General features: G+C 40.6%; 3 protein-coding genes across 8 annotated transcripts; 1 reads left to right on the top strand and 2 right to left on the bottom strand.

The window, feature by feature from the left end:
* Positions 1–15,638: 15,638 nt before the first annotated feature.
* Positions 15,639–52,330, top strand: LOC134211388 (glutaminyl-peptide cyclotransferase-like). 6 transcript variants are annotated; one of them, XM_062688193.1, is made up of 4 exons: positions 15,639–15,766; positions 16,246–16,443; positions 51,055–51,844; positions 51,907–52,330. In XM_062688193.1, exons 2-4 carry the CDS (start codon positions 16,348–16,350, stop codon positions 52,092–52,094), a joined length of 1,074 nt encoding a protein of 357 aa, XP_062544177.1. In that variant the 5' UTR covers positions 15,639–15,766; positions 16,246–16,347; the 3' UTR covers positions 52,095–52,330. The 6 variants fall into 6 exon arrangements, with proteins under 6 accessions (XP_062544177.1, XP_062544174.1, XP_062544176.1 ...); XM_062688190.1 differs by having other exon boundaries at positions 15,660–15,766; positions 16,157–16,443; XM_062688192.1 differs by having other exon boundaries at positions 15,684–15,930.
* A 12,065-nt stretch (positions 52,331–64,395) lies between these two features.
* LOC134215634 (ribosome biogenesis regulatory protein homolog) lies at positions 64,396–66,695 on the bottom strand. The gene is made up of 4 exons (XM_062694781.1): positions 66,421–66,695; positions 65,346–65,835; positions 64,672–64,928; positions 64,396–64,601 (listed from the first exon to the last, which is right to left on the bottom strand). Exons 1-4 carry the CDS (start codon positions 66,567–66,569, stop codon positions 64,454–64,456), a joined length of 1,044 nt encoding a protein of 347 aa, XP_062550765.1. The 5' UTR covers positions 66,570–66,695; the 3' UTR covers positions 64,396–64,453.
* A 2,242-nt stretch (positions 66,696–68,937) lies between these two features.
* LOC134215632 (uncharacterized) lies at positions 68,938–70,225 on the bottom strand. Its single transcript, XM_062694780.1, has 2 exons — positions 70,154–70,225; positions 68,938–70,068 (listed from the first exon to the last, which is right to left on the bottom strand). The coding sequence occupies exon 2, from the start codon at positions 70,034–70,036 to the stop codon at positions 68,948–68,950; it is 1,089 nt and encodes a 362-aa protein (XP_062550764.1). The 5' UTR covers positions 70,037–70,068; positions 70,154–70,225; the 3' UTR covers positions 68,938–68,947.
* Positions 70,226–72,089: the final 1,864 nt, after the last annotated feature.

Here is a 72,089-nt window from a genome sequence, read left to right as displayed (position 1 = left end):
TCGCGATGGATCGCAATTTTTGATTCAATGCAATGGACGGGAGCTGAGCCCCATACAATAATGAGAGCAAACAGAAAACTTGTTTTGATGTCATTAAATTAAATCACGGAACGGCAAATGCTGGGTAAAGCGTACCATTGGTACTTCGCGTACCCGAAGGAATAAAATAGACCCCATCTCGCGGTCCTTAGCCTCTTCTGCAACTCCTATCCCTACATCCTCGTGGCGCTGGCCGGGATACGAGCAACCTTAGGTAAGATCGGGTAAGCAACCTCTGTGGGAACTATCAGGGAAACGAGGTGGTGGGGTGGTGGGGTTACTCCACTTCGGAGGTGCAAATCTTACTACGCGTCTGTTCTCCATATTAGAAGCGGCTCACAACAGCGTCTGTTCTCCATGTTAGGGGTGGCTGATCATCTCCGAGTGCCAGCAAGGGACTCTAAGTGAAACCGTGCACCTTGCTTAGGCTGACCAGATCATTTCGGTGAAAAAACGGGACAAACGCGCTTTCAAAACGGGGCGTGTCAAAAAACCTTGTCAAGAGCTGTGGATATTTCAAAATTTGTAGGCTCAACTTTCATTTTCCGTGTAAGAAATTAGAAATATTTTACAGTGAATCATTCACCACCATATCCTTCTATTGTATTAAGTTAGAAGGTTATAAATACTAAACTATAAACATTTCACTCTTCAAAGCGACGCGGAAAAAACACGAAGCTTGAGCTTGAGCTTGAGCTTGATTGACTGCTCGTAGTTGCTACTCTATTATGACCAGATCAGCTGTTCTTGCACAGGGAACCAACAGATGTTTGCTTGGGACTAGCACACATCTTCAATGTACAAGACTGAGTGATCTCATTTGTTAGGTCATACTGGCGCCTGCCACGTCAGAATGCAAGTCAATGTAGGGAAGGGGAGGAAATGATGATGCAATCACTCGCCCACTGCAAGCCGAATATACCTCTGCACTTGCCACGAGTTCATGCGGAATTTGTTGGAATTTCTGGGTTAGGTTGGAGAGGCAGAGGTCCGTCTTGGTTAACGAGCTGCCAATGTGATAGGTAGGAGAAGGTAGCTGATGGAATTATCTAATTGGATGTAGGAAACGAGCTCTATAGTTCATTTCCAATTCTAGCAGATTACTGTTAGAATACTCAAGTTGAAGAATAGGGATAGTAATGGAAACGGTGGAAGTCATTTCCAGTTCTAGCGATTGCTAGAACATGAGAAATAAAGAGATACAAAGAGGAGAATGGAACGGACCTGGATTGAACCACGACCTCCTGCGGCCGGCCGCGCAATGCAGAACACAATATTTCGTCCAACCGCGCGATCGTTCTGCTGTCCGAAACAAGAGAGATCAGGCACTGAACTGATTAATTTTATTACCGGCCGCGCAATGCAGAACACAATAATTCGGCCGACCGCGCGATCGTTCTGCTGTCCGAAACATGCGAGATCACGCACTGAACTGATTAATTTTATTACCGGCTGCGCAATGCAGAACACAATATTCCGTCCGACCACGCGATCGTTCTGCTGTCCGAAACATGAGAGATCACGCACTGAACTGATTAATTTTATTACCGGCCGCGCAATGCAGAACACAATATTTTCCGACCACGCGATCGTTCTGCTGTCCGAAACATGAGAGATCACGCACTGAACTGATTAATTTTATTACCGGCCGCGCAATGCAGAACACAATATTCCGTCCGACCACGCGATCGTTCTGCTGTCCGAAACAAGAGAGATCATGCACTCCAAAGCGACGCGGAAAAAACACGAAGGAACAGAAAATTACGCATTTCTCAAGATTAAAAAAAATGGAAAATTTTGAAATTTTATTTTATTGCGGATCTTTTCAAAATTTTCCATTTTGCGGAATCTCAAAGTTCTTCCGCAGCTGTCAAAGTTCTACCGCAAGCCTGAAAATCTTCAATACACTGAAACAAAATCTGATATTGGCGTTGTTATCGTAGAATGCCATGCCAAACAGCAGAGAAAAAGTATGAAGTGACAGCTGCGGTAGTTTAAAAATTGAACCGTAAAGAGGAAAGTTTTCTCTGGAACAGCAATAACACTACGAATACCGTGATAAAATTACTAACGCGGACTACTGTGATCAGAAAATCATGGGAACTAATTTTTCAAACAGCTGGTTTTTGACCGATTTTCACAATTCTTTTACGGATGTCTTACCCATTACCCATCTCACCATACTGGTGAGTTATGTTTCTAGGGATGGTCAATTTTTCCCTAGAGGGGCGTGAGTAAGGATGGTTTTTTCAAAATATAGTAAAATTTAGTTCCAAAAATGTTTTATAACACTATTCTAGCATTGACTATACTATGTGTGAACAATGTGTTTCTTCTGGACATCCTAGCGTCTCCAAAATGACCTCTATAACTGATGAAAGATGATATGCAATTTTTTCCGAAGAAAACTACGAAAAACCGTGTCAATGGAAACCCGTTAGGTCCATGTCGGTTCGTTAAGGCCATATGTACGATATTTCACTCAGTTTTGCCTAAACCAGATGTTTTCGGTTCTCCAAACTGTTCTAGTGTTTGGATCAATTGGTCTAGCAGGTCAATTGCACTCGATAGCTATCTGAAATCGACCAATTATGTCCGTACAAGTCCGTAGAGCCCACGCGTATGATTGGCAGCTAAGATATACCTAAACCAGATGTTCTATGATCTCCAGCTGTTCTGGAGTTTGGATAAATTTGTTTACCAAGTCAACTACGCTCGATAGCTATCCGAAATCGACCAGTCACGTTCATACAAGTCCGTAGAGCCCAAGCGTATGATTGCTAGCTCACATATACCCAAACCAGATGTTCTAGGCTCCCCAAACTGTTCTTTTTTACTTACTTATGGATCCTGTACACCTCCGGTGGTTGCCCGGCTATCTTTATTCTTTATTGAGGCTTCGCCGCCATGAGCCTCTGGGTCTGCCTCTGCTGCGATGTCCCGCTGGGTTCCAGTCAATGCTTGTTTACAGATTTCGTTTCCGCCCTACGTAGAGTGTGGCCGACCCAGCCCACTGTTGCTATATGCCTCTGGACAACGACGATGGAGCTCGTTGTTTGAGATCCAGTGTAGCCACCAGTCCCGAAATACCGCAGGCATCTGTTAATGAACACCTGCAGCCGTTGAGTGTTCTCCACTGATACACACCATGTTTCGCTAGCGTATAACAGCACAGATTTCACGTTAGAGTTGAAAATTCGTATTTTGGCGTTCACTTATCTGCCGTTTTTCCAGATATTTTAACGCAAAGGCAGCCCTTGCTTTCTTGATCCGTGCGCTATGTCGATCTTGGTACCGCGTCTGACGCCATTTGGCTACCAAGATATTGGAAGCTTTCAACATTTCCACTGGTTGCCCGGCTACTGTGAAATTGGAAGGAGTCACCGTGTTTACATCCAACGATTTGGTTTTGTTGACGTTGATGACTAAACCTGCCGAGGAGGAGCGCTCCGCAAAGTCGTTGAGCTTACTCTGCATATCAGAGCCCCGTTGCGCGAGAAGTGCAACGTCATCAGCCAATTCGAAGTCGTTTAAGTGCTCAATGGTTATAGGCTGCCATAACAGCTCGCGGTTTGGTTCACGGTCAATCGCATCTACCAGAATCTCATCGATTACGATGAGGAACAGTAACTGATAGAATCATCCTTGCCTCACACCAGCTACGACCCGGATAGGGTCGGACAGGACCATTGTGCAGCACTCTAAACGAAAAGGCCTCGTACTGTGCTTTGATGAGGCCGATGATTTTCTCAGAAACCCCCTTGCGTCTCAGGCACGGAATCCGGCTTGCTGCCGCCGGAGAGTCGCATCGATCTTCTCCTGAATCCGGGTTGGATATATTGACAGAACTTGAGAACGGTACACAGCAACATAATGCCTCGCCAGTTATCGCATACAGTCAGGTCACCCTTTGGGCACCTTCACTAAGATACCTTGCATCCAGTCGACCGGGAAAGTTGCGGTGTCCCGAATATTACGAAATAAACGATGCAGTAGTTGAGGATGTCATGGGGTCAGCTTTGAGCATCTCGGCTGAGCGGTCGACCCCAGGGCTTTATTCGATCTCGTGCTTTGGATGGTTGTTTTAATCTCTACCAGTAATGGAGCTTCGGTATTGACGCGTGTTATACGCTGGATCCAGGCAGATCATGCCGAGGTGGTGATGGCCTGGCTGGCACTTGAAAAGTTGTTCGAAGTGCTTGAACCAGCGTTTCAGCTGTCAGTGGATCGGTCAATAACTGATCATTTGCGTCTTTACAGGCATCGTTGCATTCATCTTCGCCCGCTTAAGCGTCGTGAGATATCGTAGAGGCGAAGTCCGGTGCGGCGGCTCTCTCCTTCGTCGGCCAGAGAGTCGCCACGCTCCTTGTCCCGTCGACATGAGCGTTTACTTCCTTCTCAAGAGCCGCGCGTTGACGGGCTAAGACTTTGGCTCCTCTGGTTTTCGATCGCTCTATCGCGGCTTTGGCTTCTATTCGCTCCTCTATCTTTCTCCAGGTCTCATCGGTGATCCATTGTTTTCTCTGGGTGCGTAGTTCGCCCATATTGTTCTCGCTGGTGGTGATGAAGGCATTCTTGATGGCGGTCCATTGATCTTCCACGCTGCCACCTTCCGGAATATCTGCAGCACGCGTCTCCAGTTCTTCAACGAAGGACCTTTCACCGTGGCATCTTCCAGTCGGCGTGTGTTGAATCGTCGTCAACTTTTTCCTCCTGCGACGAATCGCGCAATGCGCAGGCGTATTTCGCCGATGAGGAGGTGATGATCAGACGCAATATCGGCACTACGTTTATTCCGTACATCAAGAAGGCTCCGTTTCCATTTTCGGCTGATGCAGATGTGGTCGATTTGATTTTCTGTAAAGCCGTCAGGAGACCCACGTGACCTTGTGAACCGGCGATGAGGAAGAGCGATCTCCCGATCACCATGTCATTACCACAAAATTCTGCGAACAGCTTTCCGTTTTCGCTCATTTCTCGGAGACCATGGCGTCCCATAATGCGCTCATGGTTCGAGTTGTCGGATCCGATCTTCGCATTGAAGTCGCCAAACAGATCTTGATATCACCCTTCGAAATTCTATCTACGACGGCATTGAGTTGACTGTAGAAGTTCTCTTTGTCTTGCAGATCGACAGCATCGGTTGGCGCATAACATTGGCTTATAGTAAGGTTTCGGCCCCGTGTTCTAAATCTGGCAACGAATATCCTTTCACTTATGGGTTCCCACTTCAAAAGCGCAGAGTGTGCCTGAGCGCTTAATAGGAAGCCAGCTCACGATGCCAGGGAGCGTGTTCACCTCGTAAACAGAGTATAGCAGAACGTCCGACGGCGTTCTGTGTTCTCCAAAGTTTGGTCAACGATTCACTCAGTCCCAGGATCTCAAGCTTCATGCGGCGTGCCTCAATGGCAAGTTGTGCAATTACCCTGCTGGGCTAGGGTTAAAACGTTCCATCCTATTCGTGTCCGTTGTTTCGCGCAAGAGTCGTCGCCGTAAATCAGTCCATATTCTTTCATTATCGGATTCTCGAACAAATTGATGTTTCGGGAACAGTAGGTGGGCAATGTTCCTATCCACCGGGATTGCCATCTTAGGTATAGCTTCCGGGAAATAGCATTCCATACTCAGCCACTGGATGCCAGAACAGACGCTGTTGAGCCGCACCTTCTTGGTGGAGACGCTCGATCAATCGGTCAAATTTGTTTAAAGTCCCACCCAACACAGGACTAGGATAGGCGCTTTGAGCGGCACACGGTCGCTTTGATAGGGCCTGCTTGGGGACACATGCAGCTTTTTATGGAAGTTCAACGAAGCCCACTGTCGAACCCCACCACATCCTAGGCAGACCCCACAGGACGCACCCTCTCACTCTAGCTAATATCAGAAGGACAACAGTGCCCAGGCTGCACTACCAGCTGAATACGCAACCTGTAACAGGTGGTCAGTTGTCATCGGAAGACCGTGGAAGCGTGAGTATTGGAACTTGTGAGGACCGGAGCTATGTTAGGCGCCCCTTCCCGGATGTCAACTCACCATTTCGCAGCCCAGTAGATTAACCAAATCGTAACGGAGGAATTCAGATGGATTTTGTTTCAGGGTCAATTCTGTAGGAACTTTCTGCAGAATTCCGGAAGAAACATCTGGAGGTATTTTAGGAGAAAGTTTAGGAATAATTCCAGAAGAAACTTTCGGAGGAATTCCGGGAGGAACTTCCGAAGGAATTCCCGGAGAAACTTCCGGAGGAATTTCCCGAGGAACTTCCACCCAAGCAGCACAAGATAGACACAAATGGTTGCAGCAACTTGATTGTGACCGAATCTGACTGCATATAGATTGCAGTAACCTGTTGAAAAACCACATTTGATTCTGGTATTTTTGTCTTTCAAATCATACACGTGTTCTTCCCAGAACATCTGGTGTGCGTATATCTAAGTTTCAAATTTTATGCGTGGAATCTTCGGACTTGTATGGACTTGACTTATTGTGCATTTAGACCAAAACTGTTTATATGACGCTGATGAACTGGCAGCAAGGCGAGATTCGCACGGAAAAATAAAATAAATATGCAGCACTGCACGGTGTTATCAGTCACAAAATCGAGCTTGTTTTGTCGCTGACAACGTCGCTGGCACCAAATTGAAGTTCGGAAGGCGATTTTTACACTTCCGAACGCTCTTCCGACAATGTATTGGTACCAAAATCAAATTTTGTTCTGACGTTCATGATGTCGGAAGTAAAACGTCGGAAGTTGGAATACAATTTAGTGCTGGCGACACAATATTGATTTGAGATAGTTGTCGCGCGCAGTTGAATTGGTAGACCAATGGATCCAAACTCCAGAACAGTTTGGAAAACATAGAACATCTGGTTAGGATAAAACTGAGTCGCATATCATATGCGTAGGCTCTATTGACTTGTATGGACATGCCTTGTCAATTTCGGATAGTTATCGAGCGCAGTTGACCTGGTAGACCAAATAATCCAAACTCCAGAACAGATTCCAGAGCCTAGAACATCTGGTTTGGGTACAGCTGAGCTGCAAATCATACGCATGGGCTCTACGAAATTGTATGGGCATGACTGGTCGATTTCGGATAGTCATCGAGCGCAGTTGACATGGTAGACCAACTCCAGAACAGGTTGGAGAGCCTAGAACATCTGATTTGAGTATATCTGAGCTGCAAATCATACGCGTGGGATCTACGGACTTGTATGATCCAAACTCCAGAACAGTTTGAAGAGCCTAGAACATCTGGTATATTGAACATTGGGTATATCTGAGCTGGCGCTGCAACTCGCCACTCGCCTCTCTTCGCTTGTGTGGTCGGGTCGAGATCTGACGACCAACTGGCACAACCTCACACAACCCTACTTCATTGAGCGCCGTTGCTGATGAAGCAAGTGTGTAGGAGCCGGACAATACTAAATACTCATCCTACTTGGTTGGTATGTGTACAAAATACTATGAAAGAGTTAGTTCTAAAATGTATTGCGAGAGTTCGGCTGGTACCTGGTGCTGGGAATTTGGTTTCATCAGTATCGCTAAGCTGCGAAGACGACAGAGGTCCTTCGTAGCTTAGCAGGAAAGTACCTGTCAGCGTACTGGGTCGTGGATCATATCCACCGAAGGGCGTTACCTCCAATGTTTCCGAATTAAATCTATCACATGTTGTACATATGCATAATCGAGTTTCAGACATAGTAATAATTTTCCACTCCGGATGGCTTAATACCCGGCATATAGGCAATTAACTTTGAATGTACTGATTCTTAATGTTGTGGAAAGAATCAAATGATTGAACAATATGTGGTAAAGAAGATTTGAAAAAAAAATAATTACCTACTTTGAAAATGAACTTAATCTGCAAATTAGAATGTCTGTCCCTGCGCTTCATTTTATTGACGTTGAGGCGTGATCTGGTTTTCAGGAAATACTTGCCTACCAACATTAATAACATAACATTTCACATTTTTTTATGGGTTCCGTTCACTTTCTTTGTTGAGAGATGAGCCAGCTGAGGTCTGAAAACCTCTCTAATGAAGACGAAAAAAAAACACTTTCTATGTGTGATCAAAAATCAAAAAAATCATCATAGGAGATTTGAACGCTCAGGTTGGCCAAGAGGAGGAGTTTAGACCGACTAGTGTAAAGTTCAGCTGCCCGGCTGACGAACGAAAACTACTACTAATTGATTTCGCTGCCTCCAAGAATAAGGCTTTTCGCAGCACCTACTTCCAACTCAGTCTTCCGTATCGGTACACTTGGAGATCACCACTGCAGACAGAATCACAAATCGGCCACGTTTTGATTGATGGACGGCACTTCTACGACATTATCGACGTCAGGACATATCGTGGCGCTAGCATCGGCTCTGACCACTATTCGTCATCAACAATGTTCGGTACCGACGACCGCCGCCGTACGACCTAGACCGACTGAAGCAACCTGATGTCGCGTCTGCATACGCGCAGCATCTCGAGGCAGCGTTGCTGGAATAGGGTGAGCTCGATCGGGTCCCTCTTGAGGACTGCTGGAATACAGTTAAAGCAGCCATTAACGACGCAGTGGAGAACAAGGTAGGGTATGTTGGACGAAGTCGACGGAACGATTGGTTCGACGAAGAGTCTACCCGGCAGAACGTGGCGGAGGCAGCAGACCCGCCTTTTTCAGCCGCTAGAGAGAAGCGGAGTGCGAGGAGATGGAACAGCTGTGCCGTTCTCAAGAAACACGCAAGTTCTATCAGAAACTCAACGCATTCCGCAAAGGCTTCGTGCCGCGAGCCGAAATGTGCGGGGAAAGGATGGGAGCATCTTGACGGACGAACGTGTGGTGATCGAAAGGTGGAAGCAGCACTACGAGGAACATTTGAATGGCGCTGAGAGTACAAGCAGTGAAAGTCAAGGAGGGAGGAGATGACTATGTTAGTTCAACGGACGATGGAAGCCAACCAGCTCCCACCTTGAGGAAGTTAGGATGCCATCCAACAGCCAAAGACCAATAAAGCAGTGGTGGATGGTATCGGAGCTGAGCTCAGCTGGGCCGAGGCTGGCTACTTGCCTGCACAAACGATATATAACTGGGAAACTGAACAGCTACCGGTGGAGTGGAAGGAAGGGGTTATATGCCCCATCTACAAGAAAGGCAACAAGCTGGAGCGTGAGAACTTTCGAGCGATCACCATCCTTACGACGTCCCAAAAAGAAGAAAACGACGGAGCGGAAATTCAAAATATCCAATTTGGTACAATAGGCAAATAAAAAATTTAAAGAATCGCAAACAAAATTACATAAAACTTACAAGCTAGAACAAGACGAATGAAAATTTGGAAAAATATTTGAACATCTGCGATCAATTAAGCAATTGATGTAGCATTTGAAGAACACAACACGAAAACAGAAAACGAAATAAAGTCATGTTCAAAGAACTTCTTCAACATGTAAAATCAAAATTAAAATCAGACATTTCCGTCAACCATGTATTTAGACGAACGCGTCGGTAATTGCTCGGAAGATAATCTGTAATCTTTTGGAGATTTCTTCCAAGAAATATACACCACCTTTTCGGAACAAGATCGCGACCTAGATTTTTTGCGCCTATCCCAGAATTCGCTAGGGATATCGGTATATCAGATCATGGTGAACGATATTCTCAGCTTTAAAAACTTAGATGCATCAAGGCTCTGGTCCTGCATTACACCGATATTTATGAAGAGTCTGGCTAAAGAGCTGACTGCACTTTGTTTTGGCTCCTATCTTGTGCCTATCTTCAAACTGCAAAAAATCTGACATTCGTAATACGTGAATAGCCATTATCTCTTGCATCTTCAAACTTTTGAATCCATTATCAATGAAAATTATTTTCACAACTTAAAACAGAATTACGAATAAGCAGCATGGATTTTTCAAAGGTCGCTCTACTACTACAAATTTAATAGAATTCATTGACTATTCTCTTAATGCAATGGATAATGGTAACTACGTGGAAGCTCTATACACTGACTTTATAAGCGTTTAATCGCATACATTCCAATGTTACTCCTCAAATTGCAAAAAATTGGAATTGAGCCAGGACCTTAGATGGCTTGAATCTTATCTCACAGACCGGCAACAAATAATAAAATTTAACGGAAAGAAATCCAATCCATTGTCACTTCAGGAGTTCCACAAGGCTCTATCTTGGCCCTCTTTTATTTATATTATATGTAAATGACATTACCTTCATTCTCAAAAATATAAAGATTTTAATTTATGCGATGACATAAAGCTATTTATGGAAATAAAAATGAAGACGACATAATCATATTCAGAATGAAATACATGTTCTATACATGGTGCAGAAAAGCTATTGCAACTGAATGTTAAGAAATGAAACATAATATCATTCAGAAAAAGAATAACACCAAATACACAAATTGTATTAGGGAACAATACTGTAGAAAGACACGAAAGAGTTAGGATTTAGGAGTGATTTTAGATTCGAAACTAACTCTTGTGATCACTATAACAAATCATCCACAAAGCTAATAATATGCTAGGCTTTGCTAACACAACTGAACGAAGCATACTGATTTTTTCGTATTATACAAATAGCAAATATTATTAAGCAGTTATAGAATCACAGGATGCTAAAATAGCTTAGGGTGTCAGTTTTACCCACTTTTCCCCTTTTTGCCTTTCTCGTACAACAAACTTGTACCGAAAGACTATCATTTCACTACAAAAACGAACTTTTTATAGAAGCTTCGGAGACCCATAATATTATATAGGGACACGGCAGGTATTTTCGTCTGTTCGTCAAAGTCTCGAAAACCAATAAAAGAGACGCTTTTTTGTAAAACTCATACGTACCAAATCGTAAACTCAGAAAAAACGTTCTGCTATAGTAGAGTTCTAGCAAATGTACGTTGCTTTCGTTGGTTTTAGCCCCTATGACGATAGACGGAAATACCTGCCGTGTCCCTACCAATCGACTCAGCTTGAGGAGCTGAGCACATGTCTGTCTGTCCGTGTGTATGTGTGTGTATGTGTGTGCACAAAAGCTACGAAAAACATTAGACAACTTTCCATATAATAATCCTCAACCGATCTTCTCGTAACAAGCTTCATTCGACAGGGGGCAAAGCCTAGTTGATCACTATTGAATTTGATAACGATCGACGGTTGATTTTAAAAGTTATAAAGAAAATGGTACATTGAACCATATTAGCACCATATAAGGTTGGTGTCTTGGCTAAATGCGAGAAAGGCAGTGTCACTACTCGGTTAATTAAGTTGGGTTAAATTAAGTTTCCATTTTCTATCCTATACTGATAACTGTTAGAATTCTGAATGAACGAAAAAGTTCGTTTGGCCCACCGCAGTCTTCCGATTTTCGCGGTGTGAACGATGGATGGTTCTCCCAACAGCTGATGCAACTCGTGGTTCATTCGCCTCCTCCACGTACCGTCCACCATCTGCACCCCACCATAGATGGTACGCAGCACTTTCCTTTCGAAAACTCACAGTGTGCGTTGGTCCTCCACGAGCATCGTCCAGGTCTCGTGTCCGTAGAGAACTACTGGTCTAATAAACGTTTTGTAGTTTGGTACGGCGGCGAACTCTATTCAATCGGAGCGTTTTGCGGAGTCCAAAGTACGAACAATTTCCTGCCATGATGCGTCTCCAAATTTCTCTGCTGGTATCGTTATCGGAGGTCACCAGTGAGCCCAAGTACACGAATTCTTCAACCACCACGATTTCGTCACCACCAATACAAACTCGCGGTGGGTGGCTTACGTTGTCCTCTCTTGAGCCTCTTCCTATAATGTACTTCGTCTTCGACGTATTGATGACTAGTCCAATCCGTTTAGCTTCGCTTTTCAGTCTGATGTAAGCTTCCTCCATCCTCTCAAAGTTACGTGCCATAATATCAATGTCGTCGGCGAAACCAAATAACTGGAAGGACTTCGTGAAAATCGTACCACTTGTGTCAATCCCTGCCCTTCGCATTACTCCCTCCAGAGAAATGTTGAATAGCAGACACGAAAGGCCATCACCTTGCCGTAACCGTAAGGGAATCGAGAATACCCCTGAAACTTGAACTACGCACATCACCCGATCCATCGTCGCCTTGATCAACCTTATCACTTTATCCGATAATCCGTTGTTGTGCATTAGCTGCCATAGCTGGTCCCGATCGATTGTGTTATATACGGCTTTGAAGTCGATAAATAAATGATGTGTGGGCATGTTGTAATCGCGGCATTTCTAAAATACCTGACGTACGCCGAACACCTGATTTGTGGTTTGTTCACCCATAAATCCCGCCTGGTACTGCCTCACGAACCCTCTTGCAATTGGTGTTAGTCGGCGGTATACAATTTGGGAGAGCATCTTGTAGGCGGCGTTCAGCAATGTGATTGCGCGGTAGTTGCTACAATCCAGTTTATCGCTCTTTTTGCAGATGGGACACACGACACCTTCCATCCACTCCTGCGGCAGAACCTCATACTTCCAAACCTTGGTAATGACTCAGTGCAGCGCTCTAGCCAGTGCCTCACCACCGTGTTTAAACAGCTTTCCTGGTAGTTGGTCAACTGGATTTCCCGGAGATTCTGAAAGGAAGTCGTATGTACTGCGCGCGTGTTCCTAGGTTCATTACCATACCGCCACCGTTGTCTGCCACATCGCCATTCAGGTGCTCTTCGTAGTATTGCCGCTACCTTTGGATCACCTCACGCTCGTTCGTAAGAAGGTTCCTGTTTATGTCTTTACACATATCGGGCTGTGCCACGTAAGGGCCAGTGAACGGTTTAACTTCTTATAGAACTTTCGTTTGTTATTAGCTCGGTACAGTTGCTCCGTCTCTTTACAGTCTCGATCTTCCTGCTGACGCTTTTTCCTCCGAAAAATCGAGTTTTGTCTGTTCCGCGCCCGGTTGTATCGTGCCTCATTCACCCTCGTGCGGTGTTGCAGCAATCTCGCCCATGCTCCATTTTTCTCTTCAACTAACTGCTCACATTCGCCGTCATACCAGTCGTTTCTCTGATCCGGGGGCACCATGCCTAGCACAGCGGCTGCGGTGCTTCCAATGGCGGATCGAACAGCCTCCAGCCATCAAGAGACGCCGCACCTAGCTGCTCTTCCGTTGGGAGTGTCAGCTGCTGCGCGTAGTCTTGGGCTAGTCTACCGTCTTGTAGCCACCCAATGTTAAGCCGCGGCGTTCGACTACGACGCGTGTTGTACATCGTCGAGACATACTGCAACGAGGTAGTGGTCGGATTCAATATTCGCACTGTAGTAAGTGCGGACGTTCGTGATGTCGGAGAAGAATTTACCGTCGATTAGAACGTGGTCGATTTGGTTTTCCGTTACTTGATTAGGTGATTTCCATGTAGCCTTGTGGATATTCTTGCGGGGAAGAAAATGCTTCGGGCTACCATTCCGCGGGAGGATGCTTAAGGAGGGAGGAAGTTTAAGCATCGTTGGCCGTTGTCGTTTGATACGGTGTGCAGACTATCCGCTCCGATAACCGGTCTATACATTCCCTCCTTCCTAGCGTTCTATGCACAGCTGAAGCAGACATACGATGGATGCCCACTGCGGGACGTCAAAATGCGACATGAGAGCATAGAACCCTTCTTTCTCGACGTCGGGTCTCCCTTCGTGTGGGCAGTGCACGTTGATGACGCTATAGTTGAAGAAACGGCCTTTTATCCTCAGCTTGCACATCCTTGCGTTGATAGGCTGCTATCAAATCACGCGTTGACGCATCTTGCCCAGCACTATGAAGCCGGTTTCGCAGCTCGTTGGTGGTGCCACAGCTTTGGTAGAAAGATGCCAGCTTGTCTACACTTTCTGTTCTGTCCAGCAGTGTTTTTTAATAATTTTAATTTTAATAATTTAATAATTTTTACACAATTTTCTGCAGCGCTACGACGTCGAAGTTGCGGGAATGTAATTCATCGTAGATTATCCTGTCGCAACCTGCGAAGCCTAGCTACTTGCAGTTTTATTCGTCGCCTAGGTCGTTGCCGATTGTATCGAGTCGTATAATCTTCTATGTCGTTCGTAATGGTTGTTTTTATTTATAGGCAGCTTATTGAGCCTGCGCAAACCTCCTGTCTCGTCGGAGGGCCGTCGTGTCGAGTCGTGGTTTGTTTAGCGTCCCACATAACACTACACAGTTAAAAATTCAGAAAATTACACGCTATGTAAATGTTTGAACCCATACTCTTGTGTTCAATTGATTTTAATTTTACATTCATCTTTTTCTTGTATGCAATATTGAATACAAGCTACATAGTAACGACTACCTGAAATTTTAAAAAGTGATGAAGTGGTGACGGTTTAGCTAAACCCCGACCATTTGCACCCCCGCACCACCGCATCAATATATCCATACAAAGGGACGGTCAAAACTATCAAATCATTATTTCACAGATTGTGTTCTTGTATTGATCTTAATCACACAAACATTTTATTCCATCTATATGGGATCCAGATAGGATAATCTAGAAACATAAAACGCGTTAAAATTAGTTTTGGCCAAATTTCGTCTTTTTCTGATCATTGTGCCTCGGAGAGGAGCAAACCCCACCTTGCCTGTCAGCATACGACCATAGTTCCCACCGGGGTTGGTTATCCGATCTTTCCTAAGGATGCTCGTATCCTGGCCGGCCGTCACCACGGCAGGTAGGGATAGAAGTTGCTGGGGGACCGCGAGATGGGGTCTATTTTATTCCTTTAGGTACGCGAAGTACCAATGCAATATTAATGGTAGGCATTACCCAGAATTTGTTTAACATAGTGGAAGTCAATGGAAGAATTATAAAATCTTATAATTGTGATTACGCCTGCGTTTTATTTGTAAAACAGATCGAACCTACGTATGGTCTCCTAAAAGTGATAATTCACACCTTTCTCTTATACTTTTTCGCCTTTCTCGTACAACAAAACTGATGGCCTTTGATTTCAATCCAACGAACGTTTTATGGGAGGCCCGGAAAACCAGCAAAATTTGATTTAATCTTCAAATGTTTGTGTATATGTTTGCGCTTGTGTGTGAACAACTGATTAAAAACAAAACGATAAACTAGTTCTCATTTTATATTTTTTCTTTAGCACACCAAATAGTTTTCGACTATGTATGAAAGCTCAATAAATCTCCTTTGAATTATTTTTGAATACTATTGGGCATTTCACTCAAAAGTTGTAAAGGGGGCACTTAACCACAAAGGTCTTGGCTACTTACAATAAAGACTGTATCATTGCATGAATGGGATATCAATGCTTTTATAAAGCACTGAAAGGATAATCACATCTAGGTGAATTATTTTTTGTTCAACTCGCTAAAAAGTAGTGCTCTACAGTCTTTGACGATATGTAGTGATATTGGCGAGATAGCGGGAAGCGTTTGCGTTAAAATGGGCAGTCCTGCAGTTAATGTAATATTGCAATATTGCAGTTAATGTAAAAATCATCGGACATATCAGCACAAAGAACCGCCAAACCCTAACTATGCCACCGTTCGCGCGTTACAGCTCCCCATCACTAGCAGCGTGCTGATTGGAGGATAACTACTATCAACATCATGTGCACTATACCGAGCAATAGCATCTCTGAAAGCGTGCACCGAGTTCTCTCCCATTCATTCGTCGGTTGGGAGTCATCGTGACTAGACGCGACATTTACCCGTTGCCGTGAGTCACCTCGACTCGAACGCGAAATACCTTGCAGTCCAGCCATAGTAAGACAAACAACAATATCGGCGAGCGGTATTTCCACGCGATCTGTTTGTTATAGCAGTGAGAGTCCGCGTTGCACTTTACACAGCGTCTACATTCTACAATCGAAAGTGGTTTCCCACTCTGAGCCGTTGACGAAGTGTAGCATGAAATAAATCAGTGCCGCGTAGTGTACCACTAATCTTAGGCGGAGATCCGTTTATCTGTGGATAGAACATATTGCACAGACAGACACACATAGCAATCATACGCTCACTAATGCCATCTGTTTCCATCACATATTGTTAAAAAAAACAGTGATTTTGTGATAGTGCATTTGATCAACAAGCGTTCTTATGTGCTATGCCTGTCTGTCTGTGCGTACGGCGTGACCCCAGCATCCACTACTTCAGGATATTTGCGCGCATCCGCCGTGTGTTCATGCATAATTCATAGTGCTGGAAAGTAGCCCATCTTTGAAAAATAATTTCAATTTTAACAGTTCATTGAGCGCAAAACAACAAACCATCCCCTTATGTAAGGTTATAAGACGGTGCGAAGTAGTCCATCATACCCACTCACAGTACTCACACGCACAAGCACCATGTGGAGTCAAAGATTGGCGACGACGTCGGGTGTCTTGAAGTTGCCGCTGCTACTGGCGATAGTGGTGACCTTCACACAGTGGCCAATTCAACAGGTGAGATAGATAGATAGTCGATCGGGGGCATATACAGACAGGTGTATCCATGTCCAGATATTGGGCATCAACAAAATTGATTTGCAGTTTACATATGCTGTCTGCAACTACGTATGGTTAACGTTATATGGATCGTCATAAGGGGATGGAGAATTGGTTTTAATTCTTAGTGCGGAAGTGTTCTCGATCGAGTCATGCTATAAAGTTTCAGTCGTCAGTAAATTTAATTACCAACGAAATAATAATAACAGTCTGGTGCATGAGTGTGGAAAATATTTGATTCGAGAATAACATACTATACATAAAAAAAGATTTCCAAAAAAATGATGACAGGGTGAGTAAAACGGACAGGAGTCCCGTTTAAGCTAAATCGTTACAAATTTGCCACTCCATCAAGTGGATCTTATTGCTTGTTTCAAATTATGAGTGTAACATGTTTTACTACATTCAAATAATACATGTTTTAATACATTCTGTTTATTAAAGATTTAATGTAAACTATGGCTGAAATGCCATGGTGATGTAATTGTTAATGTGCTATCAGGTATCAGAACGTCGGCTCAGAACGTCCCCTCAATTTGGGAGATTTGTGCCATCGCCTTCACTGGCCTTTCTCATCATTTACCTGACGGAAAAGGAAGTGAAAAGGGGAAAGGAAGAGGAAGTGAAGTTGGAAAGGGAATGGAACCATTTATAGGAAAGCCAATTATGACTCACATGCATTCAGCTAGGGACTAAAGAGAGGTGTCACAACAGAGGACGTAACAATGGACGAACGTCAAAGACGAAACACAGTGTGCACTATGAAAAACGCATAATGATAATCCATATAGGTGACAATCACAAAGTACATTGTAAAAATCGCATAATGCGAATCCATATAGGTGGCAATTTGTTGAAAACTAAGTAAAACACATATTCATAAACCCATTCTTATTGAACCTCACGTTAAGATTGAACAAGAGTAGCCGAACCCGAACGTCAAGAACGAAACACAGAGTACACTGTGAAAAACGCATAATGCGAATCCATATAGGTAACATACACAAAGTACATTGTAAAAAAAAAACGCATAATGCAAATCCATATAGGAGACAATTTGTTGAAAACTAAGTAAAACACATATTCATAACCCCACTCTTATTTAACCTCACGTTGAGATTGAACAAGAGTAACCGAAGCAGAACGTCAATGACGAGACACAGAGTACACTGTGAAAAACACATAATGCGAATCCATAAAGGTAACATACACAAAGTACATTGTAAAAAAAATGCATAATGCGAATCCATATAGGTGACAATTTGTTGAAAAAAAAAACATTTTCATAACCCCACCCTTATTCAACCTCAAGTTGAGATTAAACAAGAGTAGCTGAAGTCGAACGTCAAAGACGAAACACAGAGTACACTGTGAAAAGCGCATAATGCGAATCCATATAGGTGACAAACACAAAGTACATTGTAAAAAAAAAATGCAAAATGCGAATCCATATAGGTGGAAGTTTGTTGAAAAACTAAGTAAAACACATATTCATAACCCCACAATCACGATGAGATTGAACAAGAGTAGCCAAAGCCGAACGTCAAAGACGAGACACAGAGTACACTGTGAAAAACGCATTATGCGAATCCATATAGGTGACAATTTGTTGAAAACTAAGTAAAACACATATTCATAACCCCACTCTTATTTAACCTCACGTTGAGATTGAACAAGAGTAGCCGAAGCCAAACGTCAAGGACGAGACACAGAGTACACTGTGAAAAAACGCATAATGCGAATCCATGTAGGTAACATACACAAAGCACATTGTAAAAAACGCATAATGCGAATCCATATAGTGACAATTTGTTGAAAACTAATTAAAACACATATTCATAACCCTACTCTTATTTAACCTCACGATGAGGTTGAATAAGAGTAGCCGATTATCTCGGAGAAGTAAAAAGTCAACTACGCCATAGCTCCGGTTAGCGCAGCGAGGGCTAAAATACTGTGAAGGGGGCCCTAGTGCTTCACAGGCTCCGTTTGCGGTTAGGTTCTTATTAGACCCCCCTAACCATTCATTCGTAGGCACGGTAAGCATAAAGCCGCATCACACCGAAAATTAGGGGTCACCTGTATGGTGGACTTTTACCACTGGAACAGGCAATCCGTAATGTTATTCTTAGCCAGATAACCAGCTGCCGACACTGTGTGGCGTTGGACAGGCCTATAAACATGAACAAGTCTAATATACTGTTCTTCAGTCACATGACAGATCGTAGCAGCCATCGCATGCAAGAGACACATTCGCGGCCAGTCAATTCTTCCTTCATCACGAGGTCAGTCGCGAGTGTAAGCAATGTAAACATGATGGGTGATTCGTATGTGCGATGTTGAATTGCACATTTGGCGATCCTGCCAGGAGCGTGTGCTGGCGTTGCTTGTGGAATCACCCATCATGTTGTGTAAAAATGTGTGCTTAGCAGTTTTGAACGAACTTCACGGGAAGCCGAAAAGAGGTGGAGCGGCGAAGCTTTTTTTGCATAGGTAAGGAGTAATGGTTTCGTTATATTTGTGTGGATGCCGCTCGCGGGCTGGGAGCCGCGGACTCGAGAGATTCTAATTTTCAAAATGTTTTGCTACAGACCCGCAACTCTACTCTCAGTGCACAAATTGCGATTTTTTCACGTGGAATTGTCATTGTGTTGTTTTTTAATTAGTTACAACTATTTCTTCGATTTGCCGCATTGCAGCGCCGTATGTAAAATTAATTCATACCGTTCACTTATTGAGTTTTGTTGGTAGTTAGCTATAAGATATTTTATGGGACGTATGGCGGCAGCCCGATTATTTACATTTAAGGTTTTGTTTTGATATGATTCTGCTTGAATATTCCGGTAGACCCGAACACAAAATGATGTTTGTAACGTTTTACTTTTTATTAATGTTTTCTTCAGCATTTTATGCCTAGAATGTAATGACATGAATAATCTAGCAGCAAACAGGCAAAGGCAAGACTGACATTTCTAACAGAAAACAAAGAAATGCTTTGTGAACAATGATAATGATAAAAACCTCAATAGTATGAGTTTATTTTCACGTGTACTCTCTCAACTGCGCTCAGAATGCACACATCTATGCGAGGAATACTTTTTTACAGCTTATTATGGAGATTTTCTGACAATGATTTTTGATGTTTTGATTTTATCCACCGACCCTGCCTTTGGGTGCTGTTCTTGGACATTTGAAAAACATCGGATGTTTGGGACGTTTATGTGCTGGCATTTTATGGTTCATACTCTTTGATTGGTATGTAAAACAGAGTAACTTTCGTAAGGCTTTCTTTAGATTAGTTAAATAGAGTAGTAGACTTGGTAGTAGAAGAGTAGGATTTGTTTGTTGATGGATTATTCCAAGTGTGCGATGGGTGAAATATGATTAACTTCGGAGCAAGGCGATATATGAACCGGTTTTAGTAAAGCTTTTTAAATTAAAGTATGATTATCAATACACACACAATAAAATTATTGATAAAATTTAAAGTACCGTTAAAAAAGTATAGGAATGATTTTCAGTAAGACGAATGAAAATTTGAAATTTACTTATGAGAAAGAGTCGTTCCATAAATTACTATTTACAAGTTCCATTTTCAAAACTATGTGTTATGTTCAATGTTGTTGTTTTCAGAATTTTCTTCTTGATTGCAATAGTTGAATTTACCGAAAATATGCAATCGCAATGCTTCTTGTATCTGAGTGTAGTGAAATCGAATGATACTGTGACATAAAATATCTGCAATGCCGCGTGGATTAGATGTATTGTGCTTAGAAAGCAATATTTCGATTAGGTGAATTTTGTTAGTGGCCTGTGTTGCCAAACATTCGTAAAAGTACTTTTTGAATGTTGTTGATCTTTCTGTTGAAAAATTTAAGGATGTTAGTTCAGCGAGGAGTTCAATAAAGAGATTTTTATTGTTTTAGTTAAGCGTGAAAAGATACCCGCGTTCAAGTGTTTTTTCCTCTGCGTTGGTGGGACGCCCGCAAGAAAAATGGTGTTATTGTGGATTGGAATGATCACAATTCAGCGTGGTGGGACGCCCGCATTCAGTAGATTCTTCCTCTGCGTTGGTGGGACGCCCGCAAGAAGAATGGTGTTATTGTGGATCGGAATGATCACAATTTAGCGTGGTGGGACGCCCGCATTCAGTAAATTCTTCCTCTGCGTTGGTGGGACGCCCGCAAGAAGAATGGTGTTATTGTGGATCGGAATTACAATTCAGCGTGGTGGGACGCCCGCATTCAGTAGATTCTTCCTCTGCGTTGGTGGGACGCCCGCAAGAAGAATTGTGTTATTGTGGATCGGAATGATCACAATTTAGCGTGGTGGGACGCCCGCATTCAGTAAATTCTTCCTCTGCGTTGGTGGGACGCCCGCAAGAAGAATGGTGTTATTGTGGATCGGAATGATCACAATTCAGCGTGGTGGGACGCCCGCATTCAGTAGATTCTTCCTCTGCGTTGGTGGGACGCCCGCAAGAAGAATGGTGTTATTGTGGATCGGAATGATCACAATTCAGCGTGGTGGGACGCCCGCATTCAGTAGATTCTTCCTCTGCGTTAGTAGGACGCCCGCAAAAAGAATAGTATTACTACAGACCGAAATGGTGAGAACTCTGTAGTAGAACGTCCGCAGGCAAGATTTTAATTTCCCCACAATGGTAGAACGCCCATAACAATTAAGATTTTATCGTGGATTCGTAAGGTGCTCGTGGAGATTGATTGCATTGAGAAAAGATATCCGCCTATAGTTAAGAACAGTTTATCGATACTATTCTGGATCGGTTTCTAGTTTTCGTTGCTGGTTGTTTGATATTTATAGTTTCATATTGAAATAGACGTGTGATGATTTTTACTAGAAGCAAAAAAGGGTTATTAAAAATGGTGTTTCCATTGCGAGTTACCACTGCACGGGAATGCCTTGAGAATGATTTTCCATGATGGTTTATCCATAGTGTTTTTCGATTACGAAATTAGACGCTCGCTGTACAATAATGCGCCGGAAGTGATCGTTTGGTTCAAGATGCCTTTTTATCATTGTGAGAGAGTATTCCCATCATTAATAATATGTCGGTAAAGTTATTTTTTTTCTTTAAACATAGATGCCAGTCGTTATTTTTTTAGAGAAGAGGGGAGATGTGTGGCGTTGGACAGGCCTATAAACATGAACAAGTCTAATATACTGTTCTTCAGTCACATGACAGATCGTAGCAGCCATCGCATGCAAGAGACACATTCGCGGCCAGTCAATTCTTCCTTCATCACGAGGTCAGTCGCGAGTGTAAGCAATGTAAACATGATGGGTGATTCGTATGTGCGATGTTGAATTGCACAGACACCACACGACTATCTAGGCTGTTCGTGGAGAGAAGTTGACATTGGCTTTACGTCAACTCTCAATGTGGCCGAACAGCCACATCAACATCACATCAATCAATCATTGGGCATCAACAAAATTGATTTGCAGTTTACATATGCTGTCTGCAACTACGTATGGTTAACGTTACATGGATCGTCATAAGGGGATGGAGAATTGGTTTTAATTCTTAGTGCGGAAGTGTTCTCGATCGAGTCATGCTATTAATTACCAACGAAATAATAATAACAGTCTGGTGCATGAGTGTGGAAAATATTTGATTCGAGAATAACATACTATACATAAAACAAAGAAACCTGCCATGATGAACTTTCTTAATTGATTCGACTAAGATGGCGACGTTTGAGGTTTTGGCTTTTAGTCTTTTGGGATCAAAAACGGGGTTTTATGTTTTCATCCGACGTTTCGGACACATGTATTGTGCCTTTTTCAAGTAAAAGTGGCGCCAAACAGAAAAGTGCACCAAAAAGTTTCTGCGAGCCGGGTCAATTCAAATTTTCCGCCCTACCTCACACAAGACAGGGCAAACGAATTGTGGTGACAAATAGGTCCTATGCTGAGGGCTAATGTGACAATAAAATGGATCATAGTTAACTCCTTGAAAAAGGCACAATACATGTGTCCGAAACGTCGGATGAAAACATAAAACCCCGTTTTTGATCCCAAAAGACTGAAAGCCAAAACCTCAAACATAAAAAAAGATTTCCAAAAAAATGATGACATGGTGAGTAAAACGGACAGGAGTCCCGTTTAAGCTAAATCGTTACAAATTTGCCACTCCATCAAGTGGATCTTATTGCTTGTTTCAAATTATGAGTGTAACATGTTTTACTACATTCAAATAATACATGTTTTAATACATTCTGTTTATTAAAGATTTAATGTAAACTATGGCTGAAATGCCATGGTGATGTAATTGTTAATGTGCTGTGCAGTATTTAAGCTTATCGAAATTAATTTATTGGCTTTTTCGGTGATAATTATACTACTCAAAGCGAAAGGGAGTAGATGAAAGTAATGAAGATACAGATTCGATTGACACCGCAAGCGAGCGGCAAGTGTGAAATGAATAGAAACTGAAGATTAGCAGAGGGCCATATGAGAGAACAAACATTGTTGAAATCGCTGTTATTCTGCCTAACGTCCACCCAGGAACGGCTTGGATAGTGACGTGGTGATCACTGTACCAAGACAGGCTTACTTTCATCTACTCCCTTTCGCTTTGAGTAGTATAATTATCACCGAAAAAAGACAATAAATTAATTTCGATAAAGTCACGCGGTGATCAAAGCTTTCCTAATTATAGTATTTAAGCTTTTAAAACAGAAATCTGCAAAACTATTCGCCAAGATCCTCGAGGATCTCAAACTTAGTCTATCCAAAGATTGTGTACGGGTTGAATTGATGATTTATCTCAAAATTCGATTTTCTGAGATTTTTTTTAAGAAATTGGATCACGGTGAGGTAAAACGGACACGTTCTGGTGTGGCCCATCCAGGGGACTGAAGAGAAGGCTAATACGCCTACCCACCATTCATTCAATATGGCGTACAATGTTTTTGTTTTAATTTTGTTTAATTCATGTTAACAAAACTTCGGAAGTATCGACGAGCTATTTTTCGACATAAAGAAGACATACAAACACAAAAGACTCGATGTACCTCAACTAATTGCAAGTTTTTGCCAGGAGAAATTAATTGCCGATAATCGGCACTAACTGCGTACGAACCAATCACCCAAAATGAGCGCTGCATTCGGGTATACTACCCAGAAACAGGGTACCAAAAACAGAAGTACCAAAAACGATGTTGGGTAGAGTGCCATTGTACCGCGGATGACAGGCGTTTCACCCTCCTGGGCCCATCATAGTACATACATTTTACCACCATATGAAGTACATACATTTTTTTCAACCGAATTATATTTTGAAAAGTTTGTATTGTTTACCTCCGAAAACACCAAGCATTCATTAGAAAATTCGAATTTTCGAGTTTTGTTCAGACAAATGGCATTTTCAAGTGATTTTTATTGATGTAACATGCTGTTTTAGTAAAATCATTGTATGTTACCAATATATTAATTATTATCCAACATTTTTATTTCCAGAGACTCATTTTAGAGATGCTTAGCCTATGCATATAATTCATCAACTAAATTAATTGTTTTAAGCTTAATTTCATAACATGTCCGTTTTACCCACACACTATGTCTATTTCACCCGCATAGTTTTAAAACGAGATTTTTTCATCCTGATTTTCATTGTCAAAAAAATCAAAAAAAAATCCGATTGTTTTCCACTAAATTGACTTCAAGCCATCGTAGTGCTGCTATTCAAGATTCACGTAAGTGATTTAGGCCCCCAATATTACGACGTTTTCCTTGTGAAAATGACGCGATTCCTTAGCATGTCCATTAGGGTGGCTCAAAAAACACTTTTTCAAATTTTTTGATGGGCCGCCCTTTTATTCGGTTCTATTTGATGCCCTGATGCTCTGGACAAAATTTCAGCCAAATCGGTCAACGTTTGAGCGGTGCTAAACTCGTTTGAAGTTTATATGGAAAAAATGTATGCAGAAACATCCGAAAACAGTGATTTGTAGTTGGACGGCACAATTTACGATCGAGAACCATGATACTCATTCAGTTCTTGTAGAATTAAATACAGAATGTTATGCTGAAAACCGCGAGAAGATTAGAGTTTATTACGCAAAGATATTAGCATTTTACTGGAGATATTAGCATTTTACTGGAGTGTAGGGGTGAATTTATTTCTTTTCAAAGGTAAAAGAAACGAAATTTGTTCAAACCCCACTTCAAAGAAATACTAATAACTTAGCCGGGCAAACTCTAATCTTATCGCGGTTTTCTGCATAACATTCTGTATTAAATTCTTCAAGATTGAGTATCATAGTTCTTCATCGTAAGTTGTGCCGTCCAACTGCAGTTCACTGTTTTTGGATGTTTCTGCATACACCGCCCAAACGTTGACCGATTTGGCTGAAATTTTGTCCAGAGCATCAAATAGAACCGAATAAGAGGGCGGCCCATCAAAAAAATTGAAAAAAGTTTTTCCCACACTAATTTGAGCCACCCTAATGTCCATATTACCCCCAGCCCCCTAAGTCAACAAGGGTTTGAATTAATTTAACATTCGGCATGTTATTTCAAACAATGCAATAAGTCAACGAAATTTTTGCAATTAATTTTATAAAGATAAATATAATGATAATTCAATGTGAGAAAATCGTAACGTAAACTTTGAACATTGAGAGGAAATTTGCGGGTTTCAGCTAAATATCTTGAGAATCAGATTCGATCGCGTCCGCAGCTGCAGATGTAAATATATCAGTGGAGAACACTCAACGGCTGCACTGCCGTTCTACACATAATTGTCCCATGTTACCTTTGATGAAAAAAATCAAACTCGAGTCAATTTGTCCCACTAATTTCAGGATCGATTAGATCTTAAAATTTAACAAATATTTTTGGGATGTTATGAGCGTAGGCAGCACTTTTCCAGGACATAAAATGAATCACTACTTATTCAAACGGTTATCAGTCTCTATTATCATCAAACAACAGCTTCATTTTTTCAGTGGGACAAATTGACTCGAGTTTGAGATTTTTCATCAAAGGTTACATGGGACAATTATACGTAGAACGGCAGTGCAGGGGTTCATCAACAGATGCCTGCGGTGTATAATTCTCAAACACCGAGTTCCATCGTCGTTGTTACTAGAGGCCGATATCAACTCAAATTTCGGAGCAGAAGTGGGCCTGAGTCGGCCACATCAAGCATTAGACTGGAACTCAACTCTACAACACAGCAGAGGCAGTCCCAACTCTATAGTAGCATCAAGTTAGGTTAGGTTATTAACTGAGGTTTCTGAGCCAAGTTACTATTTTTTTTTTCATTCATATAGCATGAGGATGCAAAATGGTGGGTTGACATCAAGGAAGGAGCGCCCAACAGAGCTCTGGTCCCCACAAGTCCCTATCTCACGCTTCCACGGGTCGTCCGATGACAAAAGACCGCCAGCTAAGGGTTGTGTACTTAACTGGTAGTGCAGCCTGGGCACTGTTGTCCTTCTGACATCAGCTATTGTGAGAAGGTACGCCTCGAGCGTCTGTTCACCAGGAGGTGCGGCTCAAACAGCGTCTGCCTGGTACTCAGCGGCTGATTAACGAAATGCTGTATCGCGTCAGCTATACCTAAGGTGGCAGCCCCATCATCGCGATGTAGGTAACGCGACCCCGGTAAGGTAGCTTACTGAAGCCGCTCAAATACCTAGAAAAATGGAGATAGAAGAAAAAGAGAACGTTATTTTTAGCAACCGACCCGGCAACGAAATAAGGACTATGATTGGAAACTCGGTACCTGGAATGTCAGGACCCTAAATGAACCTGGACGAGTGAGCCTTCTGGCTCGTGAACTGCAGAAGGTTGGAGTGAACGTGGCTGCTATTCAAGAAGTCCGATGGCCTAGATCCGGAGAACGTGAATTCCGAGCCGTGGACCCCACGACCAACACTGCATTCAAGTATAACATCTATCACAGCGGCGGTGAAAAGCAGAGCATGGAGTTGGTTTCGTAGTGATGGGCAAGCAGATGAAGCGAGTGATGCGGTGGAAACCCATTAGCGAACGAATCTGTGTGTTGAGGATACGGGGCAAATTCTTCAATTACAGCCTAATCAACGTTTACGCACCGACAAACGATAAATCCGACGACGTGAAGGACACGTTTTATGAATGTCTTGATAAAGCCTATGGAGAGTGCCCAAAGCATGACGTGAAAATTGTTATCGGAGACGCCAACGCTCAGGTCGGTAGAGAGGACTTTTTCCGTCCCATAATCGGTAGGGAGAGCCTTCACTCCGCTACCAATGACAACGGCCTACGGCTAGTAAATTTTGCTGCTGCCAGAGGGATGGCCATCAGTAGCACCTACTTCGCACGAAAGAACATCCGAAAGCACACCTGGAGACACCCAAATGGTGAAACTTGCAACCAGATAGACCATGTTCTGGTGGATGGGCGCCATTTCTCGGATGTTATCGATGTGCGGACATTCAGAGGTCCGAACATTGACTCTGATCACTACCTCGTTGTCAGTAAAATTCGATCACGGTTGTCAACTGTATCGAACGAAAGATCACAGCGAACGATGCGTTACAATATCCAACGATTGTCGGCGGAAGCAGTATCGGCTGAGTACCGCCAGAAGCTCGACGAACGGATAAGTGCAATGCAAAAAAAAGAGTACGAAGAACAAGTTATTAGTGAGGCGCAGGAAAAAATGATGCAGAACGATATGCGGAGGTTTTATGAGTCTGTCAATGGCGTGCGAAGAAAGACAGCGCCATCTCCCGTCATGTGCAACGACCAACAAGGGAATTTGCTGACAGATAAAAATGAAGTGGCTGCCAGGTGGAAGCAACACTTCGAGACTTTGTTGAATGGAGGAAGTGACGGTGCATCGGTGAACAGAATAAATATTAGCGACGATGGACAAGCTGTGGAGTCACCTACACTAGATGAGGTTAAAAATGCTGTTAAAGAGCTAAAAAACAATAAGGCTGCGGGGAAGGACCAGCTCCCGGCTGAACTTCTCAAACATGACAGTGAGCAGCTTTATGAAGTTCTGCACCATATTATGTCGAAAATATGGGAAGACGAGGAAATGCCTGCTAGCTGGTTGGACGGCCTCATTTGCCCTCTCTTTAAGAAATGGCACAGACTGGAGTGCGCCAATTACCGAGGAATAACCCTCCTTAATTCGGCGTACAAAATTATGTCCCGTATTCTGTTCAACAGATTGAGACCGCTTGAAGAGTCCTTTGTCGACGAATACCAAGCAGGTTTTCGTGAGGGCCGATCAACGACGGATCAAATGTTTACTCTGAGACAAATCCATGATAAATTCCGGGAGTACAACTTGCAGACACATCATCTGTTTATTGATTTCAAGGCGGCGTACGATTCGGTGAAACGGAATGAATTATGGCAAATTATGCTTGAACATGGTTTTCCGGCAAAACTGATACGGCTGATTCGTATAACGTTGGACGGATCGAAATCAAGTGTAAGGGTTGCGGATGAAATATCAACGTCATTTGTTACCTTAGATGGATTAAAGCAGGGTGATGCACTCTCGAATCTACTGTTCAATATAGCGCTCGAGGGAGCGATTAGGAGAGCTGGTGTGCAAAGAAGCGGTACCATTATCACAAAATCGCATATGCTCCTAGGATTTGCGGACGATATCGATATTATCGGAATTGATCGCCGTGCCGTGGAAGAGGCTTTTGTGCCTTTTAAGAGGGAAACAGCGTTTTGCAGCCTTTGCAGCAAAACGAAGTACATGGTCGCTGGCAATCAACGTGGGTTCATTAGTGGTGGTGGTAGCGAAATGGTGCTGGATGGTGAAAAAATTGAAGTGGTGGAAGAATTTGTGTATCTTGGAACATTAGTGACGTGTGATAATGAGGCTCCACCCCAGTACCCCGAATCCCAGTACCCCGAATGCCGTTACCCCGAAGGTCACTACCCCGAATGGGACAGTGCCCCGAAAGTCATTACCCCGAATGAGACACTACCCCGAAATCCATTACCCCGAAAGGCAATTATCCCGAAAGGCAATTATCCCGAAAACATTTAGAATCTATAGTATTCTATTATTATGTTTAACACCAACAGATATCGATGAATCACCAGTTTTTAGCCAACCAGTTTAACCAACAGTTTTGATTTTTCTTTTAATTAGCTTTAACTATCATTCCTGTCATTATGACCTGGAAAAGTAATATTCTACGAAATGGAGTAAGATATCCTTTTTTCCAACAGAACGCGTTTTCCCGGTATAAGGCACACAGAGGACATGATGCCTTCTTTAAATGGAAGCGTTTGCCCGGTATAAGGCCGACAGAGGAAATGATGCCTTCTTTAAATGGACGCGTTTGCCCGGTATAAAGCTGACAGAGGAGATGATGCCTTCTTTAAATTGACGGGTTTGCCCGGTATAAGGCACACGGAGGAAATTATACCTTGTTTAAATGAACGCGTTTGGTCCGGTATAAGGCAGACAGTGGAGATGGTGCCTTCTCTAAATGGAAGCATTTGCCCGGTATAAGGCAGACAGAGGAGATGATGCCTTCTTTAAATGGACGCGTTTGCCCGGTATAAGGCAGACAGAAGAAAATATGCCTTGTTTAAATGAACGCGTTTTCCCGGTATAAGACAGACAGAGGAGATGATGCCTTCTTTAAAAGGACACGTTTGTCCGGTATACGGCACACCGAGGAAATAATGCCTTGTTTAAATGAACGCGTTTGCTTGGTATAAGGCAGATAGAGGAGATGATGCCTTCTTTAAATGGACGCGTTTGCCCAGTATAAGGCAGACAGAGAAGATGATACCTTCTTTAAATGGACGGGTTTGCCCGGTATAAGGCACACAGAGGAAATTATGCTTTAATTAAATGAACGCATGTGCTCGGTATAAGGCAGACAGAGGAGATGATACCTTCTTTAAATGGACGGGTTTGCTCGGTATAAGGCAGAGAAAGGAGATAATACCTGCTTTTAATGAACGTGCTTATACCTTGATAAGGTACACAGAGGGAATACTGCCTTTTTAAAAGTAACGTCTGCTCTATAGAAGGCGAAACGAGATGATGCCTTATTCAAGTCAACGCAACTTCCCGAAGACAAACAAGATCTCCCTTTCTCTCACTCTCATACACAAACCCCCTTACACACTCACTTCCTCTGTCTCACTAATTATTACTCATTCACCCACTCTCATAGATTCACACTCTCAGTCACTTAACCATTCTTACTCACTCATCCACTTTTACCCACTCATTTACTCTGAATCATTTGCTCTCTCTTTCTCGCTCACTCTTACCTACTCACTCTTACTCGTTTACTCTTACTCGTCCGCTCACTAACTCTTACTCGCTCACTCCCACACTCACTCTTACTCACTCACTTAATCACTCACCCACTCTTACTCACCCATTCACCCCTCGTCGATTTTGAGTTTTAGACCACGCTTTATCCAGAATCCGGATACAGCGACCAAGGAACAACTTCTACCTTGTTGCCCTAGTAGCCATGCTGACGTGGACCGCAATTGCCTCCAACTCTCTGCATTGTGCATGAAAACGTGCTGCATAATCTCCCCCTGCCATTCAGGAATCTTGAAGAGTGCCATACGAAGTGGAACGGGATCTTACGGAGTAAGAATACTTAGTTCCATACTGCATTGAAACAGTTTCAGTTCCAATTATTGTTCATTCATATGAATTATGAATAAACTTTTATTGAGTAACATTTTTTTCATTGAAATTAAGTATAAACTTGAAATAATGACTGATTCGGAGTACTGACTCATTCGGGGTAGTGTCCCATTAGGGGTAATGGCACTCGGGGTAGTGACTCATTCGGGGTTGTGGAGTTCGGGGTAGTGGCCTTCGGGGTAATTGCATTATGGGTAATGGAATTATGGGTAGTGTCGTAGAGTCGATAATGATGTTACCCGCGAGGTGAAAAGGCGTATTGCAGCTGCAAATAGGGCTTATTACGGACTTCGTAACCAGCTTAAGTCCCGTAGTCTGCAAACGAAAACAAAACTCGCGGTGTATACTACTCTGATTCTTCCGGTGGCTTTATAGGCCATGAAACATGGACGTTAAAGGAGGCTGATCGGAGAGCTTTCGGAGTGTTTGAGCGTAAGGTGCTGCGGACAATACTCGGCGGTAAACAGGAGAACGGTATCTGGCGGCGTCGCATGAATCACGAATTGTAGCAGGTCTATAAAGGGCTGGATATTATTAAGCTTATACAACACGGCAGACTACGGTGGGCTGGTCACGTTGTTCGTATGCCGGAAGAACGTCAAGCGAAGATGATATTTAGTAGAGAACCCGGAAGAGGCCACAGGCTACGTGGAAGGCCGCGTACACGATGGCTTTTTGCAGTTGAAGAGGACCTGAGGGCGCTCAATGTTCAGGGCGACTGGAAGCGATTGGCCCAGGATCGAGTCCAGTGGAGAAGGATACTCCATTCGGCGTAGGTTCATCGAAGAGCTGTAGCCCATCAAGTATCAAGTAAGTATAGCATGAGGATAAGTTGAAGCTATTCACAAACCCAGGGAAGCCGAGAAAATTTCCTGTATCGAACCGGGAATCTTACCACGTCACCTACCTTCAACATGCTCGTTCCTTTGCAGCCTATTATAATAGGTATACCGGCCGCTACAGGCTAAGGAAGACCCACATAATAAGTATAAAACATCAATTTTAAATCAAATTATCATTTACTGTGATAGGACAATAATCTTAGCAACCTATTCGCTTCATCGTCCTATCGAATGGTAATGAGTGGTGGGAACTTTTCCCATTTGCCGCCACCCACCCCTTTCCGGTTTGCTTCATTTGCTACTGGCAAAATCAGATGCATAATCTATTGATGATGAACTGCGTGAAAACGATCCCAACTGGCGGTCGACGTGAACCATAGGAAAAGTCACAACAAGATAATCCAATCTATAAATATTGTCATCTAAAAGCCATAGACGGAGGACGACACACCGTGCTATCGATAACTCTTTAAGCGTGGGAGGAGCTGGATAAAACTCGGAAGGATGTTTTATGTTTTCATCCTTGTCTGTTGACTCACTTAGGTGTGGGTTGAGGTCATTCGGGTTTTTCTTCTACACACAAGCATGAAATGGATATGAAGAATAATAATGAAAACATTCAATGAAGAAGCACGTCTGAATAAATTTATTACTAGGGAAAGGAGAATTCGTGGAATTCCTCTGTGTTCAGTGTTCGCCAAAATTGGAACTAATGGAAGTCTCTATAAGACAGCAAGCGGTCCCTCTCCAAGAATGTGCTGGATAACAGTAGAATGGTGCTCATTTACTTTTGAATATCTACTTTTCCTTTTAAATATGAAGATGCTGTGCGTAGGGGAGATTGGGGCAGGTTGGCCGAGTGGCTTTTTTGTGAAAAGGCTATTGAAGGAATGTTATTTTTCATCAGAACATCTTCAAGTATATATTCTATAATGTTCAGCAAATGTACATAGTTTTTTAGTCTTATGTCCGATTTGTGATCTTCACGGCTCATTAGAGAGATAATGAGTAGATCTTGAATGTTTGACAGAACACAGCCATTTCGGAAAGCATGATAAAAATTAGACCAAAGTTTCACCCTTTTTCAAAAATTTACTTAATTTTTTAAATTCTTGGAAAATCAGCCGACTAAATTTCAAAGCAAGTGTGGAAGAGGAATGATTTTTGGCGTAGAGAGGCCATTTTTTAAAGGCTACTTAGTATGTATTTCATTACGACATTCTCAAAAATAGTGATTCGATACCGACCTATTTATTCTCATAATTTCTATTGTATTGCTGCAGTTTGGAGTCAATACAGCATACTTTTCAGTCTATTTAATTTTATTTTGGGCAATAAATTTTAGTAAAAGGATGCAATCCCTTCTTTCGAAGTATGTGCCAATCTATCAGGTGAACCACTCAGCCGCATTCGCACTACAACGCGCCGTTAAACAATACACCATATACAGTGAGTCCAAAAAGTATTTGTTTATCTGCATATTTTTTATTAAGATATGAAACTAAGGCGTGATAGAAGCGGAATCATTTAACTTTCTTTTAAATTTGGTAGAAGACTTATTAATTCTTAATTTATTATTTAAAAAATCCAATTACACTCCTCACACTATTATAATCTGCTTCTTCTTCTGTGGCTCTACATTCCAGCTGGAACTTGGCCTGCTTTTCAACTTAATCTATTAGCATTTCCTGAGTTATTAATTGAATGCTTCCTATGTCCTCCATTGCATCATGAATATGTATCTTGTGTTGTAAGTACAATGGATACACTATTCCCAGGGAGTCGAGAATGTTTCCCACCCGAAAACGTCCTAGACCGGACCGAGAATCGAACTCGCCATCTCCAGATTGGCAATCCTACGCCTTTGCTTGTAAGGCAAGCTGGAGATCCACAAGATGTTATTCGTGTTTCACAAGATTACTTTTTTTTTATTTTGAGCGAGTATGTAACCCATGATTGTGGGGGACTGTACTATAGGAAATATCTTCACTTTGATGAAGAAAGATATTAAACTGGCAAACTAATCATACTTTGGCCCCAAATTAATTTCAGAATCACATAACTACTTTTTCTCATGGTACACTTCTGATACAGTAACGACTCATATTCAGAATAGAATATATTTTCAGAATTTTTCATTTGTAAAAAGACACTCACTGATTCATAAATGTGACAAAGATGCGATTTGCACACAAATCTTGGTCAATAAATTTTGCTGGTATCTTCGATTTTCGTGACATTAACTGAGTGAGATAAGATTGTATAGATAATATTATACTGACTTGGTTCAATAAAAAAACTGGATTAAGCATTATTTGCCTTCATGAACCTAGCGAATCTTTATCCCCCCCCCCCACCTAGGGGAAAGTGACCCATATTTGTGTTTTCAGTTTATTCGAGCAATTTGATATTTTTACAACAATGATATAAAGTTGGGCCGCATTGTATGTATGTATGTATGTATGTAGTTAGCCACCATCCTGGCTAGAGTCTTGCTCTGCATGCGGTTCCACTTAACAGTAAGGTCAAATTTCAATATCATTCTGAATTCAACATACTGCTGTATGAAGGGCCAAAAATGGGGGTGGTGGACCTGTAAGCAGAGACACTTACACGAAACCCAAGGGAAAATGAGAATCTCCTTCCAGCAGAATGATCCAACAAATATAATAATGAAATTTGCAATACTTATCAAGCTTTCCACGGGATGGTTTGTTTGAAGAAGGGCGCGTCAACTGGTTAACAACTGTTGGAGATAAAAGTAATAGACGCGAACGCCTAATACTTTCCTTCCTTGACTCCGATTGGCTACCACTTCATTGTCCAGTTGTAACTTCATTGATGCTCTGATGCACCCTCCCAACCCCATGGCATATATTTATAGTCAAATCAATAATATTGTAAGGGAATGTTATGCATGTGTAGAGAATATATGAAATAGTGATAAAATCGGCAGATAATACTGTAAAGCTACTGTTCTCCAATATTGATTTAAAATATAAAAGAAATATAAACACTAAATAGAATTAGAAGAAACAATGTTTACAAAGAATATAGTAAGTAAGTATTATGTCGTGCCTTAGTTGCAAGGCCAAGTATTGCGAGTCCAAAAATGATGAGTTCCTTTTTTAAACCGTACCGGCATAACAATTCTAGGCAGTAACCGTAACCAGCATAACAATTCTTGGCAGGAAGCATTCTAGACCATGGAATATAAATTTATATGGAGAAAATTTGAACAATGAAATACGCAATATATAATAAATAAGTGGAATATATAGACAACTGTAATATATGGGATTTATAGATTATATGATGTAAATAAAAATTATAAAATATATTAAAAATATTAAGAATATTCCTCATACCGAAAGCAGCTTAGGTGGAGTTGCATGTGGCGCTCTCCTATCAACTTTACTGAATTATTATGCAAACAAAGCATGGAGGAGGGGGTTTTTGTGATGTACTCTCCTTAGATATAAAAGCAGCATTTCTGGAATCGGATACTAGGATGAATAACTAATTACACTTATGATACAGCTTGAAAAATTGTAGGAACCTGTTGAAGGAAGTAGAATTCAGTAGGAGAGACGATTTGGCATGATGTTTTGCTTTAGTTGATTCAGTTTGTCCTCGACTTCAAATATTTGCTTGGCCCGAATAAAAAAAAAAAAGGTTTTGTTAAGCCAAGGGCTTTTACATGCGAGTTGGTATATTATCATAAAATATTGAATCATGGAGAGACCCGTAATTATTATCCTTAACATGATTGATTATAATAAAATAACGTGAATATAATGAAAACAATATCTTCAATAGACATGCGAGCGAATGCCTCGGTAGCCAGTCCAAGGGTTATGAGTTTGATTTCAGGTCCGATCCAGGATGTTTAGATTGCTGATAATGTAATAAATACGATAAACGATAGTATGATATATTGAACGAATCAATTGGTGATAAGGAGAGGAATAATAATCAAAAGAAATGGAAATGAATGTTGAATGTTTTTAGAATATGATGGATGATAGAGAAAATTCACTATTATGGATTAACTGGAAATATTGAAAAAAACAAATCTAGTGAATACTGCTTCACCGTCGTATTACCAAATGTACATTACACATCTAATTTCCACTGGGAATATAGTAGGTAGATTCACATTTAAACACTTTACATAACTTCACACAGCTCATATTCTGAATTCTCTAATACTAATCTATGAAAGAAAACAAAGAGCAGCCAGGACCTACATCGAGTAAGGGAACAAAATGAGCAGGAGAGACTTTATTGTATGATTGATGGAATAAATAAAATATATGCAATGATGGGTTGATTGTATTCAAAAAGTATAACAAATTAAATGAAAATGAACGTGAATACGTGTGAAATGGATTTAACAAGTATATTGAATATCTAAGAATATTATTATTATGATAAATTTGTTGAACAAAATGAAAATAATGAATATAATAAACATAATTATTACTCAGATTATTATGTTTAGCAGAACGTCAACCAAGTGGAAATACTTGTATTTTTTACGATAAATAAAGACGTTCCACTTAAAAACTTTCAATTTTGTCCTAAAATATTTCATTCCTAAAAAAACACCGTATAGAAAATTGGTTGATATAATAAATTTCCAATGTAACATAAAAATTTTTCTATATAGATCTGGACCAGTTTTCAATAGTTGCAAATTAGATAGCATTCATAATGGGATGCAACCTATTATGAGTATATCAAGTAATTCTAAACTTCAAACATGTGCCATATCTGCTAGCACTGAGCTCACTATCAATACGGCACTCGAGAGTTCTAATCGACGCTTACTAAAATGTCACATTTGTTTATAGCAATACCCGTGTTTCCCGTAAAACCCGAGTTGAAATTGGATTTAAGAATGTACGAAAGGGTAGACAAAAGCCTACATAGGAAGAAAGAGAATTAATAAATTGAATTGTACTTAACCAAATCTGCCCAATTGTCATTGTAGAAAGCTTCGGATGTCCAAGTTGACCCCATATTGGTGGAAATCACGGATGGTTTATAGGGATTCCAGCACTTGTTCCCTGTTCGCTGATTGTTGGATGACCAAACGCTACATGAACTGAATCAGCTGCAAAATTGCCACTTGAAGCTCGTCACTGATGAGTCGTGTTCACTTTTTGAGGTTTCAACCATTAAGAATGGTTTTCTTCACCAATGCTTCAAATGAAAAAGTATACTAAGTACCTATTTGATCATTTTTTGAAGGAAAATTTGAGTGCTGGGCAAAAACAGAACCGTCCGATGCCGCTGACTACTACGATTGAGTATGGATCGTTGTTCAGATCTATGGACAAAAAAACGTTTATCCAGCTTCAAAGGAATTTCTGAATAATTCCCGAAGCAATGCCTAAAGAGAGCTAAGCATGTATTCGGAAAATCAATTAGGTTTTGCTTGTAAAATCTTCTGAGAATTCGCTCGGAAATTCTTCATGAATGCGTTAAAAAATGTATAGGGTAAATGATCCAATAGTGGAGAAACTAAGCGCGTTATATAAAGTTGGGCCGCATTGGGCCAAAAAAAAACATGCAAATGAAATGCATGGGGTTTCAGGTAGAAAAATAAAGGTAATTTGGAACGAAGTTTGCTCTTTGATTTGATAATTTACTAATGCTTCTACACCCAAAAACAAATCTGACAATTACAGGGCTGGTAGCGATGAATGCCGTTAAAAATAGTGACTTTAGTGACCAACGATGACGAAAAAGTGACTAAATAGTGACTTTCAATTGCAAAAAAGTGACCCAATAGTGACTTTTGCATGAAGTTTTGAACCGGGTATAGAGCTGTAATTCGTAGATTGCTAGTGTTTTATTTTCAAAATTCTTATCTAGAATGCTATCAGAAAAAAAAAACCCTGATTAATCCGCCTTTCTCGCATTTAGTTAAGACACCAACCTTATATGGGGTTTATATGGTCCGATGTACCATTTTCTTCATAACTTTTAAATGCAATGACGGATCGTTATAAAATTCAATAGTGATCAACAAGGCTTTGTTCCCTGTCGAATAAAACTTGTTGCGAGAAAATCGGTTAAGGATTACTATACGAAAAGTTGTCTAATGTTTTTTATAGCATTTGTGCACACACATACACACACACATACACACATACATACACACGGACAGACAGACATGTGCTCAGCTCGTCGAGCTGAGTCGATTGGTATATAATACTATGGGTCTCAGAGGCTTCTATAAAAAGTTCGTTTTCGGAGTGAAATGATAGCCTTTCGGTACAACTTAGTTGTACGAGAAAGGCAAAAAGGCATAAGCAACAAAAGCATGATGATTACTGCTACTGAATCCTGCCAGTGTTTTTGCCGGTCCTGCCGATCCTGCCAGTGTTTTTGCTGGAACTGACGCACTCCATAGAGGAAGCAGATAGGACTAATTTTATATGTGATTGTATTATTATTAATGACGATGGCGAAAATCACACTAATAATGTAATAAATGAAAACAGTGCTACAAATAGCAATATTCAGGAGATATCGCTATATTGTCAAAATTCCAATAGGATGAGAAGCGCTGCTAAAATGACTGAAATCCAAAATAATGTTTTAAGTACATCTTTCAAAGTGATTTTAGCGACTGAAACAAGTTGGGACGATAGTGTTAAAAATGAAGAAGTTTTTGGTAATAGTTACAACGTTTACAGAGATGACCGAGACTACGAACGGTCTGGAAAAATCAGGAGGAGGTGTTTTGGTTGCAGTATCCACAATTTTCAATTCAGAAATAATTAAAACGAATAAATTCAATGATTTTGAACAAGTGTGGGCCAAGGTACAAATTTCAGTTGAAACTCATGTTTTTGCTTCAGTTTATATTCCTCCAAATAATGCTCGCAGAGATATTTATGATAAATTTGTTGGTATCGCCGAGAATGTTTTATCTGGCTTGCCTCCTGAAGTAAAAGTGCATATATATGGTGATTTTAACCAAAGAAATGTAGATTTTATACCGGACTGTGACAATGAGAGCATTTTACTTCCAGTCATAGGGGAAAATGAGCTATTGCATTTTGTATTCGATAAAATTGCTAACTTAGGATTAAATCAAATCAATCATGTGAAGAATATCCAAAAGTGTTATCTAGATCTACTGCTGACTAACTGTTATGAAGATTTTTGTGTAAATTTTTGTGGCGAAATGAAGTATTCCACAAGGCAATTGAATTCTCTTTGTTTGTACACGTTAATGATATACCAATCGAATGTGAGTTTGAAGAAATCTTCGATTATCAATCAGCCAACTACGGAAATATAAAGCATAAACTGAAGAATATAGATTGGCAAACTGCTATAAGGAACGAACAAAATGTTGATAAAGCGACAGAAAAGTTTTATAACACATTGCACAATATAATAATGGAAGAAGTGCCGGTTAAAAGACGGAGAAGTCATGCTGTATCGAAAAATCCAATTTGGTTTACAAGAGATATTAGAAATCTTAAAAATCGCAAGCAGAAAGCACATAAAAACTACAAGAAGCATAATCTTCAACATTATTTAGAGGAGTATCTTAATATTTGTGATCAACTGAACTGTGCTATAAATATCGCATACAATGAATATAATTTAAAACTGAACGTGAAATCAAGACAAGTCCAAAACATTTTTCAGCTATGTGAACACTAAATTAAAATCAGCCAATTTTCCATCGAAACTTTATTTAGATGGTAGAACAGGTAATGGTCCAGAGGAAATATGTAATTTGTTTGCCGATTTCTTTAAAGAAGTATCACTACCCACTCAGAAGATGATCGAGATCGCGACTTTTTCGATTTTTATCCTGAGTTTTCAAATGACGTTTGCGTCAACCATCTGAATGTACACGAAATTTGTGATGCCCTGAAACATCTAGATGGGTCTAAGAGCTCCGGACCCGATGGAATACCTCCAGTGTTTATTAAGACTCTAGCAATTGAACTTACTGCTCCATTATTCTGGATTTTCAACATGTCACTGGAATCAGGATGTTTTCCGTTAATATGGAAAAAAACATTTTTAGTTCCAATTTTTAAATCTGGTATAAAATCCAATGTTCGTAACTATCGTGGTATTGCTCTTATATCTTGCATACCGAAATTGTTCGAAGCAATTGTTAATGAAAAAATATTTGTTCAAATTAAAAATCGAATCACATCTAAGCAACACGGTTTCTTTAAAGGTCGTTCGACAGCCACAAATCTAACAGAATTCGTTAATTATTCTTTGGATGCAATGGATAGTGGTCACCATGTAGAAGCCTTGTACACAGATTTTAGCAAAGCTTTTGATCGCGTTGATTGACCCATGCTTTTGTTCAAACTGCAGAAGATGGAATTCAACCAAAACTTCTTCATTGGCTTGAATCGTATCTAACAAGTCGGGTTCAAATTGTAAGATTCAAAGGAAAATTATCAACCCCAATACAAGCCTCTTCTGGAGTTCCTCAAGGATCTCATTTAGGTCCGTTACTTTTATTTTATTTGTAAATGACCTCCCTCTTGTGCTTCATAAATTGAATGTCTTAATTTATGCAGATGACATGAAACTTTTCCTAAAAATCAAAACTGTCGAGGATATCGATACATTCAAAGATAAAATATTGTTATTCCATACATGGTGTAAAAAGTCTTCTACAGTTGAATATAAAAAAATGCAATTCAATAACCTTCAGCAGAAAACGAAACATACTCAGCGCAAATATTAGTTTTGATGATCAGAACGTAGTAAGAAGCAATAGAGTAAGAGATTTGGGAGTAATATTGGATTCAAAAATAACTTTCATCGATCATTATAACTTAATTGTAAGCAAATCCAACAACATGTTAGGTTTTATAAAACGATTCTGTTACAATTTCCAGGACCCATACACAATAAAAACACTATATACAGCTTATGTAAGGCCAATCTTAGAATATTGCAGCATAGTTTGGTCCCCATTTTCAGCTATTCATGCCAACAGAATTGAGTCAGTTCAAAAACAATTTTATTATATGCACTACGAAAGTTAGGGTGGACCGAATTTCCATTGCCACCATATGTAGCTCGTTGTAAGCTCATCAATATTCATTCACTGAAAGTGCGTCGAGATTTAGCAATGGTAACTTTTATAAACAATATTGTTTCAAACAGAATTGATTCAACGGAGCTATTATCAAAACTTAATTTTTATGTTCCATTACGATCTTTACGACATCGTCAAATATTCTCCGTAAATTATCATCGAACAAACTATGCAAAAAATGGCCCAATGAATCAAATGATGATCACTTATAATAAACATTGTGACACTATTGACTTATCGATGTCCAAAACACAGCTAAAACAGATCTTCTCTCGTATTATAAGCTAATGACACTTTACAATAAGTTTAAACAGTATCAACATTATTTAATGTTATTTAGAATAGTTAAGAATACAAATGTAAATAGGTCTACAATTATGATTGACGACAATAAATAAATAGATAAAGAGAAAAGATAAATAAATAGAATACGCTTATCCACATCATAAGGAGGGAGATGATGAAAGCAAGAGTACCAACTTTCATAAGTACCACGCAGTTGAGGATGGTATTCCTTGGATCAGTCAGTAGCTAGCAACCCAAGTAACCATAAGCACTATATTACGCCAAATAGCCATATGGGGCCACTATACGACTGTTTAAAAACTTTAGCATTAAGGTAGCACTATATGGCTGATTTGGCGAAATATAGTGCTTATTGGTTACTTGGGAATGTGGCCATGGTACCTCGTATTAAGTAACAAGAAGGTATCTATCCGGCGTCACGGGAACGGTAGTGAGCTACAAATTGTGTCACAAAATTATGTTGATAATTACAACCACATTTGTTGTTCAATATGAGCTCGAAGTTTTCTGTATAACAGCCAAAGAATGATATGAAATTACTATTTGATTCCTAGACGGTGAACTACTTGGACTCACAAAGCTTATAAATCTTTGGCAGGACCATTTGTTTGAGAATTATAAAATAATTCAAATAAGAAGAAATTTAAAAAATACGATTTTACCTGTTATTAAAAAATGGATTAATAATAAATTTAAATGAAGTTTTCGAGAATTTGTGCTCGACGTGGTATTCTGAGGAAAAGTTTGTAAATCAAATAAAACAATGGCCTCTTATTGGAAATCCTAATAAACTTCAATTTCTATGCGGCAGTATTAAAGTTAATTAAAAATTGATGGTCAAATAATCTCGAGTTAAAAAAATCTTTTAAATTCTATTTTTTTTTTGTTTTATTTCAGATTAAAAAAATCCTATCAATTCATACACCTCCACACTAGTTTTTTGGGTATCTATTCTTAATTGTTAATAAAATAATGAGTATCTATTCTTTATTGTTAATTAATTGTTAATCTTTTTATAAAAAAGAAATATTTTGAAATAATTTCAATCAAAAAGTTTTGAATCCAATGGCTAGTGGTAAAATTACTTCTGACATAACTTGCTCTACATTTTTTTATTGAGACTTCACCTCGAAGGGTCGCAAGGCTGTTTTAACAATCATAAACGGATTTAACAACCATCATCGACGCCCTTATCGCTCATTATTCTCCCTGACATTGAGAAACATTAAAAATATTCTTTGTCATGTGATGAAACTGAGGCTGTACACTGTTTTTGTCACCGGATGGTATCAACACTTACCAACAGACGTGGTTCTGGTTTCAATACTCTTCAATTCTGTACTCTTTACTTGAGGTTAGCCTTTCGCATTTTAACAAATTCCTTTCGTGAAGATCTTGGTTGACATGAATCGGAAATAACCTCACGATTTTCACAACACACTTGGAACTTCTTTGGTGCATATTTCTCAAATTTAATATATTTCTACCAGATTCACATTTGAGTAGCAACATCTCATATGCCTGGATTTGAGACGCAAGTAAAAGACAAATACTCGGACTACATAATTGGGGTGATACCGCGGCAGAGGACATCATGGAAGCCTTGGTTGATTCGATAGACCATTTTACTCAAACTCCATGACAATTTGGAGATCTTACAACAACTCAAATGCCTAGATTTGAGACGCAAGTGAAAGATAAATACTCGGAGGACATAATTGGGTTGATACCGCGGCTGGGGCATCATGAAAGACTTGGTAGATTCAATAGACCATTTACTCATACTCCAGGACCATTTGGAGATCTTACAACATCGCCTATGCCTGGGTTTGAGACGCAGGTGAAAGACAACTACTCGGAGGACATAACAACTCCAGGTCAATTTGGAGATCTTACAACATCTAAAATACCTGGATTTGAGACGCAAGAGAAAGATTAATACTCGGAGGAGTTTATACCGTGGCTGGGGGCATCATGGATGCCTTGATTGATTCGATAGACCATTTTACTCAAACTTCAGGACAATTTGGAGATCTTACATCTCAAACATCTCAACAATGCCTGGATTTGAGATGCAAGTGAAAGATAAATACTCGGAGATTTACAATGTTATGAAAACTCATATGTGAATATGTACGTTATGTGGAAGATATTGATTTGCAAAATGTATTGGAGGTAACCACTTTCCCTTCGATGGGACTCGAACCCATGACTCTACAGTACGCTAGTTTGGTGCTTTAACCAACTAAGCTACGAAGGACCTCCGTCGGCCTTCGCAACCTAGCGGCTACTGAACGAGCTCGAGATTCCCAAATTGGACGCATAGTCAAATCACTCGCAATCCATTTCTCCAGCCAATACTTCCACATGTGTATAGTACACGTCCACATTAGAGGAGCGTGAGTATTTAGAATGTCTGGCGGCTATACACATTCTTCATCAGCAACTGTACTGATCAAGTGAGGTTGTGTAAGCTATTTGCCAGTCGGTCGTCAAGCTCAGACCCGACCGCATTGCGTAGGCGTAGTTGCGTGCTCTTGCCAACGCATTGCGGTCGAGTCTGAGCTTGTGAAGAAGACAGAAGAACGAGAAGAAAACAAGAAGAAGTTGAAGAGATTCTAACGGTGCGCTCGGGCCGGACTCGATTCACTCGCAACTAATTGCATTCGACGGATAATCGTGTTCTACATTGGCGTAAATAAGGGGGGGCCTGGCCCCCTCCAGACCTACTTGTGGCCCCCCCCAGAAAATTTTGAAAAGTAATTCCAACTTAGTCAGTTTTTATTTCATATACGTATTTCCTACATATTTCTTAATTTTGATTATGAATTCTATAAACATATTTTTTGTTGCGTTATCACATCTATGACCATTTATTCAGCAAAGCATCGAAATATTTAAGTTGGACCCCCGGGAACATTTTCTCGATTTTTAAAATAATAAATTTGTTCTGCATTTGTTTGACTAGTATCCTGGTCGCAGAAACATAAAAACATAATTGTATTAAGATATAAATATTTCTGTTCTATTAAACTACCATCCGCTTCAAAAAAGACTGAAGCAACTACATCAAAATGAGCACATGTACACAAATCCGGTCAATGAAATTTCGAACGACCATTCTTTCGAAAATCTTCGAGTTAATAGCAAGGTATGCCGCAAAACAGTTGATCAAATTCTTATGGAGCTTTTTGCTCTCGCTATATAATTCTGGCACAGAAAGATATAAAATTATAAAACTTAAGAATCTTTGTTACAATGACAGAAAAATCAACAACGCATTCTATTGAAAGTATTAGGACAAAACTTAGGCAACCTTCGCACTCACAACAGAGATTGCAATAGAGAAATATTTTTATAATCCTCAAAAGATCTTGTTCCATTTAATTTTTTGGCGATTTCATAAGGATCATCGGAAAACTCTTTTGTGCCTGCTTTAGTTAGAATTTGTTTTTTTTAGGATAAAAAAAAAAGATTTGGAAACCAGTTCGTATCAGAAAACATTTCTTTTGCAGCACAATTCAGATCGATTTGGTTGCTTCTCAAGTCTCTTTGATTTTTGCAGAGAAATCTCTCACCTATTCAGAAAACCATAATAAAGCCTCTTCCTAACGTCATTAACTACAAAAACCATATGTTATTCTGGAATTTGATTTATGATATTTATAATTTTATGACTCATGGAATTTATGACTCATAAAAACACTTTAGGATTCCAAATATGTATTCATCGGTACTTAACTATTTCAGCACATAGCATACATTTTGGAATTGCATGAATACTTATATTGATTATGACAAAATTTCGTGGAATTTATTCCACATCTAAAGAGTTTCAAACATTTCAAGTTTCAAGAAATCGAGATCTTTATGCATTAAGTAATCATGAAAATTCTTGAAATCTTTCAGAAATACACTCATATCGAATTTCATTTATAGATAATTCGAAGAAGATTCTTGAATCTTATCTTACACACTTATCCACATTTAGTAACATGGAGAAGACAAGTTGACACAGACACAGCGTTTTGAAGCAATCACAGCATCATTGGAAATCAATTGTATTATTCGCGATTTTTTTATGTTAGTTCTAGGACGAATGAGCGATAAACTTTGTCAAACAATTTCTATTGCAATCCATGCGCACAGTGCTTTAAATCGCCTTTGAAAATTACATCCCATCAGCTGGTGCCATGGCCCCCCCTAGACCGAGACTCTAGTTACGCCTATGGTGTTCTATTATTCCCTGTTGAAAAAATTGGCCAGATCAGACTATGTATGGAATCAGAAGAAAATACTAAATTTGAAACTAGGGTGGTCGGTATTGGCCATTTTTGTCAAATACCGGTATTCGGTATTTGATGGATCCAATACCGGTAATACCGGTAGAATTTCAGGCAGTAAAAGAAAAACTTTTGATTGGACTTTTGGATGAAAAACAACATTTGTTGACAAACTTCAAATGTTAAAATCATTGCTTGTTGAGCAGGGGAAAGCGAAACTTAAGTAGACATTACATACTGAGCGACTCATGTCCCAATCCGCATTGGATTTTGTTAGCAATGTTGCCAACTACTGAGAATGCCCCCTTTGGTTCAACCGAAGTAGGACGAATGGTTCCGAGACTTTCGAAAATCAGTGTCAAATACTTGACCCTAATCCCTTCCGATTCATAGTAGGAGAATTCTTTACGGATTGTATGCAAGGATCTTGTCGTCAACGTATTTGCCACCAGCACGCAAGTGTTTTGCTCTGCTACAGCCTCTTCACAAGTTGTTTTTTAACCGATAAACATGAAAAAATCCATAAAGACATCTTCTGGTCGTTGTCTCAGTTTCAACGATCCTATTTGGAATCATAAGACGCTTCATGATCCCATACGCTTGCTTAATCAAAGTAGGTAGCTGTGTATGCCTCGAAGAAAATGCCAAAATCGTTTCTGATTATTTGCTTCACGGCAGAATTATTCAAAAAGGAAAAAGATCGGCGTATTTGGATCGTCTCTCTTGGATTCATTCCTTAAAAATTAAAAGCATCGAGTAGTGGCGGAAAATTCTGTGGTTTGATTTGATAATTGTTCCAACGTAAATTGGAACGCCACGTCGGCATCATATAAAGTGCAGAACTCACAGAGCAGTAGTTCCACAACAGCTTAAACAGGTTCGAGGGCTTGAATTATTTCAAATTCTTTTCCGAATTCAGAACGGACATATTTTTTGCAGAAAATCGTTCTTTACAGGTGGTCTCCGGAAAAGAACTACTACGGCTCGTACCTTTTTCACAATTTCATACATTGCGGGAAAATTCACGACGCTATCAACAATGTTCATTGAAGAAAAAGTCATTCGCAGTTTGACAGATGGCTAAGGGAATGGAGCAACAGGTATGATTAATGACGATGTTGACTGACAGCAAAATTTGAAATACCGTAAATGTGTGTGTGTTATGTGTGTGTTATTACAATCTAACTCCCACTGTCTGGCAGTGGCATTATGGATAGAATATTCGTGCAACCAATTTGATTTTATATAATTGCAAGAATCTTAGATCCGGGAGCTAGAAGGTGATAGCTCTATTGTAACTCCTATAGCCCATTTCAAGAAGGCAAGCATTCCAAAGCTATAGTCGTGTACAATAAACCCCGCGTGATTACACCCACATATCATAAGGATATCTGAAGTGCATTCACACTTCCTGGATCAAAATTCAATTATTTGATCCTGGCGCGTATTTAGTAATAAAATCAATCAATGGAAATGCATTTAAGATTCAACATAAATTACTTACCATTTTTCTAACATTATACTTACACTAAACATGTTTGCGCATTTACAATCCTTGATCATATTATTAGTAAGGGCATTGGCCGTGCTAACAATCGATCCCTTGTGCCTGCACAAACATGCAGGTTTCTGTTGCATTTTTCCACGGCCACTTCGAACCGTGATACAAAATTTCAATCAAATGGATCAACAGTTCATAGGTAGGAATATTATTAATTTGGATCTTGTGAACTAAAGCATTTCTCGAACGAAATTTCAATCATTATCTCTAGCTTTTCAAAATGAATTAAATTTGAAATACCGTAAATACCGGTATTTTTCGTCTCTAATGCCGGTATTTTCGGTACCCAAAATTGGCCGGTAATACCAGGTGGGTGGCACGACGCCATGTTCTTGCAGTCAACATCTCAGTGTAAAATTCATGATAGTATGTGTTTTGTTTACAAACATCACATATGATTCTCATTAGGATACAGAACTGTCAGTGGGATACGGTCGCGCAATGTTGGCTGCAAAACAAACCTATTGTGTGAGATAGGGATGCCACCGGGCTGGGTAATACCGGTATTACCGGTTTCGGTACTACCGGTTAGACCACCCTATTTGAAACGTATTAAATACAGGGGTTAGACAAAAAGGTTGAGATAGGCAAAAATTTGTCGAAGTTCAAATCAGCATAACTTTGCGTAGAATGATCCGATTTTGATCAAACTGGGACCATCGGACGCGGAAACTCTTCTAGTATACTGGCCCTATGCGAAACCACTGATTGGCCCTTGGCCATCGGTGGTGTTCCGGGCTTTCCGAGGGTATGTGAAAAATGCATTTTTTCTGCTGCTTGTCATTTTATAATGACGTTTACTGCCATCATGTTCTATGCTTTCCCCAGAAACTAGAAGTAATATGCTGGCCAATGCTGGCTATAGATCCAAAATCCATTAGGTAAACGCAGAGATATGGCCATTTTCGTGAAAACGGTACGGGATTGGCCATACTCCCTGAACAAATGTCACTTTCGCAGAACTTCCGGAACCTGTTACAAACTGGCCAAAGAGTCTTACAGTTCTCAAAATATATCTCTAATAAAGATCCTGTATTCATCGTCTTGGGAAAACATGAATTTTGACACCCATATATGCATGGTTCCAGATGGTGCCAAAACAGGCCCCTCCTGGAAGGCCCATGGAACCTGCTATAAGGGTGGCAGTGGACACTATCATTCTGGAAATGTTTCTGTAATCATCGTCTTGCAAAGCCATGAAGTCAGATACTCATACCGTGGACCCCCGATAATTTGAACGGTACCTCATTCAAATTAACGGGGTTCATTTTTAATTTGAACTTCTGGTTACTCTATAAGCATCAGAAAAACTGGTTTCTGGCTGCTCTCTTTGCTGGTTTGTTTTGATTATGCGTTCCATTTCACGATGTTCCATTTTTCTTCTCTCGATTCCACGTGGTAAATGACGTTTGAACCATTTTTAATTTGAACGATGTTCAAACCAACGGGGTTCAAATTAAAAAGTGTTCAGATTAAAAACGGTCATATTACCGGGGGTTCACGGTATTTGTATTATTCCGATCTGTTATCATTTCATGATGTTCCCGGTACCGTTTTTACGGAAATGGCCGTATCTCTGTGTAGTTTAGATGGATTCTCGATCTACAGCCACCATTGGCCGGCATATTAGTTCTAGTTTTCGGAGAAAGTATAAAACATGATGAAAGTTAACGTCACATAAAATTACAAGCAGTGGAAAAAATTAATCTTGAACATACCCTCGGAAAACCCGGAACATTTCCGGTGGCCAAGAACCAATCTCAGGTTTTGCAGGAGGACACTATAGTAGAAGAGTGTCCGCTTCGGATGATCTTGGTTTTATCAAAATCGGATTATTATACGCAAAGTTATGCTGATTTGAATTTCGACTTATTTTTACCTATCTCAACCTTTTTGTCTAACCCCTGTACATATATGTTTCGTTTTTATCAACACGGTCCGTGAGTTTCAGTTGACAAAATCGGAATAATTTTCTTTGACGATTTTTTTTAGCTAAAATTCTAGTCAAAATAATGTTTTGCTGGGAAAATATTAGATTTTCAGGTTCTAACATTTTTAAAATACTATGGGACTATCCATAAACCACATTAATATGCTAGTGGGAGGCACGTGAAGTAATTTATGGACGTTTCCTAAGATAAGGTGGCATCTGTAAATCCTTTCGCGACTGATGGATCATATATGCCCAACGTTTTAGATTGGCTGTGAAAAATCCCAGAAGAGAGCTAGGTCCCCGGTTTCTTCAGCAAAAATGTTCATCATGATGTCGGCTACCCAGAAAAAATATTGGAAGTCAAGTTTGACTATACCCTGAAGAGCAAGAGATCCAAAACCTTTGGAAGATTTTGCTTCTGACAGCATGCAAATGAAACTAAAATATTTGGAGCCTGTACCACATTGTTTAATAAATCTAAACACTCAATCAAGTTTGGTCATCTTGATCGTTGAGACAGTGATACTCAAGGCTCTCCAAAACGTTCTAGATTTCAGTCCACGATATCTACCAGACCAACCAAGGCTTATGCAATGTCTTCATCATCGGCATATACCGAATCCAGTCCAATAGGCACATGCGCATCATTTAAATCCAATTTTCTCGAATACGTGATGCTCAAGGTACTTCAAAACGTTCCCAAGTTCAACGCAAAGTATCTACCGAACAACCAAGTCTTTTTGCAATGTACTCAACATCGATATTTACCTAACCTGGTTCAATAAGCGTATGCGCACCATGGAAACCAAATTTTCTCGAATTCGAGATGTTCAAGGTACTCCAAAACATTCTCAAGTTCAGCTCAAGGTATTTACCAGATCAATCAATCATGACTTGCAATGTTCTTGCCTTCGGCGTATACGGGCCAATTGTAATCTGTTGATGATATCACACAATAAACAATACTCAGTATATCCAATAGGAAGAATGTAAACCTTTTCGAATTCAGTTCAAAGTATCTAATAAATCAATCATGATTTTTGCAATTTTATCATCGTCAGTACGTATCAAATCCAGTTAAAAATTATAGGATCCTTGGATGATTACATCAAACAATACGACTTTCAGTATATTTTAGCCATCCGTAAGTGTCTGCAGTGGCTGGTACAAGTGATCATATCTAACATCATTCATAATTCGGAATTGAAAATTTGGTATTGAAATGATCTGAGATCCAGGATGTTTTGAAGCGATGTAATACAGTCGGTGGATGGATACAGATGTGGAACATACTTTCTGGAAAATTGTTCGAAAGGACTATCAGAGCAACCATGAATATATTTTAGCTATTTGTTTCAACGATTCTATATCAAGTCTTAGAACATCAACTTATGGAGGCTCCACTGTAGCTTGTAAAAAAAATAAGTGCTATCCTACCAGCTCGATGGAACTGTTGGCATGTTTAGTGATGCACGGATATATAATTTAGGATTTGGTTGATCGGGTAGATCGCATGTTCGTAACTCCAGGAAGTTTTGGAGAACAGAACAGGCCTTTAGTAGCTTGTAAAAGTAGTGAGTACCATTCCATCAGCTTGACGGATCTGCTGGGATGTTTAGCGATATACAGGTACGTAATTGAGGACTTGTTGATCGGCTAGATCACATGTTCTGAATTCAAGGGGTAGATCGCATGTTTCGAACTCAAGGACGTTTTGGAGAACCGTAAAGTAGCATGTAGAAATAATGAGTGAAATCCAATCGGATCAATAACCTTCTGGCATGTTGAACGATGACGGATATATCGTTCAGCACTTGGTTAATCGGGTAGATCACATGTTCTGAAGCATTTTGAACTCACCAACGTTTTGGAGAAACAAAAAGACCTGTAGTTGCGTGTAAAAGTAATGAGTGAAATTCTATCGGCTCAATGGACCTGCTAAGATGTTCAACGATGCACGAATACGTCATTCAAGGCTTGGTTGATCGAATAAGTCACATGTTCTGAACTGCTGGACGTCTTGGAGACCCTGACATAATTTACTTTCATTCAAAACTCAAACAATTTATGCCTTATGATCACATAGATATTTGTGGACATATATCTCAGCTTAGGACATTTTGTTTGTAGACATATTTCCTGATACATTCGAGGACATGTACTCGAGAACAGTTTGAACGGTCTAAAACATCCGAAAAAAATATTTCAACGCTTTTTAAGATATATCAGAATGCCAGATAACAGTGTAATCCTTATTCTTGAAGTTATACAGTGCAAACAAACCCGGATCTTGTCACTTTCATTTCGTTGAGCGGAAGTTGGTGAAGAGAATTCTCTCTTTTTAGATACGGCCTTATTACCGCCAGTGCTTGAAATATTATAAATATGTACAACATTTGGCCAAAAACTAACTCAAGTTATTCTATTTTTAAAGCTAAATCTATAAAAAAAATGATTGAATTTTAAACGGAATAATTTTGTTGGCGAAATCGGAGCGTGACAAAATCGGAACGTATCTGTAATAGTAAAAAAAAACTTTTTGGCACTTATAGTCATTCGATTTGGTCGCAACAAGTTACTTTTGACCACATTTCACGGAGGTTCTTAAAATGAGTATAATCAAATGTGCATAATGCGCCTATCCCCAAACAGTGCGCTTTTTGGACTTTACTTCCATGCACGAGAAAGGCACACCGCTAGGTGAAGCCAAACACCGCCATGCGTTCTGCGGCTTTGATTAATTATAATGAATTGTAACGTTTCAATTGTAGCATCTGAACATACAAGTATTAATAGCATAAACTTAATTTGCAATTCTAATCCAGGTTCACCATACTGTCCGTTACTCTATTTACAGATCGATGCCCAATTTACCGTTGACCAAATGAGAGTTGTATCCAAGTCAAACAATGACACACACTTTCGCCAGACGATGAAAAGAATTTTGAAGCCTCGTATCGTTGGTACCGCTACGCATGACGAAGTCAAACGATATATCGTTGAGCAGCTGAAACAGCTGCAGTTCACCGTTGAACTGGACGAGTTTAACGACAAGACCCCCCATTTCGGAAGACTGAAATTTTCTAACATAGTGGGGAAACTTAACCCGGATGCGGATAAATACCTAACTCTTGCATGCCACTATGACAGTAAATACTTCCGGGAGCATGCTTTCGTTGGGGCCATAGATTCGGCCGTGCCTTGTGCGATGATGTTGAATCTTGCGAAAACTACGGAATCTGCGCTAAACTTGCTCCGGAACAACACAGATCTTAGTCTGATGCTGGTCTTCTTCGATGGAGAGGAAGCCTTCAGAAAGTGGTCTGCAACCGATTCTTTGTACGGATCCCGACATCTTGCAACCAAGTGGACCACAATGCCGTACGTTTCGAAAACTTTAGGAAAGTCAATGCGTGAAATTGACAGAATTCAACTGATGCTTCTGCTGGACTTGATCGGGGGAGAGAACCCCAAATTTTACAACTTTTTCGATAACACAAAAAATTATCATCGCAGATTGAGCGACATCGAGTCAAACCTCAGGAAAAACCGGCTCTTGTTGAAGGATCCTAAAAGTAACGAGATGTTCGTCGATCGGTCTTCGTTCAGTAGGATAGAAGATGATCATTTACCTTTTTTGAAAAGAAGTATAAAAGCTATCATAAAATAGATAATAACCAATAGCTCTAACAAATGATTTCCATTACAGATATTCCAATTCTTCACCTAATACCAGTCCCATTCCCAAAACATTGGCACAAACCGGAAGACACCGAGGAAAATGTTAACCTTCGAACTGTTGGTAACATTAACATGATTTTGCGCGTATTTATGTTGGAATACCTCACATATTGTAACAGCAAATATGGCAAACCACTCAGTTCCTGTTTAGATTAGTCTTATATGACTGAATTTGCACCCGCTAATCAACAAAAACTGTAGTAGCAGCTTTCGACTTTTTGGCTAAGAAAAAAAAAATTAAATTGAAGTGTTAGCTGCTGCTTCAAAAATCCAACGCTTAAACACTGTTTTAATGAGTATTCCAAGCACTATTTAAACAAACGCATTTTTATCGTCATTTTTACATATTTAAATAAATAAAATTCAATTACCTTGGCATGCTGTTTAAAGCAGTTCATTTCCTTTTTGTATGCTAAGATTTCCGAAAAACTAGAAAAACTTTAGACCCCGTAGCTCTTTCGATTATATACTCCCTCATGCTTAGTAGGTGTTGAGCCCTATCAGCTCGACAAACACCGTATGAAAAACCAGCAACACTGCTCTAGTGAGCAGACACTAAATGATATAATTTGAATAAAACTGCAGTTAGCTTTTGTTACTTCAACCATACACACGTGTATTTATTTCGCGTTCTTCAGAATATTCCTCTCTTCGTTCGCTCTGCCCAACAGGTTATGGGCCTTTGTTCCTTTCTGTACCGGACGGTTCGCGAAGAGTGAAAAATGGATTTGTCGAAAGTCGTAGTTGTGCGTCTAAATAATCGCAATTATCGCGCGTGGGCGTTTAAAGTTCAAATGCTGTTAGTGAGGGAACGATTGTGGCAATATGTTAGTCCGGGAGTTGCACCGAACCCTGTCACTGAAGCTTGGACGGAAGGTGACGCAAAAGCGAGGGCATCGATTGCTTCGCTAGTTGAAGACAATCAGCACAATCTGATTATGACAAAGGTTACAGCGAAAGACACGTGGGATGCACTCAAGGCGCATCATCAGAAAGCAACTTGGACCGGAAAAGTTACGCTACTAAAAGAAATCTGCAGCATGAATTATCGGGAAGGACGAATTCATATATGGAATCGAGGAGCTGTATTCCCGTCTAGAAGGATCCGGCGAAAAATTGTCACCGTACATGCAGGTCGCAATGTTGCTAAGGAGTCTACCGAAAGAATTTGACGCTCTCACGACAGCCTTGGAAAGCCGATCGGATAACGATCTGACCATGGAACTGGTTAAGTCCAAGCTTGTTGACGAAAGTGAGAAACTTTACGGCGGAAAATCATCGGATGAGCGTGTGCTGAAAGTAGATGGTAAGCAGAAACCCGGTGGCTGCTACTTTTGCGGCAAAATCGGACATAAAAAGAAACAGTGCAGGCTCTTAGCACAGAAGAACCAAAATGGCGACGAAGCTGATAAGAAGAAAAAGCCGAAGCAAAAAGAAGATCAGAAGCTGAAAAAAGTGCGCGAAAGCGACAGCAAGTCGTTCACGTTCAAAGTGCGCGAAAAACTCGAACAGTCGGGGTCCGTTCGTTCGTGGTTAATTGACACTGGAGCAACATCGCATATGTCAAATGATCAAAGCGCGTTCATTCGTTTGGAAAACGTTTCTCGATCAAATGTTGTTGTTGCTGACGGAACGGAAAATCGCGTGGAAGGCGTTGGGGAATGTTTAATTGACTGTGTTGACGATGAAAATCAACCCGTTAAGCTTACATTAAGCGGTGTTCTCTACGTTCCAACGCTGGAAGGAAACATCATCTCGATAAGCAAATTGGCGTCCAAAGGTGTTCGGGCCGTATTCGATATCGTCGGGTGTAAATTGATGTACGGAAGCACGGTTGTTGCCTTCGGTGACAGATGTGGTGATATGTATTGGTTGAAGGTTATCAACGATCATGTCGCTAAAGTAGAGACTCATGAACATACAAACAATTGCCAACACACATGGCACCGCCGGCTTGGGCATAGGAGCCCTGAAGTGCTGGACGAAATCCGGCGGAACGAGTTGGCGTCCGGAGTGGAAATCTCTGATTGTGGATTACGTTTGACTTGCGAATGCTGCATAGAGGGAAAAATGAGTCGACCATCTTTTCCGAAGGCTGCACAGAAGAAGTCCAACAAGGTACTTGACATAGTGCATACTGATGTATGTGGTCCCATGGAGCACGTCACGCAGGGTGGATGTCGCTATTTCATGTCAACGATAGACGACCATAGCAAGTACATGTATGTATATTTTCTGAAAGAAAAGTCGGAGGTCCCCACTAAAATAAGAGAGTACGTGAGAATGGTCGAAAATCAATTCGGAGGCAAGCCCTGTATTATTCGCTCCGGGCGGGGCGGGGAGTACTCTAGTAAGGCTCTTCGGCGGTTCTACAGTGAAGATGGCATCAAGGCGGAATTTACAGCAGGATACTCATCACAGCAGAACGGCATAACAAAGAGAAGAAATCGCTCACTAGGTGACATGGGTCGCTGCATGTTAATAGATGCCGGCATGCACAAAAGATATTGGGCAGAGGCGGTTAACACGGCTTGTTACCTCCAGAATCGCTTGCCGACAGTGGCTACAGATCGAACCCCATATGAAATATGGTTTGGTCGAAAACCGGACTTGCACCACTTGAAAGTTTTCGGTTGCAGTGGTTATGTGATGGTGCCCGCAGTGAAGCGAAAGAAATTTGACACCAAAGCTGTCAAAATGGTTTTCGTGGGCTATTCAGCTGAGCACAAAGCCTACAGAATGCTTGATATGAAAAGCGGTGAAATCAAAATCAGCCGTGACGTTCGTTTTCTGGAACTCGGGGATGGTTCAAAGGCTCAGGAGGAGAAATTTACTCGAAAACAAACGATGAGTGATTCCGAACGGCCTTCACCCACTGGAGAGGTGGATTGGTCAATTGCGAGCCATATTCCAGATGAAGATTCCGATGATGAATTTTTGGGATTCGAGGATGCTGAGGATAATCTTGTTGAAGATCAGCAAGTAGATGCACAGGTGCTGGTACGACGTACTACAAGAGCAACAGCAGGTGTTCCTCCAAACAGATACGGCGAGGAAGCAAATGCGGTGAAGTTTGATGGCACTGAGCCGAGAACGTTCAAAGAGGCAATTTCCGGATTGAATGCAGTCGAGTGGCGAAAAGCAATGGACGACGAGATGGATTCCCACTTGAACAATGGTACTTGGGAACTCGTTGAAGCACCCCCGGGTCGTCGAATAATTGGTTCAAAGTGGGTGTTCAAGTGCAAGACCGACGAAAACGGAAAACTGGTGCGTTATAAGGCGCGTCTCGTGGCGCGGGGATTCTGCCAAAAATACGGGAGTGAGTATGACTTGGTTTTTGCGCCAGTTGTGAAGCAAATAACGTTTCGGGCATTGTTATCTGTTGCCAGTGAGCGCGGTATGCTGGTGAAACATATTGACATTAAAACCGCCTATCTATACGGTCAACTGCGAGAGGAAATACTAATGCGTCAGCCTGCCGGTTACGACAACGGGAATCCAAAGATGGTGTGTTTGCTAAAACGTAGTCTGTACGGGCTGAAACAAGCCGCCTATGTATGGAATAAGTGTTTGGACGATGTGCTAAAAACGATGGGCTTCACACAGTCTGCTGCAGACCCATGTTTGTATATGCAACAATGCGGAAGTAAGACCATCTTCTTACTCGTCTACGTGGACGATGTCATTGTTATTTGCTACACTGAGCAGGAGTTTTCCGATATCGTCAAGGGCCTTAGAGCAAAGTTTAAACTGACTGATTTGGGTACCCTGAAGTTTTTCCTTGGAGTTCAGGTACGATTGCGAAACGGAAGATACTACATTGGCCAGAAAGCGTACATAAACACTATTTTGAATCGGTACGAAATGTCCGATGCTAAAACGTCCAAAGTTCCCATGGATCCGGGCTATATCCAACAAGAGGAGGAGGATAATAAGAAGCCGGCGCCTGCAGAGCAGTACCAGTCGCTTGTTGGAGCTTTGTTATATCTTGCAGTGCATAGTCGCCCCGATATTTCGATAGCTTCTTCTATTCTGGGACGCAGAGTGACGGAGCCTTCGCAGCGAGACTGGAACGAGGCAAAACGTGTGCTTCGCTACTTGAAGAAGACGTCAGATGAAGAGTTGTGTCTTGGAAATGGTGGTGCTAATCTCGAATGTTTTGTTGATGCGGATTGGGCCGGCGATGTTCGTGACCGAAAATCAACGTCAGGATATATGTTCAAGCTCGGAGATGGCGCGATAGGCTGGGGATGTCGCAAGCAGAAATGTGTGGCACTCTCTAGTACAGAAGCCGAATACGTCGCTCTCGCTGAGTGTCTGCAGGAAGTTCAGTGGCTCCGAAAGCTACTGTCTGACATTGGTAAACCGGAGAATCTACCTATAGTTGTATGGGAAGACAATCTTAGCTGCATAGCTCTGACGCAAGCTGATCGAACTGAGAAGAAATCGAAGCACATCGACACTAAGTACAACTATATTAAGGACCTGGTGCGCGATGGTGTAATTAAAATCTGTTATTGCCCAACTGAACTAATGCAAGCCGATCTATTGACGAAACCGCTGAGTGCTGTGAAGTTGGTCCAGATGAAGACCGCTATTGGCATCAGATCTTTCAACGTTGAGGAGGAGTGTTGAGCCCTATCTGCTCGACAAACACCGTATGAAAAACCAGCAACACTGCTCTAGTGAGCAGACACTAAATGATATAATTTGAATAAAACTGCAGTTAGCTTTTGTTACTTCAACCATACACACGTGTATTTATTTCGCGTTCTTCAGAATATTCCTCTCTTCGTTCGCTCTGCCCAACAGTAGGATCTTTGTGTATCAACAATCGACGATATCAACACCCCGGATATCCAAGGCGAAAGAAACAGCAAAACATGCGATCCTGCTCTGTTTTATGCGCGTTGTTCAGTAAAGCTTTACTTTTACCGCTAGGTTAGCTGGCGTTTCAAAATCATGGTTGGACCACATTCCACGGCAAATGCCTATTATGTGACCATTGTCTTGTATGTCAACAAATTCCCCTCTAGGCATATGCATCGTGCCATTAACAGTCGCGTAGAAACTTCGCATATCGTTTCTATGTTCTGCAACCATTTCGTTGGCGTCACTGTGCAGTGCCTAGCACTTCCTGCCCTTCCTGCGCTGTTATAAGTGCTGTCCAATGAGCAGCTCAAAGTAGCTCGAAGTTGCTCCCGTCCTGCTCGTTCTTTTTTGTCAACAAATGAGCATGAAAGGGATGGCTATAACTCCGAGCTACTTCGAGCTGCTCATTGGACAGCATTATAGTCACAGTTTCATGGATATTCTCCCACAATCGGTTGACGTCGCCACATCCGTTAGCATCTCATATTCAGTATTCCCTTCGACTGCTAAACGTTGAATATTGGAAGGCTGCGTTCTATTATTTCGTGAATTCTTGGCGCTGGATAGTCGCGCCCTAATTATTACACAGGGCTTCTTATCATTATTGGCATTCCATCTCCCACTGGGACATTCCACCACGCAGCTGTTCATTCAGCACTTCCACAGTTATTAACTGTGAGGTTTCTAAGCCAAATTACCATTTTTGCATTCGTATATCATAAGCACATTCATAAGGCTAACACGATGATAATACTTTCATGCCCAGGGAAGCCGAGAAAATTTCCAACCTGAAAATCCCCTGAATTTTGCAATATGTATTAGTGTTTTCGGACTCTACTCGTCGTACTCTTTAACTTTTGGCGCATAAGTCACTTTTTCAGATTACGACAGCGCACGGCTAAGAATGGTCCCTTTGCACATGGCGGAATAAGCTTCCTCCCCCAATCTGCGCGCTTGCATCCCCGATAACAATCTTCACATCGTGTGATGAGCACTTTTCTTCTTCTTTTTCTAAGCATATGCGGTATTTCGAAAATTCTCGTTCCAGGTGGTTCGAAACGAAATTCCGCGGAATTTGAGAATGGTCAAATTTGATTTCTTAACCTCGTTTCGTTTCGTTTTCCCATATGAAGAGGGAGGGAAAAATATCATGACAAATATTGCCCTTCACTCGTTTCAAATCCACTTCTATAGAACATTCTTCATCCTGCCGTATCCTAACGGAATTATCAAATGTAGACTTTCGCCTTTAATTCTATCATGAACATGTACGTCTAAGCTTGGAAGATTATATTAGCATTTCCATATCATTAATTCATCCTTTTTGCCTTTCTCGTACAACTAAGTTGTACCGAAAGGCTATCATTTCACTCCGAAAACGAACTTTTTATAGAGGACTCTGAGACCCATAGTATTATATACCAATCGACTCAGCTCGACGAGCTGAGCACATGTCTGTCTGTCCGTGTGTATGTATGTGTGTATGTGTGTGTGTATGTGTGTGTGTATGTGTGTGCACAAAAGCTATAAAAACATTAGACAACTTTTCGTATAGTAATCCTTAGCCGATTCTCTCGCAACAAGTTTCATTCGACAGGGGACAAAGCCTTGTTTATCACTATTGAATTTTATAACGATCGGTCATTGCGTTTAAAAGTTATGAAGAAAATGGTACATCGGACGATATATACCCCATATAAGGTTGGTGTCTTAACTAAATGCGAGAAAGGCATCACCAACGCTAGGTGGATTAATCTGGGTTTTTTTTTAAGTAATCCGACTCTATCCGACTCAGTATTTGAGACAACAGGCTCAGAGTGTAAATGTAATTGGCCCTGACGGCAGCGCGAAAACAAAATGGGGGCTGCGTAATGCTTTTTTATTTCACCCGGCAAGGAATATAGGACGTCAATTTTAAAATGCGTTTTAGAACGTCAAAACTCGTTTTAGCCGAAAATAGTTTGATTTTTCGGGTTAGAAATTTGAGTTAAAAATTTGGTTAGAAATTTGAAGGTCAAAATTATTAGGTCATTCTAAAAAAACGTCATCAAATATTACTATTTACACAAAAAAGAATAATTTCCTTGGGAAGTTTAGCAACTTCTCAATATTGACGGTTTATAAGCGTTAATTGGTTTTTCAAATAATTTACTTCACATTTATTTAGATTTTAGATAGATGATATCCAATCCAGTGTCTAAGTAGATTAAAAGACAATGAATTATTGGCAGTGGCTGATTTTCTACCCGCCGCTGTCACATCCAGGCACTAAATAGTATATGCGCAAAATAGCCAGCATGAGTTATCCGCCAGAAAATTGTATGGCGAAAGACATCTAAGGCAAGATTTCTCAAAATTAGCAACTTTTCATGAAGAACTATTTGGTACCGGTTGTGAAGGATGGTGTCCGCTACTATTATTTATTTATTCAGGCTAAGGCCGAAGTGGCCTGTGCGGTATATAAAATCTTCTCCATTCGGCTCGGTCCATGGCTACAGACGATTGCACGAACCAAAAACTCCATATAAAAAAAATGTAAACATTGCCCTCATGAAACTTCACTCGCCATTTGAACACGGGATGGCCGTGTGACGCCATGATGCAATCGTTCACATGTCGCCAACCACGCAGTCTAGGGAGGGTCCGCAAGTAATCTTCCACCTGATCGATCCACCTTGCCCGCTGCGCACCTCGCCTTCTTGTGCCCGTCGGATCGTTGTCGAGAACCATTTTCACCGGGTTACTGTCCGACATTCTGGCTACGTGCCCGACCCACCGCAGTCGTCCGATTTTCGCGGTGTGAACGATGGATGGTTCTCCCAACAGCTGATGCAACTCGTGGTTCATTCGCCTCCTCCACGTACCGTCCGCCATCTGCACCCCACCATAGATGGTACGCAGCACTTTCCTTTCGAAAACTACAAGTGCGCGTTGGTCCTCCACGAGCATCGTCCAGGTCTCGTGTCCGTAGAGGACTACCGGTCTAATGAGCGTTTTGTAGATTGTCAGCTTGGTGAGCCCAAGTACACAAATTTTTCTACCACCTCGATTTCAACACCACCGATGCAAACTCGCGGTGGGTGGCTCACATAGAGATGTCGCAAATTAATCGATTACTTCGATTAATCGATTCATCGTTGTGATAATCGATTAATTTTGAATCGATTATTACCCAACGATTAATCGATTCAATAATCGAGAGGAATCGTGAGTAATCGATTAGTTACTAATCGATTAATCAGAATTTTACGACATCATAAGGATGTCGAAAATTAATTGATTATTTCGATTAATCGATTCATCGTTGTGATAATCGATTAATTTTGAATCGATTACTATACAATGATTAATCGATTCAATAATCGACAAGAATCAAGAGTAATCGATTAGTAACTAATCGATTAATCGGGATTTTACGACATCTCTAGGCTCACATTGTCTTCTCTTGAACCTCTTCCTATCATGTACTTTGTCTTCGACTTGTTGATGACTAGTCCGATCCGCTTAGCTTCCCTCTTCAGTCTGATGTAGGCTTCCTCCATCTTCTCAAAGTTACGTGCCATAATATCTATGTCGTCGGCGAAGCTAAAAAGCTGGACGGACTTATTGAAAATTGTACCACTCGTGTTAATCCCTGCTCTTCGTATTACTTCTTCCAAAGCGATGTTAAATAGCAGACACGAAAGACCATCACCTTGCCGTAACCCTCTGCGGGTTTCGAAGGGACTCGAGAATGCCCCTGAAACTCGAACTACGCACATCACCCGATCCATCGTCGCTTTGATCAACCGTGTCAGTTTATCCGGAAATCCGTGTTCGTGCATTAGCTGCCATAGCTGGTCCCGATCGATTGTATCATATGCGGTTTTGAAGTCGATGAATAGGTGATGTGTGGGCACGTTGTATTCGCGGCATTTCTGCAGTACTTGGCGAATGGCGAACACCTAGTCCGTGGTGGAGCGTTCGCCCATAAAACCCGCCTGGTACTGCCCCACGAACTCCCTTGCAGTTGGTGCTAGTCGACGGCATAAAATTTGAGAGAGTACCTTGTAGGCGGCGTCCAGCAATGTGATTGCGCGATAGTTGCTACAATCCAGCTTATCACCCTTTTTGTAGATGGGACACACGACACCTTCCATCCACTCCTGCGGTAAAACTTCCTCCTCCCAAATCTTGGTAATGACCCAGTGCAGCGCTCTAGCCAGTGCCTCACCACCGTGTTTAAATAGCTCTCTTGGTAGTTGATCAACCCCAGGGGCTTTGTTGTTCTTCAACCGGCCAATCTCCTCCTGGATTTCCTGGAGATCCGGAGCCGGTAAAAATATGTCCTGGGCGCGTTCTCCCAGGTCATCACCATACCACCATCTTCGTCTGCCACATCGCCATTCAGGTGTTCTTCGTAGTGCTGCTGCCACCTTTGGATCACCTCACACTCGTTTGTAAGAAGGTTCCCGTTTATGTCCTTGCACATATCAGGCTGTGGCCCTTACGTGAACGGTTTAATTTCTCATAGAACTTTCGTGTGTTATTAGCGCGGTACAGTTGCTCCGTCTCTTCACGGTTTCGATCTTCCTGCTGGCGCTTTTTCCTCCGGATGGCTGGTTCAGCCATACATTTTCACATTTATTTTTAGCGCCTAATTTACGTCACAAATACCCACAATAATAATTTGCTAACATTTTCTGCAATATATTTGTGCATTTCACCAAATAATGTGATGTGTATGACAGACAGTACCTCTATATGTATCAATTTGGATAAAATCCACGGTATTAGGCAATGCGCGGAATTAGGGCAGGTCACGGTACAGACCCTAAGATTTAAATTTATATTTTGAGATATTTTTTGACGTTTTGCACAATATCGATCGTGTTGCTGCTAGTCACGCTTCTTGGAACTAAAAAAAAGTCTGCCTCTCAGAGCAGAAATTTATTTAATCAGTGTGTCGATCGTGTTGATGCTAATCACACCAGCATTAATGTGTGCTTGAAGAGCACAAAATTATTTAGTGCAGAATTGATCATGTTGTAGGAGCTTAAACGAAGCACATTGATTTTGCGTTGTATTGATTTGAAACACGGTTTTCGTCTTGGAGTTTTCAAAATAACTTCGTCTACAATAAATATTTAGTCGCTTACAAAGGTGGCTTCACTTGAATTACCGTTTTAACTAACCAACGATTCCTTTCCCGTGGTGCTCACGGAGATGCAGAGCATTCCTCGGTCTCTTATTATAATGAGTGTCAAACTAATTTTCCTCTCCTAATAGCAATTCGTCGAGCTGATTGAATATAAGACTATGGATCTTGGAGCATTCTATAAAAAGGTTGAATTTGGAGGGAAATTATAGCCTTTGGTACAACTGTTTATATGAGCAAGGAAAAAAATATTTCTCCTTACTTGGCAAACTGCTGCCGTTAAAACTTCGCGATTGCATTTCTGAAATACAATCTGAAATACATATATTTACATATCTTCATGTATTTTAAAAAGATGCAGAGGATTCTTCTGGTGAGCAAATGTATGCTATTATCAACTCTTAATCTGCGTACACGTACACACCAGTCAAGCAGTTTGACGAACATTGACTATACGCCTGACCGGTGTGGATATTTAAATGAGTTTTCCACTAGATAAATAATAAAATCTATGCATCAATTTTTTGGTTTTGAGATAGCTCAAAACAATAAAACCACGCTGATAGGACAATATGAAGTATGCTTCTGCGTAATTACATAATTCTTAAGGATACAGAATTTGAATCCGAACACAAAAAATCCCACTATTTCTGTTACTTACTGATATAAAACTGAACTCGATCAAATTCGAAAGCACACACTTAACAATGAATTGCTTTGAAAGCGGCATTAATGCTGGGGTATTACCTTATCGCCAATAATATATAAACGGGAATGCGGCAATTTATCACAGACTGCTTCTTCTGTTACTATAACTCTATTGGTCGCAAAGCAGTAATTTGATTTTAAAAAACCCAACTTAATTCACCGAGTGGTGATACTGCCTTTCTCGCATTTAGCCAAGACACCAACCTTATATGCCGCTTATATAGTTCGATACCATTTTTTAAATAACTTTTAAACGCAATGGTCGATCGTTATCAAATTCAATAGTGATCAACAAGGCTTTATCCCCTGTCGAATGCAACTTGTTGGGAGAAAATCGGTTAAGAATTACTATATGAAAAGTTGGCTAATATTTTTCGGTTTTCGTGTGCACACACACACACACATACACACGGACAGACAGACATTTGTTCAGTTCGACGAGGTGAGTCGATTGGTATATAACATCATGGGTCTCCAAGGCTTCTATAAAAAGTTCGATTTTGGAGTGAAATGATAGCCTTCCGGTACAACTTTGTTGTACGAGAAAGGCAAAAATGAAATCAGAATTGCGTACATAATGTAAAACCAATTTAATCAAAATTCCACAGAAAAAAAAAAGTTTTGTTTCGTAAAATTTCGAATTATATGGACCTTGATTTTGTATCGTTTTGAAGTCTCGAAAGTAAATTTATATTTCGTTTCATTTCGAATTAACAGAGGTCAATTTGGATGAATCACCACGTCTTATTCTAGAAACCTACAGCTTTTGTTTGATGCCTAAAGATCAACAATCGGTTGAAATTTGAGTTTTTGTGATAGTGATGAAATCTTGGGTCCAAATGGACCCCAATGCACAATGTGTAACTTTTTTCTAATGCATTGGAAAATGCATTTTGCAATGCATTAGGAAAGATAAGGTCACTCTTGACAGAATCCAAGTTTCAAAGTGCTCTCGTTTTCGAGTGGTGTCGATACGGAGGCGGCGGACAACTGTCATTTTTGTTGATTCAGCTTTGCTGCGTCGCAGCATGCGTGAAAAAATAAGAATGACAGTTGTGCGTTGCTTCCGTATCGAGTGGTGTGTGCCCCCGAAAACGCGAGCACTTTGAAACTTGGATTCTGTCAGGAGTGACCTTAAAACATCTATACTTCCGCCTCTAATTCTATCATGAAAATGTAAGTCCAAATTTGGAAAACGTTATTAGCATTTCCATATCATTGGAGTACAGTCAAATTTCACTCGTTGGGCTATCTTTAGATGGGCTTTAGTTGGGCGCTCGTTAGTTGGGCTGTAGCCCAATTAAAACGAAGGTGGGCGTCAAATTATGACATCAACGGCAATTTTTTTTTCTTTTTCGCAGTTGGCAGCTCTGAATTTCTATTGTATTCGCTGATTTGACAGATGAAATCTCAGCCCAACTAACGAAAGTCTTTCATTAGATGGGCTACGCGTTTAGCCCAACGAGCAAAAGTTGACTGTATTCTGTAAATAAACTATTTCTACATTAAACGAAATATCTTTCTAAAAAAAACCCAAATGCTCTACATTTTATTCAGGCATTTTTGAACGAAGTCTGCCTCGACCAACCTGGTAGAACGCGCCCATACCCCTTCCTGCACCGAAATGCCAGGGAAATCCAAAAGCTGGTGTAGATTGGAACAAAATCAACACTATATGTACGAATTAATAGTAGATATGGAATTTCGGATAAGGATCGTCACGTTTAGACAGACCGATAAATGTAAACTTTATAATTGATTCTGTCCTTACTATCCTTATGCTCTAAACATTATCCTAACGCCTCTTACGCCCGACAGCCCTTTTGCTGTGATTCCTCTTACCTTGACCGCCCTTAGGCTTTTTCCGTCCGAAGGCACCTTTACCCTTTCCTTTGCCTTTACCTTTCTTCTTTCCACCTTCATCACCGGCATTTGCTTCCCGCCTGTGAATAGGGAATATACATATATAAGAATAAACTATTACGGGATCAAATCGAAAACTTCAAGACGTACTCTGCCCGTGCTTCCGCTTTCTGCATCGAAATAGCTTTCTCAACGTCAATCTTGGGCTTTTTATTTAGCACTTTGTTGACGATTTCCAAGTTACGCTTCCTTTCTCCTGGAAGTGTGACCGGTGTCCGTTTTCGCTTTCTTCCAGGCATCAATTCCTTAACACCAATTCCTCGAGCCTGTTTTTCGTTGGTTAATTTTTCCTGGAAAACGCCCACCGAAGCGGTAGATGCCTTGGCAATGTTGGCCGCCGTTACAAGCTAAAATAATAGGGAAATTGTTAATTTTGTAATTTACTGGATCTGAAATATGGACAAAATAAAAAAAATATTAAGCACTTATAGTGGAATGTCTTCCCCTGTCATAAGACAAGTTTAGTATTAATCCATTTAATTCCTCGATTCGAAGACACTGAAGACGGCCTTACAGTTGAGGTCGAAACTCGTATCAGCGAAGATTACAACGTGGTGGAATTAAATGAAATGCTACTCCACTCGTCTTATGGCCGATTAATACTAAAAGCAAAGGAAGTAACTGAGGGCTGAACTGAATTTAAGGAACTATGGAAACGATTAAACAAGGCTATCAGTAAACACTTTGAGTGCAAATGTGGGTTTCAATTTGGCCTCGATTGTTAGACCATTCGACAGCTTTTAAATGTGATTGTTAATGTGTACCTCTTTTGCTGAAGCTGATTCCGGTCCCAGAAATCCGGTACGTGGTGTTTGAATTTTCTTGGCTCGATCGATGTTTCTCATGCGAGAAATTTCGTTCTTAGCTATCCGCTCGATCCTCAAATCCCGCTTCTCCGCAAACATATCTTTATTTGGATCAGCATTCTGTGGCACTTCAATGATCCAGTCCTTCTCTTTCTCGGCCTTGTATCGCTGATATCCGTACGTAGGTACCCATTTATCCAATACTTCGTCGTAAACCTTCTTATCGCGTGTTCGCTTTTTGATTCCCTTGGCCTTGGCTATCTGTTCCCATTTGGTGAGGGGTTTCGGAACGGGCAGTTTACGAGCCCGTGGCAGCATCATTCTTGGTGCTGGAAGTTTAGCAACCACAGATTCCTCTTCGCGTTGAGTAGGCAGCTCCCAGATGCTATTGATCAACAGCTGTGTATTATCTCTGGTTAGGTCCAGAACATATTGTTCTCTGTAGTTCCTAGAAGTGAACGATTAAACAAGTAGATATTAAATTTTAATCACCAAATATTTGGCCTGAGGTGATGTGTTTCGCATTAAGACTATAAATTTAAATTTATCAAACGTACCTTGATATGACACGTCATATACGTTATTAAAATGGAAAATTAAATATATGAACTTTATAGTTAAGTTGTTCAAGTTGCATTTGTATTTATTTGAAAATACTTCAACCTGTATTATAAATCTGTCCAGTCAAGGAAGATACAAAAACAATGTTTTACTAAATTAGTCTTCGCATCAGAAAGTGGTTCCTAAGCCAACATTCTTTTTTGCCTTTGTTCTTACTGACAGGCTAAACCCAAAATTGACTCCTCTGGCCTTAAGCCAACATTCTTATGGAACTGTTGCTGTATATTGGAAAATAGAACGCATACGGAAATAATTAGTAATTGATTTAGCATCTACGATATTGTGTGTCAGACAAAGTACCGAAAACTAATGGGAGAAAAATGCTTGAATATTTATAGGACATCAATCCTTTCGAAAGTAATCTGAGATGTATTCTGAACCAAAAATACCAATGAATAAAAATGTGTCTCACTTGAGCTTATCGTCGTCGAAGTTATTCGGATCCGTCACCATAAGGTGTCCCTCATCGATCACAACGTCCAAGTGCTTCTGCACGGTAATTGGTTTATATTTTTCCAAATCCTTCTTCTGTTTTTCCAAAACCGTCTTCACTATATCCATTTTGAACCAAATCTAGTACAAATAACGAGCAAACACCCAACAACCTAAAATATTTTTATTAAAAACACGTTTTCGTTCTGCTTGAATCGGTGCACTGTTGTTTATATCTCACAAAAAGCATGAAATGAACTGTCAAAAAGGTAAACATAACCTCTCCTCTCTTGTGTATCAATTGTATCAATGATCCTACAAACTAGGTGAGGAAAAAGACCAACTCCAAGCGTATTAGTGGATAGTAAGGTAAATCAAGCATAATTTTTCATAAGGACGTATGTAACAAAAGTAAACAAAACGAGGTGTTTAATACAACATGACAATCACACACGACTTTATATAATACGCATTGATTTTATTGATTCTAGATCTTAAAATTCTTTAATTTAATATTTTTACGAATCGACGTATGTAGAATTTTCTATTTTCGAAGTCTCACTGTTACATACGTCGCTTTAACATATGGGAACCTAGGATAGGATGTGCCAAGTAGTCAGTAAAAATCGTACCGATTTGCTGTCACAATCGTACCGGTTGCTGATTGGTTGAAAATGACATTCGATTACTTCGATTGGTGGCGGCCTGGGAGGGAGCTCTCGATACTACACATCAAATAAACAAATACTGTCGTCAGGCAACAAGAAAATTTTCTACAAGAATAAACAATCAACGTACGCGCCACCTAAAAAGACCAAATTTTGTTTTGTGTGTTATTGTTGTTATATTGCCTTAGAAAATTTTCTTGTCGCAAGTTTTGTTCTCGGCTCGCACTGACATGTCATGACAGCTAGATTTCGGCTCGGCTTGACACACACATTTTTTGAATCTGTTTCTCCCTCCCAGGTGGCGGCGCGTTTTTAGTAGGGCAACATGTTGTTAGTTTGGCCGTGTTGCAGGTTTGTAATGTTAATATTATTTAAGCAAAATACATAAATGTTTGAGTTCTAGGTTTTTGGTAAAAAATAAATTTATATTAAACTGCAAACGCCATATAAATTATTCTAGAGGGTTGTAAGGATTTAAAGCTGTTATTGCTTCTTGCTTTCGTTAATAGACTTTTCGACAAATTGTCTATTATGTCAAACAATTTTCACACTGCCAAAATTGACATTTTGATAATGACAGCAGCTGTGAATATAAACAAAAACAAATTTGGTCATTGTTATGTATTTATCTGCTGTGTACAAGAAATCAACCACAAATTGAATCCGTTCTAGTTTCCAATGGCAGCAATAATTGATTCCGTGAAGAAATGTCGTGCATCGTCTAGTACGGTGTATCATGCGCTCTATGGATATTACTTTATAGGTATCCCACGAAGTAAACTCGCGATCATTTACGGAAAACACAAGACAACGATTAGTAACTGGATTTCTGCTTATGAAAAGAATGGATCTTACGGGGGAAAGCATAATGCAAGTGTGACTCGGAAGTTTGGAGCTGACAAACGTAACTGGCTGGTAGATCTATACAAACGAAGACCTCTGCTCTACCTGGACGAAGCGGGCAAATTATTCGAGGAACAGTTCCATATGAAAATATCTGCGGCATCCATCTGTCGCATACTTCACAGTGAAGGATTAACGTGGAAGTGTATTGAAAGAAGAGCCCTGCAGGTTAGACAAGACGATGTATACAGATTTTTCATGGAATTGAACTCACTACCATGGGACTATTCGAATTTATTGTTTTTGGACGAAGTTTCATTTGATAACCGCGGTATGCTTCGAAACCGAGGGTATGCTGAGAAGGGAAAACGACTTATCTGCCGTGGTGAGTTTGTTCGTAAGCCACGAGTTTCATGTTTGTGTTTGATCGGCCAGAATGGGATGCTGGAATGTAGCTATACAGAGGGAACATTCACTCGGCTCAACTTCTTTCATCGTATCAGGCAATTCGCTCTTCAGAGTGGGAAAGTCGAAACATATCCTGGTTTACATTCTATCTGGATCATGGATGGAGCACGTATCCATTGCGATGCAAACATCACCAGTTACCTGCGATCGTTAGGAGTATACCCGATTTTCTTGCCAGCATATACTCCTTTCTACAACCCGATCGAAATTGTGTTCGGAATAGTAAAGAGAAAAATGCAGCAAACCTACAAGGAAAGTGAGGTACGTGACATGAAACTCTTTGTTGCAGAAACAATGGCAGACTTTACTGAATACAAAATGAATCGATTGTTTCGGAAATGTGGATACAGTTGTGGAGGAAGATTTGATCCAACTGTTGCATGTCCTGCAAACATAATTGATTTGGGTTTCGAGGTAAATGCACAAAAGACGAAGAATGATTAAAATCATTGAACAACTTTATTTGTAATAAAAACACATTTTTTAATTATTGAAACAGTAATAAAACATTCTGAAACAACCCTGCAATCACATGTGGTCCACATCTTCCATGTCACTTACTTGTGCCTTTAGTCTTTCCCCTAACTTGCACTCCTGAACCTTAACCGTTGTTTCCATTGCACTGATCATTGATTCGTTCACTTGGTCTCTTAACTCCAATGCCTCCAACCGAATCTTGAACATCTTCATCGATGCACTCAAATGTTCAATGTTGGATTCCACCACATCGAATACTTGACGTAGAGCCACTACCTCTTCATGGTAACTATTGTTTAGGCTATGAGCTACCGTAAGCTCTCTGAGGATGGCATTTACGTGTTGTCCTTCTTTAGCTCTGAACAAGTGAGCTAGATGCTGTGGGGGATGATTCTTAAGTGTCTCTCGCAAGTGAGCTGGGCCGTTATGGATGGAATTCGCCCAGAATGACCACGCCATACCATGTGCATCGAGATAGCTGTCATGCATGGTTCTTAGCTCGTCTGCTAATTCTATGACAGCCTGTGTTGTGGCTGCACCCGATCGATCACGATCAGAAGGATCAACTAAACTTTCTTTCACTGAGCTCCAAATCGTACGGTTGCTGACAGATAAGGAGTAAACATGCAGGAGAAGTGTTATTTCTTTATTCCGCCAGCTCTGCAACAAACTGCTACTTTCTACAACCTGGTCTAACGTGTAGTGCCTACGACCTGACTGGAAGAGCACAAATTTCCCGAACTTTTCTTCGATAGGCTTTTCTTCTGCTCCCCACGCTGGACAAGTTGTTCCGTCTGTTTTTGCAATGAAAACTACCTCACGATACAGATGCTCCTCAGCAAGAATCCAAACCTTGTGTATGAAACTTGCAGTGCTATTAGCCGAAATTTGCCATCGTGCGATATAGGATCCGGAAGATTGGCCTTTGAACTGACGTTTATACGCCAAGAGAACACATCCAAAAATTTCGCCTTCCGAATCATCAGCACCAGCGTCACTTGCATGTTCCATTTCGCTGGTACTGTTGTTTAAGGGATCCATCAGTAACTGGGTACTGCAAGCATCAGGGAAATCGTATTCGAGCAGGTACTCCGCTTCTGGATAGTCCATCACACAATCGTTTGGGATTGCGTCGTCCATCGTGCATTCCTTGATACGTATAGTTTTCTTTCCTGTTCAAATGGATTTTCAACAAAAGTACACTAATAAGCGATTAAATTCACAGGATAGTATTAATAATAATGAATAAATACTTACATAACAACAACAAAATCAATCGCAATAATAAAAACGCAGACGATTCCAAACGAAACAAGCACCTGTCAAAGCACACACAGTGAAATCAGCAAAATGCGTATAAGCATGTTTATACGTTTTGAGTGATTTTAAATTGAATCGTATTTTTATATCGCTTTGTATTTTTTTTTAAGCAGGTGCGCAAAACAATGCCTTATGAAGTGTTTTTCATTTAAAATATGGTAAATTCCAGCAATACAGATTTTTGTATCTAGTGGTTTTGAATCACAATGAAGTTCCATCAATATAGCCTTTACTGTATACAGGTGGGAACATATTATAGTGGGACAATATTTTCTGAGCAGGGGTCTAATCGGGCGTAAAATTTGCAATAATTTTAAGCATTATGATTCACCTCTTTTTCATTTTCGATCTCAAAGTCATATTTTCATTAGCGAAAACTTCTCTGTTAGTCTTTTGCTTCTCTTACATAAATAATGGATGGAACGGAAAGAAAAACATCATGTTTTGATACATGATGTTTGGAAGATTTTGAAACAAATTACTTTGGCTGCACTATAGATAGTGGAATATATAGATGAGCGAAGATAAATCCTCTGTCTCCAAACGAACTGTCAAACGTGTCTCCAAACGAGCATGACTTCGCGATTTCAATGGAAACGTTAAGGGCTGTGACGTCATATGCGCGTGTGCACGGGCAAAAAAATCGACTCAGCCATGCTTTCGCTCATCTATAGATTCTACTAGAGGCCTGAATAAGGGGCAAGCCAGAGTAAACGCGACGAGCGATGCGACGCGATGCGACTCACGTAAAAGAATAACAATCATTATCAACAGGCTGTCAAATTGCACTGTCGCGTCGCGTCGCATCGCACGTCGCGTTTACTCTGGCTTGCCCCTAAGAGAAACGCGGATAGGTATGTGCCGCCAATCGAACCGTCAAAAAACAGCAGCCAATCGAGCAGGAGACCTGTCAAGCAGCCAAAATGTTGGCTCAAATACTGAAAACGGCTAAATTCGATTTTTTGCCGTTTTTCAATAAACAATATTGAATGTTTTTTACATTAGTTTGCAATAATATATGTTAGTCATTAATAGATTATGATATGAAATTCCATTGTTTATTGGATTCTATTGTTATATGATGTGGACACATAAAATAGCGGACTGTGAGATTTTATCTGCATAAACCATTTCTTCCTTTTCATGTGTTGTTCTTTGATGAAGAAGATTGAATGCAGTGTTGGCAGAGTCATATTTTCTATCCGCGTTTCTCTTATTCAGGCCTCTAGATTCTACTATCTATAATCGAGATGTGGAGAGACGACACGATTATTTATGTGACTTCCTTTTAAGAATAAATATTGAATTTCTGTTTCGTTTCATTTGATAATAATAAGCATACAATATTATAAAAACTCAAACTACGAGAAATTTATTCACATTTAATTTCTAATCAGCATGATATTATTGATTGTTAATTTTCTATGCTCTAAATACATGTTTCCGATGTGCGGTCTCCGGAGATTTTTGGCAGCAACCATTTGGAACCTAGCTGACTTCATCAGGTGTTCTGGCCATTATTTTCAACGACATAAGATGTGACGACGTCGCAAAATCATTGATGATGTTTTTTCTGCAAGCGGCACTTGGTTCTATCCGTCCGAGGGGAATGTCACTGGCTTTTCCAGGCCGAAAATGCCCCGAAACAGATGACATAGGGAGTGACCATTTGGGCGGACCCACTATTCCCGTTCGCAAAGTCGGTAACTCGGCAGTATTCCAATCGAAACAAGAGTTCCGTTCAACTGCATACACACTTTGTTTTGATTTCGATTGTCAGTCCCAACACTGAATGTCCTCATGGATGGCCTAATTCTCGTTAATTCTCGCACCTTATTCCATCCAATCTGCAGCGAAGCCATTGTTTCCGCTC

This window comes from Armigeres subalbatus, chromosome 2 (genome assembly GCF_024139115.2).
Source record: "Armigeres subalbatus isolate Guangzhou_Male chromosome 2, GZ_Asu_2, whole genome shotgun sequence".
Classification (NCBI taxonomy): domain Eukaryota; kingdom Metazoa; phylum Arthropoda; class Insecta; order Diptera; family Culicidae; genus Armigeres; species Armigeres subalbatus.
The sequence above is the reverse complement of the archived record's forward strand: the minus strand, read 5'-3'. Positions and strand labels throughout refer to the sequence as shown.

Excerpts from the sequence above, each read along its gene's own strand:
- LOC134215632 (XM_062694780.1), bottom strand. The coding sequence starts at position 70,036 with ATGGACGACGCAATCCCAAACGATTGTGTGATGGACTATCCAGAAGCG.
- LOC134211388 (XM_062688193.1), top strand. The coding sequence starts at position 16,348 with ATGTGGAGTCAAAGATTGGCGACGACGTCGGGTGTCTTGAAGTTGCCG. Across the intron at positions 16,444-51,054 it reads CACAGTGGCCAATTCAACAG|ATCGATGCCCAATTTACCGT; the intron begins GTGAGATAGATA and ends CTCTATTTACAG. Across the intron at positions 51,845-51,906 it reads TTTACCTTTTTTGAAAAGAA|ATATTCCAATTCTTCACCTA; the intron begins GTATAAAAGCTA and ends TTTCCATTACAG.
- LOC134215634 (XM_062694781.1), bottom strand. The coding sequence starts at position 66,569 with ATGGATATAGTGAAGACGGTTTTGGAAAAACAGAAGAAGGATTTGGAA. Across the intron at positions 64,929-65,345 it reads AATCAGCTTCAGCAAAAGAG|CTTGTAACGGCGGCCAACAT; the intron begins GTACACATTAAC and ends CTATTATTTTAG. Across the intron at positions 64,602-64,671 it reads AAAGCGGAAGCACGGGCAGA|GCGGGAAGCAAATGCCGGTG; the intron begins GTACGTCTTGAA and ends CCCTATTCACAG.